The sequence below is a fragment of the Bicyclus anynana genome, chromosome 22 (assembly GCF_947172395.1).
Source record: "Bicyclus anynana chromosome 22, ilBicAnyn1.1, whole genome shotgun sequence".
In the NCBI taxonomy this organism is placed as follows: Eukaryota; Metazoa; Arthropoda; class Insecta; order Lepidoptera; family Nymphalidae; genus Bicyclus; species Bicyclus anynana.
This window is the reverse complement of record NC_069104.1, coordinates 4,153,827-4,225,915: the sequence shown is the minus strand read 5'-3', so window position 1 is coordinate 4,225,915 and position 72,089 is coordinate 4,153,827. Positions and strand designations below refer to the sequence as shown.

Genomic DNA, 72,089 nt, shown 5'->3' with positions numbered 1-72,089 from the left:
ATTTTTTTATATTTGTTAGAAATACAAGGCAAAGTTACTGTGCAGTTTTAAGACTCGCCTAATGCGTAAAGAATTTTGATTAAAAAGTAAATTTATGTTAAAATATTGTTACTAAGTCGTTAAATAAATATTTTGGTAAGTAATTACTTATTTATGCGCGCTAATTAGTTTATATTAAAGAAACAAATTTTAATTAGTTTGATAAAATATGCAAGATAACTCTAAACTAACATTATCGTAAGACAATGGGGATAATTAGAGAAAAATAATATACCCACTTATTTTTTGTTTTAAAATTAGGAAATTCATAAAATTCTATACTAATTACATCTCAAGCTTATTAGGTTCATACAACTTACCACTTCCGACTGATGCCTAGCGCCATCTAGTATTAAATAGCTATACTAATAAAAAAATAAACAGCTCTTCTTTAATTATTGAACAAACTGATCTACAATTTATTATAATTTATATTAATAAATAAATTTTATTCGATTTCCAGATAAATATAATAAAACAGCATTTTTTTTTCACGAATCAATTTTTTTGTTTAACATGACAAAAAAGTTTTGTAGTAGGTAGGTAGTATATATAACTACCTTGTTGGTCCAGATGTTAGCATAATTACGTATCTTCAGATCACGAGATCCTGGGTTCGAGTCTTAAGTTGGGCTATGTAACACAATACATAGTTCCTCGTAGTACAAGGTCTGGCTGGTAGTACTGTGCCTTGTGAAACACTTAAAGCCGCTTGTCCCGGTATCATGGTGGTCGTTAAAGCATTTAACATTATCACTCTAACAGTGCAATTTATAGACGTTGCAGGGGCACCCCCAGGGGACCATTCACCCGCTGAGTATCGAATTATCACAGTGAAATTCATAGACGTTGTAGGGGCACCCACAGGGGGTCATTCAACTTTTGAGTTTCGAATTTAACTTCTATTTGTTTGAGAATTTGACACTCAGATGGTGAATGATCCCCTGGAGGTGCCCCTACAACGTCTATGAATTATAAAATTAAATTATAAAAGCCTGGCCTTGTAGCGGCAGCTAAAAGGAAATACCCATCACCGGTCCAAGTCTACCCTAACCACTCGGCAATTTACTTATATATAAATAATATTTATATATTACTACTTTAATAATTAAATCATTATTATATCAAAAAATGTTTGCTACAACGTTTTACGATATATTTAATTCATCTCAAATTTTCCCCAACAGTCAAGCAAACATCGTCGACCATATAGTCTAAGTTTTACGTCATTTTTAACCGACTTCCAAAAAGGAGGAGGTTCTACGTTCGGCTGTATGTATGTTTTTTTTTTAAAGATATATGAATGGCTTTTAAGTTTGTTGGTAACAGAAAAAAATAATACATGTTACTTCACCGCTTACACGCAACGCTTGTTTTGGTACACCGGCGAACATTTTGAGCAAGAAGAGTGATACAAAATGTTTTTTCTTCAAGAAACATACTTTTATTAAGCCAATTATTTAACCAGATCCATAATAATTATACATCACATTATCATCTCCATATACTTTTATACGGGGGTATACCTGGGTTCCCAGGGCCGACGTTGTATTGGCCGGTAGGCATTTCTCTTTGGCTGATGATGATGACTTACAGTGGAATTCATAGACGTTCTAGGGGCACCCCTAGGTGATCATTCACCCGCTGAGTGTCAAATTCATAAACAAATAGAGGTTAAAATCAACACTCAGCGGCTGAATTATCCCCCAGAGGTGCCCCTACAACGTCTATGAATTCCACTGTAAAACACGTAGCGCATATTACACTATTTCACACGTTCACTTGTGGCAAATAGGTGTTGACTAATTAACACTTGTAATTTCACCAGCAATCATAATCTTCACAGTAACTCTAAGATACTTGGCGGCACAAATGACTAACGCAATCGTACTTTTACATAAATATCTGTCACAAAGAGGCCTACTTCTACTACAAAATACTAAAATCGGTCAAGTTTATTTTATTACATACGACTTACAACTAGCGCCATCTAGTATTGAATAGCGTTAATAAAAACAGTTATACTTTATCAATGGCTTCACCTGCGTATTTCTCATACCCGTGGTCATATAGGGATAAAATACAGCTTATGTTATTCGCTGACAATGCAACTTTCCCTTGATGAGAGAATTTTGAAAATCGGTCCAGTAGTTTCAGAGCATATTCGTAATAAACAAATAAACAAAAACACAAATCTTACTTCTATTAGTTATTAGTATAAGTAAATTAGCTTAGGTTCGTTTTAAGGGTATAATGGGGATGATGACTAGGTTTGAATAAATTGATTTTTATGATACATTCGGGTAAATAAGGTCAATGTTAACTAATTTATACAAAAAGCATGTTTGGATATTTGCAAAATAAATAAGATTATAAAATTTCAAAATCTATCAAATTTCTTTTATCGTAATTAGATAAAAATTCATTCAGTTTTAGCTTCCTTACATTAAATGTGACATTTTTTAATAAATGAACTATAAACATAAACGCACAAATAACAAAGATATTAGTGATTTTATTTGAACGCCCATACAAATCTAACGATCAGCGAGCCAACGACGTCACTAGTTCGTGCCATTTTGTAAGGAGCGTTTTTAGGGATCTAAAAAATCCGCAAATCGGACTCTTTAAATCCCTGTAACTCCGAAAGTAATGATCGCAGATATCCTGTTACTTTTAGAAAATTGCTTTACTATCAGCATACTCTTAATTTAAATACAATTTAAAAAACTGTCATCATCCCTATTACAGTTAACGTGTGTAGCCGACAATACTCGACGATGCGAATGACGTCATTTACGGCGATTGTTTCAAAGTTAACCATAAATTACTGTTTGACAATATTTGCTTGCACGCTTACAACTTTCACTTTTTTAGTATTGTTCAATGCATTTGCATTTCACTTGTTTCACACCTGCCTGATTTATATTATGATATAAATTTATTTTTGAAATACGTAATAACCGATCAGTGTTTCCTATTTTAATCGCCAACCCTTTAGGGGGAGAGGGAAAGACAAAATGGAGTATTAGTTGTATATGATCTATACTAATAATATTACAGGGGTAATCTTTGAATCTACTGAACCGATTTTAAAAAAACTTTTACCACTAGAAAGCCACGTTATTTGTGAGTGTCATAGGCTATATTTTTCCCTGTATTCTCACGGGAACGGGAATTACGCGGGTGAAACTGGGGGACGTCATATATCTTTATAGACCGTTGTATTAAGGAGGATGAAAAGTTTGAAGGTATAGCCAAAAGCATGTACGTTAACATTTTATAGTTTAGAAAAAATACCTAACTAAGGATAGTAAAAAAAAACAGTTAAAAAAAGAAATCACGACACAATTGTAAATAATTCAAGTATAATTCTTTGCGGGTATTTAGAAAGGTCTAAAAAGAACTCACTGTTAGCAGTTAAGTTATTTAAAACATAAGCTTCGTGGGTAATTTTACTTCTATCTAAAATACTTTGTTACTTATGAAAATTGTAAGTTTACATAATATGGTCTACATTTATAAAAGTCTAAATTAATTTATTTCAATTAGGCTTAATTTACAAGCACTTTTGAAACGTCAGGTAATGTTATTAGATAATGGTGGTAATTAAAGTCGAAAACTCAAAATTATAGCAACGATTATGTTGTAAGCCTTCTGTATGACGTATAATAGGTACTTAAAAGATTTTCAAGACCTACATACCTACTACCTAAACCTAATGCATATAGAGATATTAATGGGATATTACGAGTATATTATCTTTGTATTTATAATTTATGTCTTAATCTTAGTGACTGATCTGTATCAAACAGTCAAACGTGATGGACTTTCAAAGAGTTCCTAATCTTAAAACAAACGAATTTGAGTTTAAATTTGAATACTAAACCGTGACGAACAATTAATTATCATCAAAAGGACACACAAAATACAAAATCACCCCACTCGTTAACCCTTTACTGCAACTGTCACGGCAAATAATACCCAACGCGACTCAAAAAAAGGCCAAGCATAACTTACATAACCAAAACTCGTCTGACCATTACCAACGGTCTTTTTTTACGACGTTAGATGAAGACGGACTTAGTCGAAGGGTTGCCGGTAGCTAAATTACATCTACCCTTATAATTTTCGTCGTAATTTAACTTTAAAGGAGGCGAAAGGTGTTATTCAAGCGACCGTGTCTACAAAGTTTTGCGTTAATGATGTATTTTTTTTTTTGTTTTAATGTTATCCTTAATTAAGGCATCGGTTAAAGTCCGTTCTTTTGAGTAACCCACTTTTATTGAGGCATCAATTACTGTTTTTTTCTTAGAAGTTTAGTCACGCTTCTGTAATGACTGGCTAAAATTAGTAACAAAGATATTTTGGCGATCACATTACTCCTTAAATAAAGCCTTAATAGCTAAACGGTAAAGTGGCTGTCTCATCACCGAGAGGTCGAAGGTTCGATCCCCGTCTGTTAACTATTGTTATACCCACTCCTAACAGACTTTCCGACTAGTTGAGGAATATCCTATCCTACTAATTTTATTATCATTATATTAAAAACGCAAAATGATATTAAAGAGTAACATACATCCATACAAACGTTACTCTTTAACGCCGCAAGTACTAAACCGAATTGTCTGATATTTAAAGTGAAGATAGGTAATTCCCTGGATTAACACATAAGCTACTATTTGTCCTGAAAAAATCCGTGGTTTCCCTAAATTTGCGAAAAGTGATAGTTATGATGGCATAAATGTTTGTTACTCTTAAAAAATAAATGTGTTCCTGTGATTTAAGGAACAAAATCTTGAATTTTTGTATATTATATATTATACGTATTTATCACGATAGTATTTTTTAGGGCGGAGCTAGTTAGTCATATTTTAAAATATAATAGACGAAACAAACCGTCGAATAGGTTGCGGTTTTCCAATCAAGATTATAATATAGGTTTTAAAAAGCGCAGTTCCGCGTCTGTGAAACCTGGTAAGCCATACCCTACTGATACTACTTCGCAGCTAAATTAAATATCTTACTTCCTAGGATGAATTCGGTTACGAAGAGTTTTACCTTTTGTTTATTTTAACCTAATATCACACTAATATTATAAAGGCGAAAGTTTGTGTGAAAGTGTGTTAGTATGTTTGTTCCTCTTTTACGCTGCGGCTACTAAAGCGATTTGGCTGAAATTTAGAATGGAAATAGATTTTACTCTGGATTAATACATAGGCTACTTTTCATCCCGGAAAAATTCATGGTTCCTGCGGGATTTGTGAAAAACTGAATTCCACGCGGACGAAGTCGCGGGCGTCCGCTAGTATTACATAAATTCATTGATTCTATTGTTTTGCTAGTAGGTATCTCAACGACAGAAGTAAGGTAGAAAAAAAGCGTCAGTCGTGCTGCGCATGCGCCGGCGGGACACGTTTGTGCGCAACGGGTGATCATTATCATACGGCGTGACGTCGGACCATCTAATGTAATGGTAACAGCTTAGAATAGTAACGTCAGCGCGTGCTCAAACGGCTCAGAGGGACAGGGGTGGACTTGGACTCGCAGAAAGAAAATGTATCGAAAAAAGCTTTTTGAAGCAAGTGAGATGTGTGAGAAAATTATACTTTTGCATGAGCATTCAAATTTTACTTGTTAGTGGGTCCTAATAATAATAAATAAAGTTTTAATAGTGTTTTGTATTATATTTTGTCTCAGACCAATTATAGAAGGACCTGTATCGCACTCAAAGGCACGAACAAAATTGTCTGTCATTTTCTAAGGAAAACGAGCTTAGATTTTGTATATATGTTATACTAAACTAGAAGTTTTTGCCCGTTTTTTACACAATTCACTTACACAAAAATTTTTACGAAGCTGTTTAACCGACGAACACGATTACAACTATTTAACATCGATTCTATAGAGACAGTTTTTATAACCGCATTAGATCGTTGATCATATACTTTGACAGAAAAGTAACGTCTAGCGAGGCAGGTCTATACAATCATTGGTCTGAGTATTTTGTACTTTATTAACATTGTTAAAAATAAATAAGGACTAAGTAATAAATGAATGAGAGAAAAAAAATAAGTAAATAACCAACTTAAATAAATAAATAAAATGTGTAGATCAAATCTTGAAAGCTATTCGATTCCAACTTCGACAAGTCTGAAAGATATAATATTCTGCGTATTGATGACTGCAATAAAAATCTGTCTGTATGGCGTCTGGTAATGGAGTCGGAAAGTGACTATAGGAAATTCTAAAATATACTCCTAAGCTACTTATTTTTTTGGCAAACTCTCTGATTAGTATTTATACTTGTATTTTTAAGTATTAATTTATAGGTTTTATGTTTATATATTATATAAATCATAACAACTCATTTACTGCTTACCTTAGTACTCGTTCGGTTTTAATTTTACCCTTCGGCCTCGGCCTATTTTTAATAGCCCAAGAGTTCGTTTATTCTAAAAGAGTTTGAATCTACTACAAAATAAGTTAATTTCATTTTTGGATTACTATTGTTAATAAAAATGACTAGGACCACTAGGACATTTATCGTGAATGGAGTAACTGACCCGATTTCTTTTTACTTTTGGCCACATCAAGTCCGTCCCTGTCTATAATCTATGCGCAACGGGCCAGCGGTCGGCGGGTGTGGTGTTTTTTCCTCAAATTGGACAATAACAATGCTTCGGCGAGGTGTCAAAGAACACTCAACCCTTTACCTGCAACCATATGCCGCCTGGAACTTCCGATTGCATAAATTGGTCACAAAAAAAGTTTAGTGTAGACCCATATGTCTGTATTGTATTGTTGGTCTGTATTATTATTAAAACTGTATATGCTTGACTTCAATCGCACCTGAATTAATAGAATGATTCGGAAAATGCTAACTAAACTAGCTAGCTAGCTTTAAATTAAGTAATTGAAATTAAAGGCGATGTGAAATTCCGAGCAATTAAATTCTTAACGTAGGGTAATTCATGAAAGAAATCGTTACAAAAACAAGAATTTTATTCGCAAAAAAAAATGGCTTCACTTTAAAAGCTAATTTTTGATTGAGATTCTTGCGTAAAGAGATTTAACGCGTATATTATAGCCTAATGTCAGATAGTCTACGTAACTACTTATAAATCTGGCTGTTAGATTTATATAACAAAAAAAATTATATTCCAAGATATTTCCAAATATTAGTTTGTTGAAGCAGATAAAATATTTTTTTTTTTTTATTCTCTACAAGTTAGCCCTTGACTACAATCTCACCTGATGATAAGTGATGATGCAGTCTAAGATGGAAGCGGGCTAACTTGTTAAATCCACACCCCTTTCGGTTTCTACACGGCATCATACCGGAACGCTAAATCGCTTGGCGGTACGTCTTTGCCGGTAGGGTGGTAACTAGCCACGGCCGAAGCCTTCCACCAGCCAGACCTGGACAAATTAAGAAAATCTCAAACGGCCCAGCCGGGGATCGAACCCAGGACATCCGTCTTGTAAATCCACCGCGCATACCACTGCGCCACGGAGGCCGTCAAATATGTATTTGCGTATTTTCTGTAGGTACATAGAAATTTGCTTTACAATCACGAGTAGGTACATTCACATGGTATCAATAATTCAAGACAGACTCAATAACTTATTACGAGTAACACTAATGTCATGTAGAAATAAAACATGTCAAGCTTAATGACTAAAGTGTCACAAATGTAAACCAAAATTTAATCAATCAATCTCGACATTTACGGCCAATCGTCGACCATAACCAAAAGGTGCATTTCCGCATGCAACTGTATGCAATATGCTCAATTGTCGTGTGGTTGCACATTTTATGGTGTCCATTGTATTATTAGAGTAACAGTTGCAGCAAATGCGCAAATTGCGAGATTTGTACATTTCGTGTTAGTCCATTCATGATTTGTGTACCTACTGGGGCTTTTGTGACCGCAGGGTGGTAGTAAAGGGTTAACAGTTTTTCTTCCTTTTCATTTTGAATAATCTTTACATACTATAAAAGGACGTCGCTCATGACATCTGTTTTTTTTTATTCTCTACAAGTTAGCTCTTGACTACAATCTCACCTGATGGTACCTAAGTGATGATGCAATCTAAGATGCAAGGTGACTAATTCGTTTTGAATATGATGAAAATCCACGCCGCTTTCGGTTTCTACACGACGTCGTACCGGAACGCTAAATTGCTTGCCAGTAAATCTTTGCCAGTAGGGTGGTAACTAGGCACGGCCGAAGCCTCCCACCAGTCAGACCTGGATCTGTTTGTTTAACTGATAACATTTTCAAACGATATTTCGATTCCCCTCTAGTGGGCTTTTTGTCTTACCTACTCTTAATGCAGTATTTTCCGACTAGTTGAAAGGAAATGGGAATATTGGTCATATTTAAAAAAATATAGCATTTTTTTACCATAAAAAAAAAGCAACAAAGACTCAGACTCAACTCAGAGAGGCGTTTGGCTCTCCTAAAAATCTTCTAGCCTGCTTGCTTCTGTGCTCGCCTCTCCTCTTGAGGTTGCTGCGGTCCCATAGCTAAAAGCAAATATACAATCAAATAGTAGATTGTTATACAAGGGGCGAAAAAGACCCAACCAGGTTTTTTAGGGCACGAGCCGTAAGGTGAGGTCCGCCAAATAAAAAACCGAGTTGGGTTTATAATGTTACATTTTACTTTTCACTACGATTGCGAGAAAAATAATTCACATATAGTATTGAATGTTTTATTTTAATTAAAAATTGAATGCATAAAATGTTACAATTTTAGATGCTAATGGAGATGCTTTTACCCGGTAACTTAATTTCCGACTGCTGTGAAGATGAAAACTTGGTTTCTATTTAGTGGACCTCGCCTCGTACCTCGTATATAATGGGTCTTTTGGCCCCTGGTATAACAATCTACTATTTTAAATAAGCTTAATTAAAGTATTTCAATAAATACAGGTATTTTAAGCGCATTTCGAAATCCAAGAACTTCAGGGTAACAGCCGATAGGTAAACTATAAATATTTATACACTTATAAAACAATTTTCTAAACACGCAACACTTTTTACGATAAATGTAATCTAACATCTCGCGTCCCCCACAATTATTTAGACATTTGACCTTTACAATATTTCTTCGACAAGGGCGATTAATTTATTATGTCTGGTACAATCAAAGAAGGTCACAAACCACTTTTAGTACCCAGTGGATGCTGTATATGTAAGTACCTCTGTGTCTATGGTTGCCCTTGATTGCCCTAATAGCTTGATTGACTAGGTGATCCCCGTTCCTCGCAAAATTTTCTGTTTTTACAAATCCTATGGGCCTCACAAGAAGGTTCAATCAGAGTCACAAAGCGTTTGAGTGATCGAATCAGAAATTAGGAGATCCGCAAAAGAACCAAAGTCACCGACATAGCTCGACATGTCGCTAAGCTGAAGTAGCAATAGACGGGGCACATAGTTCAAAGAGCCGATGGACGTTGGGTGTTGGAATGGCGACCCCGCACTACAAAGCGCAGTGTTGGTCGACCCCCGACCAGGGGCACTGACGACATCAAGCGAGTCGCAGGGATTCGCTGGATGCAGGCAGCTCAGGATCGTAATTTTTGGAAGTCCCTACAAAAGGCCTATGTCCTGCAGTGAACGTCCATCGGCTGATATTATGATGATAATGATGATTTCCGAGATAAAACATAGCTTATGTTCTGCTCCATGGTCCTTTTTATCTATACGTGTAAATGGAAATTAATCAATTTCGGTACTGTTTAGCCGGAAAGACATTTGTATGTTTACATATATTTTTTAACAACCGTTTTAAAATATGTAGTGATAAAAATAATAAATTAAATGCCAATGCAATGTATTACACATACAGAGGTAACGCCAGTTTCTATTTAATATGTATATTGAAATCGATACACATTCAAAATCACTCGAAACACATTAAAATAAAACCAGTCATGTAGACCAGGGTTTCTCAAAGTAGAGTACACGAACCCCTAAGGGTTCGTCATTTGACGTCAGGGGTTTCGCGACAAGGTTTACGTAATGGTGGCCTGATAACTGATACCGAGACAGAATTAAGGTTAAAATTGTCCAAAATTACTATTAACATTGAATACATTTGCGACATAAAACAAGGACTCCCATCACATTATTATTACAAAAACATATCTTTTGGTAGGTACTTAACTTTAAAAAAAAATAACCTCAAACCTTTAAATTAATTTATTAATTATTTCTTTGGGGTTCATTCCTTATACTACAGCCTTTGATGAGTACTGTTTACCAACAAACAAATTAAAAATGAGAGTATAAATCACTAGTCATTTCACAACTTATAATAATTATAATTAACTTGTACTAACTAATTTTATATAACATTTTATAAACAAACCATACATAATTTAAAATTAATAAGTTATGGAATGACATGCGTTTTCTACCTTCATTTTTAATTTCTTTGTTGGTAAACAGTACGCATCAAGAAAGGCTGTAGTATAGTAAGGCTGTCACTTAGCTTGTTAGTAGTCGCTGTCACTTGGAAATTTTAACAGGGGTTCGTGGAGCCGAAACTTTGAGAATCCCTGATGTAGACTAAATGCGGCAGTATCACGAAGATAGCTCCTACCAAGAGTTTCTACCGTCCACTTTATCAGTAAGTTTTCTATTTAATATGTGAGTGGAGGCGTAAAGTACACCTCATTATAAGCACCTTGAGAGCAATTAAGTAACCGTTTCTAACACAATCAAAATCGTTACAGATAAATTCCATTACACGTCAACTGCGCGCGCAGTAATGGGCCCACTCTTTATCTACTGTAGGGTGACAATGATCACTGCAGGACCAAAACAAAACTAAAAAATACTCAAGAATACATACATCTATAATGAAACAAAACCGCAACACCGCGTTTGGTGATATCATGTTTAGTTGCTGAATAATGAAAAAATATTAGAATTAATTAGTAAGTGTAATTAATTATTAAAATTAATTAGTGCAAATAATTTTTAATGCACTTTTAATATATGTATTTTGGTTTATTTTTCGACGGAAAAATTAATTTTAGGCAATAATAAACATGCTGTTTTGAATGCCAGCTTATTAGATTAACATCGAACTTGTGCCAAAATAGGTTATAATTTTTTATACTTTTTACAATTGTTCATTTTTTACTTCATAGTTTACAGTTTTTAGTTCTTCAATGGTTGGGTTAGGTTAGGTTAGGTTCAGTATAACTTTTAGATTTTTCATTGGAGCTTATTTTTAAATATTAAAGTAGTCCTATAACATTTGCTGCAATTTAGCCATTCTTAGTACAGTGTTATTCATGACGGGTACGAGAAATTTGTCATAATAACAACGATATTTTATACTATAGACCTGTTCCGTGCCTACAAAATCACCGCAAAAATTGATCCGAATTTAGCTACTCCACTAAGCACACACATGCTCAATTTTGTGTTTAATTCCATTATATATTTATGTATATACAGATTTTAAAGTTCCTAAACACACAAGTCGACATTGTACATGTATCTATTATTTGTTTAAATCACTTTCGTTGAAAGCAACTCAATAAAATGCAGTTAATTAGCTTTTGTTCGCCTCAGTTTTGACGTGCTAGTCACACATCTCTATTATAAAGTCTTTGGTTTAAAAAGTCAGAAATGAAACTGTCCGATATGTTTATTGGTCACCCTTATCTAGCGAGTAATTATAAGGGACGATGTCAAAGGTGGACAAACGATTTTTATATCATCGATATTAGCATACAAATATGTGAGAAATAGATTTTAAATCGGTTGTTTGTCCGTCCGCCTGTCCAAAGTGGGTTTGTGTGTTTAGGTAAATAGATAGATAATAAAACGAGCGAGATAACATCGGTTACAATTCGATTCGTTGCTTTTTACTTCTGAAGGTGTTAAAGTACAAACTTATTGGCTATTATTTTCTGTACCATAGACAAGAGCTTGTTTCTTTTAACCGACTTTAAAAGGTTAGCTCTGTAGACCTGTGTGCTCTTATAAATGTATGTTTGTATTGACGCGTTTTTCTCAAAAAACTTAAGGTTCGTTCAGGATCCAGTGAAATTACCATTAGACCAATTAAATATTTTATGCAGTCGGTTTTTTTATTTATTTTAACCACATTATTTATTTAAATGTAATAAATGGGTAAATAAACACAGATTAATCAATAATATACTGATTATTGTACGGAACACGACGGTGTCGTAGCCGCTCCTAATACAAAATTCAAAAGTAATACATTCTCGATTCAGTACGACACGAACCGTCACGTCAGTAATTTTCAATATTATTCAAGAAAAATGGCGTCTTATGTTTTTAAATATTTTAAAAACTCCTCTCAAAAACTAAAGAAATAAGATGGAGTATTTTATTACTTTTTAGTTTATTTTATTAATTTACGTAATTGTTGTTAGTGTTAAATTTTGAAATACAAATTATGAAAAAAGTTTGTATATGCGGTTGTCAAGGAGACGCGTGATGTTTGTTTTTTGTTATTGGTTTCACCGGCTTCAGTACGTTGCTTGTAGATACTCACTCTGGTTACTCTGTGTAAATTCATAAATAAATATCGTTGATATTGATAATTTAATTGCTTTTTCAAAGCCACATAGAAAATTAAGAAAAATACGTATAGATTTTATTTTCCAAGGTGAAACTGAATGATGAACTTTCAATTAATTATTTTTCAGTTAAATAAAAATAAAATAGTCACGGATAATTGTACACGTAATAAACTCATATGTATATTACACTCTATAAAAAATACTGTGAAATTAGTCCGCCTCCCGTGGCGACACATTAACATACAAGATGGACCGACGGACAAACATTCCCATATTAGGACGCTCAATAACTATATATAATGTGTGATGTATAATTACAGGTTTACATGGTGTTAGTCAGAGTTAAAAAACGTAAGTTATGACGTAGATACGTTTATATCGCTCTTAACTCTAACTGTTACCATAGGTAATTAATGCCTCATTAGCCCAATGGTTAGTTTACGCAGTTACGTATGATGAGGTTCTGGATTCGAATTCTGGGAAGAGGTCTGACCCAGACGTAAGCTAGATAATGATGACCTATATTTGGAACCCTCACCACTTGAATTTCAAGATTTCGACTATTATTATCACCATTCATTCATTATCAACCCATATTTGGCTCACTGCTGAGCTCGAGTCTCCTCTCACAATGAGAGGGATTAGGCCAATAGTCCACCACGCTGGCCTAATGCGGATTGACGGACTTCACACACGCAGAGAATCAAGAAAATTCTCTGGTATATTCTCAGGTTTCCTCATGATGTTTTTCCTTCAGCGTTTAAGACACGTGATATTAAATTTCTTAAAATGCATACAACTGAAAAGTTGGAGATGCATGCCCCGAACCGGATTCGAACCCTACACCCTCCGAAATCGGAGTCAGAGGTCATATCCACTGGGGCTATTACAGCTCTTCACCATTATCTAATAATAATATTCTCCGACGTTGTGAAAGTACTTGTTAGCTAAGCCTAATTGATTTAAATGAATTTTGACTTTTGACTTTCATTAGTTAATACCATTTGACACTAGAAAAACAAATCAAAAATAAACGTAACATTATAAATCAATAGACAAACTGAAGTTTACAAATAAAAAACAAGTAATAAGAAGTAGGTATATATATTTTTGTGTGTTTATATTGTTTGTTTCCTTGTTTTGTAGTGTACAAGTAAAGTGTATAAATAAATAATTTGTCTATAATTTCCAAATAAAGTATTTTCAAGTGCAGTTTTTTACACAATACTAAAACGTAATCAAGATAAAAGTAACAGTTTAGAAAAGTCTCGCGGGTTTCATGAAAAACTGTTCTTAATTTCAAAATCGAAGTCGCGGGCGTCCGCTATTTCTAAATACAACTCATGACATATTTGCCAAAAAATATGTATAAAATGTGTCATGAGTTGCATAAAATTGTTGTAATAAATATGTCATGACTCTGTCAATACGCATTGGTCGGTATAAGCTCTAAATAAATAAATATACCTAAACAATACACATCACTATCTAGCCCCAAAGTAAGCATACAGAGTAGCTTGTATTATGGGTGCTAAGATAGTTGATATTATAATATTAATATTCAATTATATACTACATATAAATACTTCTATAATGTATAAATACACACAGACACTGGAAAACACTCATGCTCATCACACGAATATTTTCCAGTTGTGGGAATCGAACCCACGGCCGTGGATGCAGAAAGCAGGGTCACTACCCACTGCGCCACGCGACCGTCTGAACTGAAGTGTACAAATAAAAAATAAATAGTAAGAACTAGGTATATATATACCTATCAATATATATATATATATATATATATATATATATGTCGGAGATTAGATAATAATAGTGCCATCTTATGGCGGCAGTAGGAAACGTCAAGTACTGCACTTGGGTGAGGTTTATGCCATGAAGGCCTGTACATGTGTAACATGGCCAGTTGGAATGTCGTTGGACGTTTTTAAAAGAAGAAGAAAAAGAAAATGGAATATGGAATGAAAAAGTAGAACTGTCATAAGAAAAATGGGACGAACGGCCTCATGGCATAAAACTTACCGCGTTTCCATTCAATTTATTATTGTTAATTAATTGTTATTGTTAAATAATTTTGTGATTACATTAAAGTGATTATTTTGCTATTTACTGGCAATATTATTTCCAAGATTCCATCATAGCTGACCCATACCTATTCAGTCCTCCGAAATCAGAAGTGGGATCGGATCGTGCGACCCACGTGAATCTGTCAGTAAAGCTGGTTGGCAGGCTATAGTCGGGGCACAGCAAAATACCAAATGACTCTTCGTAAAAACGCTTTACAATCCGCCGCCTATTAAGGACAAGACCAGTGTCCTACCCAACTGTCAGGCGAAAGATGCAGACACGGACTTTAGCTTGGCTAACGGAACAACGGATTTATTTTGGTTGTCGGATCGTGATGTACAGGGGAGTAAACTTATTCTTATGCTTAGTAAGGCTATGAAAGGCTCAGCCGCAACGTGGTTTTCACAGATTGCTTTTCCTAATATGTAGAGAGTAGAATTTGAGAAAATGTTTTTCTCTCGCTTTAATAACTTGTTCTTTTTCTTTCATGTGAACCACTATAGTATAATAGGAGCTAAGTGTTGGATTGCCAATTTAATCAGACGTCCAGAGTCTGATAAAAAAGAAACAAAGCAGCAACTTGAACTACGTGTGCGGGTTACCTGGTTTAGTAGCATCAGCTGACGCAGACTGGTAGCGAAGTAGTGACGGTCACAGCGGAGGTTCACATGTGTAAAGACAAGCTGCTGATCAAATTATCCGGTGATTTTGTTTTCTTACTTTTTGATAGTGCTTATCGGCTTTGCTGGTATCATGCGGGCAGATGTAGCGAGTTCTTTAATGAATAATGTAGATGAGGCCGAGAAAGTGACAATTTTTAGTCAGCGCTGAGATTGAGATAGTATCTTAGGATGATGTTGGATGATGATTATGATGATATAGCAATATGGAGTTTGTATTGGATTATCGCATTATAACTGGAATCCTTCTGGCATCCTTATTGCCTCCCGAACATAATGAGTAAATTTTACATAATGGTTTGTTGTTTGACTGACAATACGAATAAATGGGGTTATGTAATTAATTGATCCGACTGAGTGGGCCGACATTTTTGTGCACATTGGAAGTAGACGATTGAAAGTCCGCGTTTCGTGGATCGACGCTCTCGTAACATTCTAAGCTCAGATGATGAGAAGGTATCGTCCGTATTTCGTATCGACTTGATACGCTTGAAACGATTGTCTTTATAGTTATGCCTCAGCCCTCATACCTACGAAATTCCATGTTTGTGTTAAATTTGGTTGTACCCAAATCTTTTGAATGTTACAGCCGTTCGTGCGACAATCAAAGGACAGTTCCGACTTCAGAACTCAACACTCAAGAGTAGCACTTAACTTACTGCCAAATCTAGCAGAACAAAACGAGTGGACGTATGCGGTGTGATGAGGTCACTGAATTTGGTTCAAGTTTTATCTCAGATTACTATAATATCTGATACAGTGGCGTGAACAGAACTTTGCCTCAGGGTATGAATTATTCTTTGAACGCAATTCACATACAAATAAGAGTGCCTCTTAAGATCAACGTTAGTCGTTGTTAAAGTGTAAAGGTACTAAAATACTGTACATTATTATCAGTGATATGAAATTTCAATTTGGTTATAATCGATTATACTTTTTATTAAGTTCTATTTTAGTAAGGCATTGAATATGTTTGTAACACAGTATAAGTTTTAGGGTATGGGTGTATGCATCTATGAAGTGCAAATCCCTGAAATGTAATCATGCAGTAGAAACCCTAGTTCACGGTATACTGGATGATTGATTTTGATTTAGATGATTTTCTGAATCGTCAACGTTACGGGCAAATTAAGCGGCAAGAACGAAACCGAACTAAGCTCGATCCTAAGTATAGAGGACATTTCAAAGTTGCAGAAGTATTACAATTCGAAACAATATATTTCCGTTACGATTTTATAAGCCTTCAACTCTAACCATACTTAGAAATACGTACACGATCGCTTACGCAAAATGCCTGATTGTGACAACTTTGATGACAAAGACATCGACTTTTGAACAATGACGAGGGGGTGGTATGACGTAGTATGCAAGTCGCTCAGATAGCCTGCATGTTCAAGCTAAATGGCTTGGAAATGCAGGTAGTCGTTGTGGATGGGTTACCGGATGGAGGTACCCCAAAGAGTTGTCAGATGGAGGCAACGCCATGTGGATATCTGGGTACCAGGTGGAGGTAGCCCAATGAGTTGTCTGATGGAGGCAACGCCGTGTGGATATCTGGGTACCAGGTGGAGGTAGCCCAATGAGTTGTCTGATGGAGGCAACGCCTTGTGAGTTTCTGGGTACCGGATAGAGGTCACCCAATGAGTTGCCGGATGGAGGCAACGTTTTGTGAATTTTGGTTACCGGATTGAAGTAATCTTACGAGTGTGAGTTGCTGGATGGATGCAACGTTTTGTGAATTTTGGTTACTGGATTGAAATAACCATATTATTGTGAGTTAGAGTATTGCATACTAACATCAAACCTTGATTGTTGATTTTCTTTGAGATTAGAGATTTTGATAAGTGCGTAGCAAGACTTACAGCTTTTCATATTTTATGCAAAATTAAACGTTAATTAGACAAATCATTAATCCTGCAAATTTTCTGACAGATGCTAATGTCACTTTGTAAAATAATAATGATACCATATTTATTGTCATAGTGATGTCCTGTTCTGTATTGGTAAATAATAGTGTCTCAGTTCTTTCGCAAAGAGGAATTTTGAACAGAAATATGAATTTATCATAACGCTTTGTGACAGACGGTTGAAAGAAAAATTGTGTAACATATTTAATTGACCAATTCTTCCCTATTTGCTCTAGTCTCTAAGAGTACCACTACCTTCGCTTTGAAAAGGACATTGACCTCGATTATGAAGTGATCAGTATCGGTATCAACTTTATTGTGTCACAATGAAATAAAGCTTAGTTGAATATTTGATTTAAAGACCTTTAAATATAATTTACCATCTAGTGATAATTCATCGCATTTCGCGGTAATCAGCGAGTGTCGAGTTACGCATCTTAATATGTTGACTTTACTTACTGATGTCCATGATGTATTTAAAACTTAAACTATATTAAGTACCCTACACTAATCCATAATGTTCATAAGGAGTCTTCTAATATTATTATGTAGTCTTATTTCTCTCACGATAGGAATAAACGTGGACAATAGCGGTATTAAATCGTCATACATGATTGTCATGTAAGTAAAAATTACTATGACAAGAAAAATAATGGCGGTCTTATTAAAGACAAAATAGTATTTTATTTTTATTCATTTTTATTTCGGTTTTTATTAAATAAAAGTAACGTTTATAATTTAAAAAATGAATTATAATCATAAAAACCTTGTGACATAAATTCGATTTACTCAGTTCACCGATACTTTTGCTTTTGCCCATTGTCCTTTAGAGTAATGAAATTTAAAATGAAATTCTAAGAAAGCATTGATTTAATTGTATTTGTCTCATTTATTAGTCAGATTTTAATAAGGTTTTAATAATTTTATTTTTATCACTGTGACTCAAAATAGGTTTTACGTTTATTAATAAGCCATAGACTGACAAATTTCTCATTAAATAACAGATGTAACTGTTATTTACTAATTTGGTTCAGAACATATTGAGTTAGTCATGTTCGTTCACTTTGTCACATCACTATTTTTGATTCAATAAAAAATGGTATCACAGGAAACTTAATTGGAGATCGTTTAATTTATTATTCGACTATAGTGAACAAGTGACATAGAATGTAGAGAGTAATGACAAAGCTATTTTAGTGTTTGCGTTTAGTTAGTTTTGATTTGAAAGGAAAATAAAACTAAATTAGATAGGAAATTTAGGGTCCTTAGTAATTACAGAAGTTTTAATTAATGATCGTTACGAGCTTAAAAGCATAGCAGGTAGTTCCAGCCGAACTCTCAAAGACTTCCGTGAGAATTTTCGCGCTTTGGAGGAAGATGCCAATAGGTCATGTACCACTTGAAGTAAGCGATGTTAATGATGTAAGTGATGATCATGATGCGAGATGATCAATAGCAACTCGAGTAGACTATCGGCCGTGAAATGCGTGTGATGGATGAAGTCGCAATCCATGTGATGGATGTGCGTGAGCAATTGCGATTGCTCGTTCGGCTGTGAGAGCCGTGGTGAGAAGAGTGTTGTCTCGAGGAGCTGTAGAAAAATGTTCGTGTTTTGTTAACTATTGAGTGTTGACGTATTCACGTTAAATGAGAGTAGTACATGACTGTGGCGGATGACTCTAGAAGTCTAGAGATTTTAATTGAGTGAGAATCTGTTTTCTCGTTTTGTGGTTTATTAAAGACACTAGGTAAAGTGAAGTTTAATTCTAACATAAGAGGTGATGACGATTTACTTAGTAATGCGAAATCTGTCTATAATTGCCGTGAAAACCAAGAACGGTCTACGCTATTTCTGTTATACCAATTCAGTTTGTTTTACTTTGTAAACTTTTGTCTTTGACTAAAAATTTGTAAACAACAGTTTAGTTATTTGGTCATTGAGAAATGAAAAATAATAATCATGATAATCATTGAATGCTATCTGTGCATAATTGTGAGTCTGCAATATGGGCTTGGAACTTAACTGACGAATCGCTATAGAGTGATTATGAAGTGAGTACGCGGTGCGCAGACAACATTGGCGGAGGTCGGGTTTCAGTGGAAACCAGGGAGTCTATGGAGGCTCAGCGTTCCCGGTGGGGTTCGCGGGTTGTTGAGTAACTGGAGGTTACTAGGCTTTGTGTAGCCATGGATTACGTGTTGAATTGAATGTTTTGTTTTTGATTTACTTTCATGTGTTTGACATGCTGAAGCAAACTTGTGATAAAAGAGAAAAGTCAGTTCAGCTCTGAGTTTTATTAGTTGATTGATTTTGAATTTTGATTAGTACTAAAAATTTTTGAAAACAGAGTTTCCTTTGTTGGTAATTTTGTTTAACTGTGTTGTTTTGATCTGACCAAATAGTTAATGCGAATTTTTGTAGCGACTAATTTAATAGCTATTGGAAACATTTAGATACAAAAATCAGTAACTTTTAACTATGTTGAAGGTCAGGAATGACCGAGCGGTTTGATACTTTCCTCGTGAGTTTGTTACAGTAAAGTAACACACTGGGACGTGTGTTACGCAGGATGGCCGTGTCGGAGATTAGATAATAATAGTGCCATCTTATGGCGGCAGTAGGAAACGTCAAGTACTGCACTTGGGTGAGGTTTATGCCATGAAGGCCTGTACATGTGTAACATGGCCAGTTGGAATGTCGTTGGACGTTTTTAAAAGAAGAAGAAAAAGAAAATGGAATATGGAATGAAAAAGTAGAACTGTCATAAGAAAAATGGGACGAACGGCCTCATGGCATAAAACTTACCGCGTTTCCATTCAATTTATTATTGTTAATTAATTGTTATTGTTAAATAATTTTGTGATTACATTAAAGTGATTATTTTGCTATTTACTGGCAATATTATTTCCAAGATTCCATCATAGCTGACCCATACCTATTCAGTCCTCCGAAATATATATATATATATTGTGTGTTTATATTGTTTGTTTCCTTTTTTTGTAGTGTACAAGTATATAAATAAATAATTTGTCTGTAATTTCTAAATAAAGTATTTTCAAGTGCAGTTATTTACACGATACTAAAACGTAATCAAGATAAAATTGGTTATTGACCACCATTAACAAAAAACCTAGTAACAGTTTAGAAATGTCCTGCGGGTTTTGTGAAAAACTGTGTGTTCTTAATTTCAAAGTAGAAGTCGCGGGCGTCCGCTATTTCTAAATACAACTCATGACATATTTGCCAAAAAAGATGTCATGAGTTGTATAAAATGTGTCATGAGTTGCATAAAATTGTTGTAAAATATGTCATGACTCTGTCAATACCGTGTCCTATATCCTTATAGAAAGCACACTATAAGCTCTTAGGAAAGAGGCCTGGCTGTAGTGGGCTATTAAAACAGGCTGCCAATGAAGGCCCAAACAGCTCTATGTCATCTGACGCCATGTAACCCCAGCACAAACCAATTAACCTGTGCCGGGCAAAATTGATTTTTTTCCTTTACACAAATACACGTATTTAATTTACATTCTGTATCGATTAACAAGCGGCGGGCGTTCAAAGCCTCACGAACGTACCTGTATTGTATTGTAATGTATTATACACTAGTGGACGACCGTGACTTCGTCCATGATTTAATATATTTTTTTGGAGTTTACTCCTTAAGAATCGTTTTTTCATATATAGCCCCCGGTTTAAAAAATATAGGCAGATCGATGAACGAATGACAGCGTTACGTTTTCTGTGCACAACCTATTCTGCGCACCTTTCACCGTGCGCTGTCGTCAACAGCCTGCTGCTCCCCGGTCGCTATTGAGACGTACATAGTGTATGCAGTTTTTAACGACCTCTGTGGCGCAGTGGTATACGCAGTGGATTTTTAGGAATCAGTAGGGAAATTTAATAAAAATTAACGGCATTCAAATAATTTATTAACACACACATGTACTTTGTAATAAGAATTTAAAAAAAAATCAAAGATATATCACTACACTATCGTAAAACAAATTCTCAAACTGAAAGTGGACAGAGTTTCCACCTTACTCGACCAACCTTATGAAATTGTCGTGCAGAATGCTGTACGGCCTTTTTTAATCCCTACTTTTATGATGTCATCTTAGAATTCTCCTAACACTATCTATACTAACCTAACACATCTATCTCTTTATTCAAATGCACTAAAAACCGTTCAACAGACAAACGAAGCGAAGGAATTTGTTTTATAATATGATATGTATTATTATATGTATAGAGTGGGCACGCGACACGCGCGCGCGCCACGATCATGTGGTCGTGCCCTAATGTCGTGATTATTGCGCTATGTTGATAAATATTTTAATAAATTATCACATATCGGTGTGCATCTGGTCCTAAGAAAGGATAATTGTATTTTTTTTTTATTTTCACTTTCGTGCCGTATTGGTGAAATTATCAACAAAATATTTTATATTGATAATTTTAATAAATTATCATTTATCGTCAATAACCGTGATCTTGAAAATGCTTTTTTTACGGGAGGCTATTTTTAAATTTTTGAGTCAAAACGAATGTAAATTTAATTGATAACACATTAGTTAACCACGCTAAGATTGGTTCCCTATATTTTTTCTCTTACAGTGGAATTCATAGACGTTGCAGGGGCACCCCCAAGGGACCGTTCGCTGAATGTCAAATTAAACTCTATTTGTTTGAGAAATAGACACTCAGCGGGTAAATGATCTCCTGGGGGTGCCCCTAGAACGTCTATGAATTCCACTGTTAGACAATTTCAGACTAACGTTTTATACGCGCGTTTTTTAAACGCGCCACTCGTACGACGTATCAGCACAGAAAAGAACGTCAGACTAAACTAAATAACTAAAATTGACAGCGCCTGACACAAATGACAATAAGACCGCCATTACCAAATAACAATGAACGCCATTAAGACATTAGCGCACCTACGGGACTTGTTTCGTGGCACGGAGTATAGTCTGTACCACTCTGTCTGACCACCAATCGCAGTATCGGTTTTCGTTAAGGTAAGTGTAAATCTTATGTTCTTCGCTAATTAATCGCCAACACCCCGAAGTAAGAAATATTTATGCGTGATGTGTTCACGCATAAATATTAAATCACACGCATAAACAATTACATCACACGAAATAATTGTTGATTACTCTTTGTCCACTTATTGAGAGTCCTGTATCATTAAGTATATTTATTGGCACTTGGCTTTGCACTCTGTTCTGTATGTACAGAAATACATCATCATTTTATATCATTTTTTGGAAACGAAACGCGCAACTCGTACGACGGATCAGCGCAGAAAAAAACGCTAGTCTACTATTCTTTCTGACCACCAATTGCATCTGTTTCCGTCAAGGTGCAAGTATCTTATGTTCTTCGCTAATTAATCGCCAACACCCTGAACTAATAAATATTTATGTGCGAACACAGAACAATTACGTCACGCGAAAGCCATCACGTGTCACCAAACATGTTGAAGTGACACGGCGCCATGTTGAGGTGACAACACGCCCGTTTAACAATAGTTTATAGAAATCAGCTGTTTAGTTAAACTTGGATTTAAAATATCCGAAGTAACCAGAGATAAATCTTATTGTTGTTGAGGTCATTTATGAAGAGTTCATCATTATCAACCCATATTCGGCTCACTGCTGAGCTCGAGTCTCCTCTCAGAATGGGGTTAGGCCAATAGTCCACCACGCTGGCCCAATGCGGATTGGCAGACTTCACACACGTAGAGAATTAAGAAAATTCTCTGGTATGCAGGTTTCCTCGCAATATTTTGCTTCACCGTTTGAGACACGTGATATCTAATTTCTTAAAATGCGCACAACTGAAAAGTTGTAGGTGCATGCCCCGGACCGGATTCGAACCCACACCCTCCGGAATCGGAGGCGTAGGTCATATCCACTGGGCTATCACGGCTCTTTGCATGAAGAGTTAGTCACAACTATCTCTGGTTAAAGAGTCAAACGTTACCCAAAATTAGCCAATCAGCAATTGATGCAGTATGGCGAGCATAAGCTCCATATTCCCTCTTCTATATCTTTATATAGAAGATAGTAAGATATGGATATAGAAAGATATGGAAGTATAGTAAGAAAATCCATACTTCTATACTTATTGGTGTTAAGGTCATTAATGAAGAGTTACTCGAAACTATCTCTTGGAAAGAGTCAAACGCCAATCAAAGCCCGCCAATCTGTCATTGAAGCAGCATGGCGAGTATAAGCTCCATATTGTTTCGTCTATGAGCAGGGAAGTATAGTAAGTGGATCCATTCTTCTATAGTTATTGTTGTAGAGGTCTTCAATGAATAATTACTCAAAGCTATCTCTAGGAAACAAAATAAAACAAAACCAAAATAGTAGTGAAATACGTGGATTCATACATTTATCTCGGTAAACAAATTTCATTCAGCATTAAGAGTGCAGAAGAAGTAGAGAGACGAATTACTACTAGTTGGAACACATATTGGGCTCACAGAGAAATCATAAAAGGATCATAAAAGAAAAATATATAAAGTATAAAGTAAAGACATCAGACGGAAGACGAAAGTAACTGACGCATTGAAACAAGCCTAACTTAAGTTTAATTGGGCTGGACATAAAGGCTTTGAAATTGAAATTGAAATCTCTAGGAAAAATAATCAAACGTCACTCAACGTCCGGCAATCTGCCATTGAAGCAACATGGCGAATCTAAGCTTTATATATCTACTTCGAATAGAACATAGGGTACTTTTCTCCCGGAATAAAATATAGTTCCTTCGGGATTTGTATAAAATTTCACGCGAACGAAGTCGCGGGCGCCCACTAGTTAAAAACATAATCTGTGTAGGTACTCTTGCGCAAACGAAAACATCGCAAGTAATTTTTTAATGTCCCAATATATTTACGAAGCTTACAACAAAATCACGTGTAACGCAGCTGCAAGCGGGACCGAGCGATCAGTCAACTAATGCGAACAAATTCGTATTGCTTAAAAACAACCGCAAACCGTCCCAAAACGCAATTATTCACGCCAAAAACAAATATGTCGGGCGTACGAAATTACCTTTTCCTACCAAAATTCTACCACAACCGTTATTCATAAGAACGTTGACGCGTGAACACTATTAATTCATATTAGTGTTCTATTTTCGAACGCAAAAAGTAGTTAAAAAAGGGAGCGTGTAAGATGATAGTTGCGCGGCAATCTTTGAAATTCGAACATCTTTCAATGTGATTTTAATTTGAAAGTGCATTTATTTATATAAAACTATGACATTCTAATTTTAAACTTTACACCGAGAGACGAGAGTACCTGTATTTTTTAATAACTGTATTTAGTTATTTATGGCTTTGGGTGCTAGTCCTTTTGAACGTTAGAATAATGGTTAGAGTAATTAATTATTATTCATAACTGGTGCAGTTATTGTTTTAATAATACCTATTCATTAATGTGTTATCCAATTAATTTTATTGTGCTTTTAACTAACCAAACACCACCAACCAACGGAAATACGCATAACGAAGAATATCGTGGCGAAGTGCAGAAAAGGCCCAGGCTCTAATTTATCTTCTAAACAAGGCAATTTAAATAAATAAAATAAAATAAATAAAATTAAAGTTTTTGATACGCTATAATAATACCATTTTATCGTCGGATCTTCATTTACACATTAAGTAAAAATTATAAATGTAAATAAAATGATTTGCTCGTAGGTTTCTTTTTGCGTTCCATAACCATTCATCCAATTATTGTGAAGTTATGGTAAATTTCATTCATTTGAATTACAGATGGATCTGAATTAGTACAACTGCGATGGTTCTAGCTGATGCGCGTCTTGTTCTTCAAATGCCAAGAACCCATGACGACAACAGCTATTAAAAAAATAATAACTAAGAAAGGCGCCAAGCTTAGACTTTAGAACGAAAATAGATGAGAATGAATTTTGTTAAATTAAAAGCTAAAATGTCTATTACGGGAATAATAGCAGTTCTATCCGGAGTACAATTTTAATAGTCTTATAACGTATCTATTATGCATATTGCTGTAGGAAGAACCGAAAAGCGTGACTTGTCTGGCAGTGAAAGTCTAAGAGCTAGTGAACAAAAACTAAAAAGTGTAAAATATTTACAAATAAAATAAAAAACAATTATATTTCTACAGAGATTTTAACTTTTGCCTATGTTTTAATTTTTTTGAGTTTGAAACACTAAATAAAGAATTAGTGCATTTGTGAGTTACTTAAATAAAGTACGTATTGTGTGTAGATTGTAATGATAAATGAATTCAAAAACAATACGTCTTTTAAAGATATTTTTAGAAAAGTTAATATTTAAATTAATCAATGCTCTTCATAAACGTACATTTTCGCCAGAGAGGCGGTAGTTGGTTTAGGCGCCTATTTCTATTTTAGCGATCGATTGCCTTGTGAGAACACTCCACCATTGTCTTTTTTGGATCGTCTCTTTCACCAGGTCTGTTCATTAAGTATGAGACCCCTCTGTACCTTCAAAGCCTGACCCTGCACTATCTACCACGAGATGATGGTACAATCACTGTCGCTACTACTCGTCACATTATACTAAATCAAACTTTCATTTCTAGAGATAGGGCAAAAGGATTTTATATACATTTATTTAACTGCTAAATAATATCCCACCACTTAATTTTAAAGTTATATATTGTGCAAGTTGTGTGATTGCTACGGAGAAAAGTTAATCTGCTCTTAGATTATAAAGTATCGCATTGAGGTCTGAACTGAATAATGCTAAGTGTTTCGCTATCCGCTGCGCCCGCGCACCAGCTATAAACAATTTCGAGAAATAAATCGAAATTCACTATTATTAGTGAGGCGACAGTATATTGGCCGTTGTTGCATTTGTTATATCATAACGCGATAATTTTTTTTAACAAGTTAGCAAAACTCTGCTATTCTATTCGATTCTAAGTGAAAATACAGCTAAATTAACTGGCAGGAAACTAGCCAAAGCCGGCAACATCCAGAGGAGATCTGATTTATCGAAATATATAGTTTAACTTAACATTAAAAACCTGCATCTTGGTTTAATTAGATTTAGGAGATATCCTAAAATTACTTACGAAATTCTACAATGTTCCTTATGTTCAAGGAACATAATATTGCTTGGTATATTTCTATTCAGTAAATTAATCGATAAAATGGTGTACTCGTAAGAAGATGAGTTAATATAGTAATTTTCTGTTTATGTAATGTAATTTTTCTCTTATTTGTACCTGCTCCAATTAGGGCACTCAAGTCCAAACATAACTGCAAATTAACCTGATTTGCAGTTATGTTTGGATCGTATTAATTGTTTATAATCACCGAATCTAATGTAGAAAACGTCTGAAAATTATCTAGTGAAGTGAATCTAGAGTTGTGAAGATAAATATTTTGAAGACACTATACACAATACAGTATGTACTTTAGGCCAATACTCAACGTTTTCACTATAGTGGAATCCCGCGCGATAGCATCGATGGGACCTCTATACATCGTGCGCGCCAACGTGTTTGTCGGAGTAATTGCTGCAGACGTTGACAAAAATACTTTTTTCTTGCATTCACGATCAGTCTCGTTGTCTATGGTCTCTATTTTGGTTATTTCTTCTTCTCTGTCTATTGGCTCCGTGCGTCGAGACAAAATAATGTGATACTGGAACGTTCGTAATAATATGACTACTTTCTAAATTAAAAAGTTTTGGTTGGTTAATTGTTTTTTATATAATAGATACTACAATCAATTCTCTCTCTCTAGTCGGTCCCTCATGACTGACGATCGTGACCACCTTGGCGATTCATCTTTTGGTCTACAATGCTCCTCCATCGAGTACGGTCGCTGGCCATATGGACGGCACTGTAAAAGGTGCGGGCTCCTGTTTCCTTGAGAAGTGCCAAACATCGGGTTGGAGATCTACCTCGTGACCGTTTGCCTTCCACATTTCGTTACCACGGCGTGTGATATGTCCAAAACAACTGAGGATGCGCTGTAGGCAGATGGCTGAGAGACGTGACTGCAAACAATTAACCAATAAAAAAAAATATGTGTTGGCAAGGTTCAAGGCAAGGTTCAAGGCAAGGTTCAAGGCAGGCCTTTCTTGATGAGTACTGTTTACCAACAAACAAATTAAAAATTAGGGTATAAATCACTAGTCATTTCACAACTTATAATAATTGTAGCTTGTTAATTAATGAAAATAAATTTGATTAATCAGCTTAGAACATTTAGATATAGTTAATATATTTTATAAAACATTTTATAAACAAACAATACATGATTTAAAATAAATACGTTAAGAAATGATATGCGTTTTCTACCTTCATTTTTAATTTCTTTGTTGGTAAAAGAGACACTATTTTTTTCATGCCAGATTATTGACACACTGCACTGTTTATTGACACACTGGATAGGCTTCTCAATTTCAGTTTATGTGTGATTCTGTAACAAATAATCCCTGAAACAGATGTTAATCTTAATATATAAGTGCGAAAGGTTTTGAAATGTGAAAGGCTCATCACGAAAGAAACTTTACACCGATTTTTACGCTGATGCTAAAGTCACACGCTAGTATATTATAATAGAGACCTTAAAAAGTGTTCTCCGAGGGACGGGGTTAGAAGCAGTAAAACAAAGAAAACCCCATTATTCTCATTTTCTAATTTCTTCTTTGTCTACGGGAACCAAATAGATTAAAACGGATATTACACTCGTTACTAAGTGAAGGGACGGTATTGGATTAAGATACTCTGTAGCGGCAGACGGATATTAGCTAAAGTTCACGGCGAACAGTGACAAAGTACTTTTATAACTGCGTATTATGGATGTCGCGGTTAGTGTTGGTTCCGGTTGTATTAGACCTGTAGTCATTGGCGTATCTAGGATTATTTCCTAGGGTGGGCTTAGCCCCCAAAATCAAGTCTATTATTAGTATCAAAATAGAATTCCATATCGGTAGCCCAGAATCCTAGGGTGGTCACAGGTCCATGCTAGGGTGGGTACGGCCCACCCGGCCCTCCCTCTATATACGCCTGTAGTAACCAGACACACCACATTTTAGGAAAGGAGATGGTCCATTTCAGGTCCACTCTTGTACCCCGTATCATTAAAATTTATAAAATACAGGGTATTTGTTAAAATATAAATAAGTGAATAAATGTAACAAAATAAAATGAAATAAATAAAATAAAAACCCAAGTTTTTGAGTTATATCAAGATGGCGCCCATATAGCAACTATGACATGACAATTGACAGCAAACGTCAAATCGATTACTGCATTGAAAACGTCATCAATCCGCCATTATTACTCATATTAATGTTGCATTTCTTGGGAGATAATGAATATTATTTCGAAAGAATTAAAGTAAATCCGTAGATTTGTATAATAGCTAATAAAATTATTTTCTTTTATTTCCGCCAGGGATGACTGATCCTGGGCTCCATACAATTTTGGACCATCTCCTTTGTCAGCCCCTGCTCGTACCATAGGTACCTACGTTATCTATTTCGGTGACTTGGGTTCTTCTGCGGATCTCCTCATTTCTAATTCTATCACGTAGGAGGAGATATTTCGAGCATAGTTCGTTCCATTGCCCGATGTATGTGGGTTTTAAGGATTTAAATAAGGTTTTAGTCTTTACATACTTTCCTAAAGGACAATAACAATAGTTATTTATGCTACCGTCATGTAATGAGGGTCATTGTGGCACGAGTGCTACTATGGTTAATTACTTGCAGTGGCATACAAAAGTGTGTAAATAATATATAGTTGGTGATGGGCATGGCCTCCTCGATTTTGTATCGGAATGCCCTAACCGAGACTAAATCTAGATTTAGTATCGGCATGCCCTAACCGAGACGAAATCTAGATTTAGGCGGGGCCTCTTAGACTTTGCCTCTTATAAGGAAGCCAATTTTTGTAGCCAATACTATGGAACTATTTAAAAAAACATTGTAGAACGGTTTACCCGTGTGATAGTGAACATTACTAAACGACCTGTAGGAAATAGCTTTATGATATTGAGGTTTTATATTGAGTGGATTACGAAATATGACTAGAAAAATAAACATAAAAGCCTGTCTCACAGTTAAGCAATTTAATTTTAATGCATAAACATCAGGAAAAACTATAATTGTTTACACTCAACACCGGCCTTTGTCCATGCATTTGTTATTCGGAAAATATAATTGAAAAAAATCTCGTGCCAGCGTCTGACAAATGGTCCAATAAAGTAAAAACATTGAACAAATTACGATCCAACCCGCACTGTAATGTCGCTATTAATGTTAACTTTGTGGTAATTTGTAGCTTTATTATATGTGGAATTAGTCATAAGACCTATTTGGTATAGTGGGGTTAAATGAAGGAGATTTCACTAGGGTCGACTTATTTCGTAGGGATAATACAATCCAAACCTATAACTAACTATCAGGACCACTCAATAACAGTTTAGTCGGCAAATTAGCCATTGGAACTTAAAGATTGCTAGTGACACTTGCCTTGATTGGTTCACAAGAAAGTTATGCACTGTTGCTTTAAAGGTACTCAAATCTTCCGTGCGTATTCTACCCTACTGTTGGATCAGATATATTGATTGTTATCAAGCTATATTCGGCTCGAGTCTCCTCTCCCTATCCTCCTTCACTCCAGAATGAGAGGGATTAAGCCAATTAGACCACCACGCTGGTCCAATGCGGATTGGCAGACTTCAGACACACACAGAAGAAAATTCTCTGGTATGCAGGTTTCCTCACGAAGTTTTCCTTCACCGTTTGAGACACGTGATATTTAATTTCTTATACTGCACACAACTGAAAACTTAGAGGTGCATGCCCCGGACCGGATTCGAAACCACGCCCTCCGGAATCGGAGGCAAAGGTCAAATCCACTGGGTTATCACGGTTTATTAAAACCTTATTTTTATCAAATGACTAACTTAACTTTTTCTATAGCAAAACATACACTATATACGCAAGCAAACGTCGTTTGCCCACACAAAACTATAAAACTGGATCGATTCTACAAATATCTCAATCCGAGACAAAATCGATAACATCAAAAATCGATTACATTATTATATCGTCATAATGACTTTCACTCGGATCTTTATGAATTATTTCCTCAAAATCGATTCGTATAGTCAGTTTCTCGATGGGATGAGTATGGAAATCTAATTGTAGCTTAATGAGAAGGTGGATTATGAGATATATCATGATAATGATGGGGACCGGGATTCGGTTCCTTGTTAGATGCTGTAGGAGTTATAAACATTCTTTCTTTATAGTTTCGATTTCAAATTCCGATGAAGTAATTGCCTATTTATATCAAAGTCCACAAAGGGATTTTCTAATTTTGTCTCGACCGTCTTGATGATGTTGAGTATTTTTTTTTGTACAAAACTAACTTGGTGTTGGTTTTCCTTTGATATTTTATACCGTCAGGGTAACTCCTTACAAAACACTTAACTACTAGAAAACTCCAAAAAATCTGATTCCTCTAATGACAGTTTAAAAAGTATCAGTAAAATGAAATGCAATTATTGTAATATATTGTTAAAATAAAACGGTTTTTATACCCTAGCCTAAAAAAGAGGAGTGTTGAAGATAATATAATGTTTACATTGTGATTGAAATAGTTCTTAACTTCGTAATTGTCATTGAATTTTCAAAACATTGAATTTACACACTTAATTTACACTAATTATTTTTTTCATTTAGGAACTCTAGATTTTAAAATCTCCGCCTCAAGATAATTAAGTTCTTACGGTGGATACGGTTTGTTATCATTAATTTTAAATTAGAGACAATTTTTCGTTAGTTTTAGCTTTTCCTATATTCTGTGGTACTTTTGGAACAGATAAATTGTAATACAGTCTTAATTTATTACGTGCGTGCATATTTAGCTTGAAATCTGGCCTCCCTAAATTGTTTTTTAATTTTATTATGATCAAATTTAATAAGTCTAAGTTGTATCGTAACCGATCTTTGCCTGCCCTGACAAAATAAAAAAAAATTGTGTTTTACACGTCACGTGAGAGTATTTCATTCATTAAACTATTAACAGTTGTAATCTCCGCTATCTGGAGGAACACAAAACGTTTGCGAGAGGGGCCCACGTCTACGTGACGAGGACGTAACGACAAGGATTATGTTTTCATTAATAAGAAGTACCCACTCGTAACATGGGAACACTGTTGGACATTTATCATTTTATATGGGAACATAAAATGGGATTGAGCGTACTTATTATATTTATTTTGTTCGATAAATAGATCATTAAACAATGTTTGTTTGTTTATTTATGGTTTATGTGACACAAAGAAATAAAACTCATGCTTTCTTGATAATCTACGTTGAATTAGATTATATTTTCATCATCATATCAGCATCAGCGATGGACGTCCACAGCAGAACATAGGCCTTTTGTAGGGACTTCCACTCATCATGATCCTGAGCCGCCTGCATCCAGCGAATCCCAGCGACTTGCTTGATGTCGTCAGTCCACCTGATGGAGGATTGACCAACACTGCGCTTTGTAGTGCGGGGTCGCCATTCTAGAACCTAGGGACCCCAACGTCCATCGGCTCTTTGAACTTTGTGACTGCCCATTGTTTTCTGTGCTTCAGCTTCGTGACTCGATGCTCTATGTCGGTGACTTTGGTTCTTCTGTGGATATCCTCATTTCTGAAAAATGAGGAAATTCAATCATATTTTACTGTAAAATAAAACGTTTCGCCTTTTAATTATCCTTCGTCTTTTATCCTTCTATGTAAATAACACATTTAAATTACTTCTGCACTACTTATTTCTGCACTATTATTTACTTGATTTATGGTTACAATAAAAATTATTGTGGTGGGAAATGTGGAAGGCAAACGGCCACGAGGTAGATCTCCAACCCGATGGTCCGACCTTCTAAAGGAAGCAGGAGCCCGAACCTTTTACAGTGCCGTCCAAATGGCCAGCGACCGTACTCGATGGAGGAGCATTGTAAAGCAAACGATGACTCGCCAAGGTGGTCACGATCCTCAGTCATGAGGGACCGACTAGAGAGAGAGAGATGGTTACAATCACTCATCATCATTTTTCATGATTTTTAACCCATATTCGGCTCACTGCTGAGCACGAGTCTCCTTTCAGAATGAAAGGGGTTAGTACAATAGTCCATCATTCTGGCCCAATGCGGATTGGCAGACTTCACACACGCAGAGAATTAAGAAAATTCTCTGGTATGCAGGTTTCCTCACGATGTTTTTCCTTCACCGTTTGAGGCAAGTCATATTTAATTTCTTAAAATGCACACAACTAAAAAGTAGGAGATGCATGCCCCGAACCGGATTCGAACCCACACCCTCCGGAATTGGAGGCAGAGGTCATATCCACTGGGCTATCACGGCACGGTTACAATCGCTAGTTTAAATTAAAAAATAACATTATGAAAAATCACAGAGTAAGAGTAGTTAAGATAATTTCAATACGATGAATACATTAGAGTAGTAATTTCAATATGAATGGAGCTTCTAACTGAATTTGACATACCAATGAGGTACAGTTAAAAATAACATCACTTTAACCTTAACTCCAATTTGCACTTTGGTGCAATAATATTCAAAAAACTTTTACAATTGACATTCTACTGATTCCATAGTCCGGTAACATGGAAACGTAAAAATTTGTTAATTCGCTAATAACGTGGCGCGTGATACACAATGGAGGATGTCGAATTTGGGCAGATTGTGCAATTTTATTGTTATGATTAGATCTATAGATAAGCTAGAGCCAGATGTAGCATATAAATTTTTAATACCTATTACAAATGCGATAAGTTTTATATTTATTTTGTTTTATTACGACTTGTTTACTTTTCATCGTACGCATCCATAGAGGAATTAGTCTAGCGAGGCGGGTCCTAAGGTAATTGGTCTTAGTACGCATCCCAGGCGAACTGGAGCTGGAAGTTGACGCTTGACAGTACTTTAAATCATCGTTTCAGTTTCAGTCAGTCATCATCAATATTATCAACCGTTGGACTAGACATAGACTTTTAAGGATTTTCAAAGACTTCTCGGCTCTCCTACTATAACTTTTTTTTTTTTTTTAATATTTGCCATATTGTTTATAATATAACTAATATTCCTATTCCCCTCCAGCTAGTCGGGAAAGACTGTGCTAGGAGTGGGTACGACAATAGACCAACGGGGCGGGGATCGAACCACCACTCCTCGGTGATGAGTCCGACCGCTCTTACCGTTGAGCTATTGAGGCTTCAAAAATTAACATTTGACAGTGATTGTTACAGATTCAATAATTATGACGCAAAGCAGAAAAAGGGACCAATTTATGGTAACTTTCACTCACTTCCGACGTTTTAAATTAGGTACGTAGGTAGACGATCTCTTTTATTCATATAAGTAGTCATTCATTCTCATTGAGAACATAAAAAATATTGCGAAATGATTACGAGCTATTCGTCAACTGAAGCATGGGAAGTCGCTGCGCAATTGATGGTCAAATTAACAACAAATTCGTGTACTTAAAGACACAAAAGAAATAAAACCCACCCAAGACGAACGTGTACGGACTTGTTAAGAAATTAGTCCGAGACCACACGAGAGACTCTAATTAAGATATACAAATAAAATTACCTACTAGGAAATCTCACAGTGCTCTTGATAATGAAACATTTTTTCACTGGTTAGATAAATAAACTAAGGCTTTATTGTACAATGTACGAGTACATACTGTACAGTGCGCGATCGTTGCCTGTCCTGTGTGATCAAATTTAAAAAAAATATTATTAAAGAGCTGTAATGTCCAGTGTTTCACAAAACAGAACGTGCTGGTTTTAGTTACATAAAAATATTATTTAACAGTTCATCAACATCATCAATGGATGACGGATGGTGCTTCAAAGTCCGTAAGTCTAGAAATATAAAAAGCCTAGATTCGGGATGACTTAAGTAGGTATTTTTACATATTTTTCTGGTCAAACTATATAGAATAACTTCACTTTTAAACATGCATGGACATCCTAGTTAAAAGTAAAGGAGATGGTGCAAAATTGTATGGAGCCCAGGATCAGTCGTTGTACCCTAGCGGAATTAAAAAAATATATTTTTCTTAACTATTTTGGTTTATACAAATCTCCGAATTTACTTTAATTCTTTCGAAATAATATTGAAATGCAATACTAATATGGGTAATAATAGCGGATTGATGACGTTTTCAATGCAATAGTTGATTTGACGTTTGCTGTCAATTGTCATGTCGTAGTTGCTTCATAGGCGCCATCTTGATATAACTCAAAAACTTGGGTTTTAATTTTATTTATTTCTTTTTATTTAGTAAGATTTATTCACTTATTCAGATTTTAATAAAATCCTTGTATTATTTTAAATTTTAATGATAATTTTTGAAGAGTGGACCTGAAATCGACCAACTCCTTTAATTTATTATCGTATCGTATTTTTAGGAAGAAGGTAAGCGAGGTAACAAATATAAATGCTTATTAATATAATTTTTGTGTCTGTCATTATTTTGTATAACATTTCTGTGCAAATTTCGTTTTAAAACTTTTGTATTTTGCTTAAATACAAAAGTAATGAAACAAAATATCTCCAGTGTGGTATTACCCTTAAGATCAGAGAATTGTCTAATTAATTTTGTACGATAAAACAAAAAGACAAAGGCGCGCGCCGCACATGGGTCCAAGACGACAGAAAGTTTTTATGTTTGAAAACAAATAACTTATAACTTACTGTATTTTTTTATTATCAATTAGGTTTTATGTAAGTTATTTTATTGTTACGAAGGATTCAGAAGAAAAAGTTAAAATTAAATAGTTTACCCGATACCTCGACATAGGTTCGAATCCGGTCCAGGGCATAAACCGCCAACTTAAGATTGGTTAGGTATGTGCAATTTAAGAAATTAAATTTCACGTGTCTTAAACGGTGAAGAAAAAACACTGTGAGGAAACCTGCATACCTGAGAATTTTCTTAATTCTCTACGGGTGTGAAGTCTTCCAATCCGCATTTGGCCAGCTTGGTGGACTAGTGGCTTAACCCCTCTCATTCTGAGAGGAGACTCGAGCTTAGCGGTGAGCCAAATATGGGTTGATAATCTATATATATAAAAATCAATTGCTGTTCGTTAGTCTCACTAAAACTCGAGAACGGCTTAACGGATTTATCTTATCTTGGTCTTGCAATGTTCGTGGATGTATAAGGAAGGTATAAAAGGTGAGAAAAAATAGAACAATTGCCGAGAAAACCATGAAAACAACCCTTTTCTATACCCTATACCCTTAGGGTAGAGGTAGGGTATGGGTAGGGATAGGGAAGAATTACACATACTTGTAAGTCAAAGCGAAGCTTGACCAGGTCCGCTAGTGATGATATAAAGTTTTCTTTCGCTTTACTGACCACCATCACCACCAGGTGATGGTGGTGATATTCAAGCATCATCACTCTAAAGTCTGCAAACCTGCTTCGATATAGATTAATAATTGGTCTATAAACTAAATGCTAATCAACTACAAATACTATGATTATAATATCAACACAAACATATGGATTAGAAATTATGCCTCAAATATCTTCACAGTAAAGTGAAGGAAAACTTTATATCATCATTATCAACCCATATTCGGCTCACTGCTGAGCTCGAGTGTCCTCTTAGAATGAGAGGGGTTAGGCCAATAGTCCACCACGCTGGCCCAATGCGGATTGGCAGACTTTACACACGCTTAGTATTAAGAAAATTCTCAAGTATGCAGGTTACGATGTTTTTCCTTCACCGTTTGAGACACGTGATATTTAATTTCTTATGTTTATGAATGTGGGGGTAAACCTATTTCAGAAACATTAATCCTTTTTTCCGTCTCCCATTGCGAGGGCGCTATTGTGTGACAAGGGTACTCCACTTTTCTTGAGGATATGATAAAGCATATGATCTGTCCATCTCCACTTAAGCTGATCCATCCTGGTTAAAATGTCGGTAACTCTGGTCCTTTTCCTTATATCAATGTTTCTTATTCTGTCCCTCTTCTTTACCCCCACCATGCTACGCTCCATCGCCCTCTGGCATTTCTGAAGACTATCCCTGTGGGCCCTGTTTAGCGCCCAGGTTTCGCAACCATATGTTATGCTGGGTAAAACACCTGTATCAAAAACTTTTTGCTTTATACTTATGGTTGTTTCTTTATTTTTCATAATTTCAAAAACATTACTCTTTAATAAATTTCTAGTCTGCCATATTTTTTTACCACAGACATATAATAATGTATCAGCTCAAAGTTTTGCAGGACGTAGGATACATTGTTCGCAGCTCGTCGTGACGGCACGGCTGTAAGCAGGGCGGCCGGTCAAGGTTACCTATTTCAGGCGGGTCAACGACCGCGCCATGGCGGCCGGCCCATGTCGCACCATTGGGAATATTGGTCTCACATAGGTATTTAATAAAATAATCCTACTAATATTATAAACGCGAAACCATTACCATGTCAGCGGCATATGTGAGATTGTACTGTTTGCTGATGACAAATCCTTAATTTTTAAGACCGACAGAAATAAAGATAACTCTGACGACGTAAACCGTGCCATATCGCATGTGTCGCATTGGTTCACTGCAAATAATCTTTTAAATGCCAAGAAAACTAAATGTATTGAGTTTTCATTGCCAAATGTTATAAAATTAGATAAGTCTATAATGATCGATGGTGAAACACTGGAAATGGAGAGTTCCACAGTTTTCCTGGGAGTGACCTTGGATTGTAAACTTCAGTGGTAGAAAAACTGTCTGGTAAACTTAGCTCAGCGGCATTTGCCGTGAGAAAAATAAGACAGTTCACTGATGTTGATACAGCTAGGCTTTTTTATTTTGCGTACTTTCACAGCGTGAAAGAAAGAAAAATCATTTTTCATCCCAGAAAAATCCACTGTTAAAATTCAAAATCCATTTATTTTAGTTAGGCTTACTTTACAAGCACTTTTGAAAGGACAAGATTATGTCATAATTTAATTTAATCTAATGGTGGTAATAATAGTCGAAAACTTAAAATTACGAGGGTTCCAAACGCGCCTTGGTCCGAGAAGAGCCCACAACAAACTCAGCCAAGGTTTATTTTTTTTTTGTTTATACATATAAAACAAATGGAAGTGTCTGTATTTTTAAAATTATTGTCTTTTTCTGATGTGGTTACACTTTCATGTACAGAATACCAAAACACAATAAGCTTTTTGAAATTTTTGTCTGTCTGTCTGTCTGTTTGTCTTTAGAACGGCTAAACCGATTTTAATGCAACATACTTAATTCATGGAGTCGGCGGGAACAAAACTTGTAAATTATAAATTAAAGTTAACAGCGTTCCAAAGCCGCCCAGTCTGAGAAAAATGGTTAAAATAGCAGAACTTTTCAGAGGCGACCAACTGTAACTCTTATCGCAAAGATTTCGCGTTAATCAATTGGCACTTAATAATAAAAACCAGTAGTGGAGGTCTGTGAGCCGGTGGACTGTGAGACCCCCCGGACCGTGGGAGCGCGGCCACGTGGTCTCAGCGACCTCCAGCCGAAGCTTGTCCCGATATGTTGGTTGTTATTGTTTTGATTGAGTCTTCCATATATTTTTGACGGCCTTCGTGGCGCAGCGTTGGATTTACAAGACGGAGGTCCTGGGTTCGATCCCCGGCTGGACCGATTTTCTTAATTGGTCCAGGTCTGGCTGGTGGAGACGTACCGCCAAATGATTTAGCGTTCCGGTATGACGTCGTGTAGACACCGAAAGGGGTGTGGATTTTCATCCTCCTCTTAACAAGTTAGCCCGCTTCCATCTTAGATTGCATCGTCAATTACCATCAGGTGAGATTGCAGTCAAGGGCTAACTTGTATAGAATAAAAATAAAAAAATTAAAAATATATGGTAGACTAGCGGACGCCCGCGACTTCGCCCGCGTGGATTTCAGTTTTTCACAAATCCCGCGGGAACTTAATTGTTAATCCAGGGTATTATATATCTTCGATTTAAATTTCAGCCAAATCGGTTCAGTAGTTTAAAGAGTAACAAACATCCACGCAAACTATCGCGTTTATAATAATAATAAGACTATCAGACGCCTTGAGGTTTCACCCGCGTTGTTCCGGTTCCCGTGGGAAATCAACCCACATCGGCTCACTGTTGAGCACGAGTTTCCGTTCAGAATGTGAGGAGTTAGGCTAAAAGTCGACCACGCTAGCCCAATGCAATTAGTCGCTTATTAAACAACGAAAGTTATATAACCACATATTACCTAAGTATTGTCTTCAATGTCGAGTTGTGTGCTTAGGAAAATGTAAAAACACATTAATATATAATGCAAGCAAACACAAAATATTGTGCATGTGGAGTCGCTAAATTCCGATCACTTTTTGCGGTAATTTTGTAGGCACGTAACATATCTATAATATAAAATAATCATTGGCTTCACACCTTTAGAGACAGTTTCTTCTAAGCAACTGACGTTGATATTAGCCAAGTTGATGATGTTATCGTCCTGTGCCTTACAGCTAGTTTCTTCATGTAAAGCTAAAAAAAAAGTTAAATGTAAAAGTAAAAGTTGTAAGTAGTAAAGAAGACTTTATTTTTCAGTGAATAAGACCATCACTTTTTAACCGACTTCAAAAAGGAGGAGGTTCTCAATTCGGTCGGTATTTTTTTTTTTTTTTTTTTTTTTATGTATGTACACCGATTACTCAAAGACGCGTAGACCGATTTCAAAAATTCTTTTTTTGTTTAAAACGGTATAGTCCCCATTTGGTCCCATTGCCATCATGACAAGATCTGATGATGGAATCCTGGAGAAATTGAGGGGAACTTTCGAAAATTATATGGGCGTCTAGTGTGTTCGTGAACTTTTCCATTTAGTGCCTTTAAGAAATACAAAATTATGAAGGTTTAAAATCGATCTGATGATGGAGTCATAAATAGACGAGGGAACTCCTTGGCGATTTACAGCAGTTACCTTGTGTTTGGGTTTGATTAATTTGTCTTAATGAGAACTTTCCACATAAATAGGTTGTGACTGTCATTTAGGGGTTTGGTGATGAAGACCAAGGACAATTAAGGGAACTCCTTAACAGTTAACAGTAACTACCTTGTGTTTGGCCTTGATTAATTCGTATTGCTGAGAACTTTCTCCCTAGATGAGTTGTGTCTGTTATTAGGGGTCTGATGATGAAGACCAAGGTCAATGAAGGGAACCCCTTGACGGTTTACGGTAGCTACCTTGTGCTTGGGCTTGATTAATTTGTATTGCTGAGAATTTTGTACCAAGATGGGTTGTGACTGTCATTAGGGGTCTGATGTATTCGTTTGAGATGAAATTTTACACTAAAAATTAAAAAATAATAAAAATTTTAATAAAAAAAATACAACCGACTTCAAAACCTAAAAACGTACCCACTAAACTAAAAAGCGAAAAATAACATCATAATATGTTCTACCTGCTGATCAGTATGAAGTCGGTGCTTAGCCGGTGTTGTCTTAATTTAAGCCATTTCTGACAGGACCACATGAAACAACATTGTCTGCAAAATCTAAATCTATAAGATATGCTCACATGGCTTGAATTAATACATCACCGGCTAAGCACCGACTTCATACTGATCAGCAGGTAGAACATATTATGATGTTATTTTTCGCTTTTTAGTTTAGTGGGTACGTTTTTAGGTTTTGAAGTCGGTTGTATTTTTTTTATTAAAATTTTTATTATGATTTATGACGTTCCTTTGACTGTAACTTGCGATGAAGAAACTGGCCGTTAAAGAGCACGTTAAGTTGAAAATAATTTTCGCGTTACTATGCGCAATTCCTGTAAATCCAGGTTATTTCTGAGATATTCTGTTACGAATGTAGGGCGTGCGTGGAATATTTAAATTGAGGTTGCATCATAATTTAGTTAAACGTCCCACTTCATGGAGCTTGTTTGAATAGTTCCTACTTTGTTCGCTCATATTATAACTATAGAATGTAAAGTTTGTGGTATTATAGGGAGTAATTTTTGAATCTACTTAACTGGTTAAGATAATTTTTTTATGACTAGAAAGCTACGTTATTTGTGAGTGTCATGGGTTATATTTTATCCCCGTAATCTTACGAGGGGGGGGGGGGGTTTAGGGTAGGGTAAACGTAGGGTAGGTGTAGGGTTGGAATAGGGTAGGTAAGGGTATGGAAGAAATGCACAAAAGTCAAAGCGAAGCTTGACCGGCTCCGATAGTAATAATAATATAAACAAATAAATGCGAAAGGTCTTTCATTACGAAATCTCGAAAACTACTTGACATATACCTAGGTACAGATGAAATTTGGCAGGGAAGTAGTTTATAGTTAGTAGACGTCCGCTAAGAACGGATTTTGCAAGAGGGCCAAATTAAGAAGGTCTAAGGGCGGACGAAAACGTGGGCTGCTAGTATTACTATAGATATGATCTTATTGGTGAAATAAAAAAAAAAACATTTATTTCAATTAGGCTTAGTTTACAAGCACTTGTGAAAAGTCAGGATTATGTCATAATTTAATTTTATCTAATGGTGGTAATAATAGTCGAAAACTTAAAATTAAAGTTACAAGGGTTCTAAAGCGCCTTGGTCCCGAAAAGAGCCCACAAGAAACTCAGCCGAGATTTTTTTTTTGTTTACCACCAGAGTATTGAGATTTTTCTTGTAAGAAAAATCCCAATAATCCATTTTTTTGTTGGCCTGACCCGTAATCGAACACCAGACCTCATTTTACACAAACCAGCATACCACGGAACCATCGAGGCAGTCATTTATACGTAGTACACGTATAACGTTAGCGGACATTATTATCTACATAATACACGTTAAGTAGCGCCATCTATTGTCGAGTAGAACATCTAATATTATACAGCTGAAGAGTTTGTTTATTTGTTTGATTTGGTTTAATCTCAGGAACTACTAGTCCGATTTGAAAAATAATTTCAGTGTTAGATAGGCCATTTATCGAGGAAGGCTATAAGCTATATATTATCTCCATATACCTACGGGAACGGGAACCACGCGGGTGAAACCGCTCGGTGTCCTAGTAGTATAGTACCTTAGAATAATGTTGTCATTTGGTTGTACTATTCTGGTAAATCTGTTTACACCAACATATTTAGGCATATTCTTATTTATAAAAATATTTGTAAGTTTATTTTCTATTTTAGTGACTCTTTCTTGTTTGTTATTTAGGTTCAAAATTTTCATTTAAGAATTCAGTACAACAAAATACCCTGCTATCGTACCTAAATTGTAACCTTGCTAATTTTGTACGGATCCTAAGGACATCTACTACATAGAAATGAAATGAAATATTATTTAAACACAAAATACCTAAATATTGTCTACAATGTTTAGGAAGTGTAAAAACAATATCTACATAAATATATAATGTAAACAAGTCTAGCTGTGTCAACATCAGTAAAATGTCTTACTTTTCTCACTGCAAATGCAGCTGAGCTGAGTTTACCCGACAGTTTTTCTATATGAGCACCCCACTGAAGTTTAGAATCCAAGGTCACTCTCAGAAAAACTGTGGAATTCTCCATTCCCAGTGTTTCACCATCGATCATAATAAACTTATCTAATTTTACAACATTTGGTAATGAAAATTGTACATGTGCGCGCTCAGAGGAGTCGCTAAATTCGGATCACTTTTTTCGGTGATTTTGTAGTCATGTAACATATCCATAGTATAAAATAATCATTGGCCAGAAATGAGCGAAGTCGAGACATGTCTGGCGCCTCAGAATAGAGACATGCATCAATAGTTTACAAGAATGGCTATTTCGGTGGCGTGTCGATGCTTATTTATAGAGTAAGTGAGCCGTCAAGTGTTTAGAGTGATCTTGAGTTAGTGCATCGAAATACTTGGCCGGCCTGTCTCTCTTTGAAATCGTATTATGATGAATAATTTAATCTATCCATTCAAATATGATGACGTCTGTAGTCTGTGGTTGTCTCGATTTAATTATTTTTAAAGCTACATTTTTTTTTAAGAAATTAAATATCACGTGTCTCAAACGTTGAAGGAAAACATCGTGAGGAAACCTGCATACCAGAGAATTTTCTTAATTCTCTGCGTGTGTGAAGTCTGCCAATACGCATTGGTTCAGCGTGGTGGACTAAGGCCTAACCCCTCTCATTCTTAGAGGAGACTCGAGCTCAGTAGTGAGCCAAATATGGGTTGATAACGACGACGAAAGCTACAAAAGGGTTTGAAGCTGTAAAGCCGTTTGAAAATATATAGAGGTACTCGTAGGTGCCAACTTTTACTTTTAAATTCATGTGAACTCTTTGCAAGACCATCAATAACCAATATTGCTTTTACTGAAAAATATTTACAGTAAAATAGTTGATGAAACTTAAACCTTTTATTTTCTTTTTTAACCGACTTCAAAAAGGAGGAGGTTCTCAATTCGGTCGGTATTTTTTTTATGTATGTACACCGATTAGCCGGTGTTGTCTTAATTTAAGCCATTTCTGGCAGGAGCACATGAAACAACATTGTCTGCAAAATCTAAATCTATAAGATATTCTCACATGGCTTGAATTAATACATCACCGGCTAAGCACCGCCTTCATACTGATCAGCAGGTAGAACATATTATGATGTTATTTTTCGCTTTTTAGTTTAGTGGGTACGTTTTTAGGTTTTGAAGTCGGTTGTATTTTTTTTATTAAAATTTTTATCTAATCTATTTTATACCTCGATTTTCACGGTTAAAGGGACTAACTCAACTCCGAAAAGTTCAATCCTTGCGTGTTGATTTTCGTCGTTAATACGAATGGAAGGGAAAATGGTACCTAATATAAAAAAAAATTGTTTCGAGATATTTTCACAACAGCAAATGGTATCGACTGGTGAAGTTCTGGCTCATTTTTTTGCGCAAAGGATCAGCCTAGCTGTCTACACGAAAATGCAGCCAGTATTCTTGCCACCGTTTCCACGTGGGCATGATTTGTATAGTTATTAGAATAAAACGTGGGGAAAGTTACTTATATTACACTATTTTCATCTGTGAGAAAACATTTCCTTTGCAAGACATGCGTTGCCCTGCATCCTTCAATCAGTCATACAAAATTACAAGCCAGACTAAAACATATAGTATAACTAGCAGACGCATGCGACTTCGTCCGCGTAGAATTTAGTTTTTCACAAATCCCTCGGGAACCATGGATTTTTGGATAAAAAGTAGCCTATGTGTTAATCCAGGCTATAATATATCTCAATACCAAATTTCAGCTAATTCGGTTCAGTAGTCGAGGCGTGAAGGAGTAACAAACATTCATATCATCAAAATAATGTGTTCGCAAATCTCGGGAAATGGATAAAAAGTTAACCTATGCGTTAATCCAGAATAAAATCTATTTCCATTTAAAATTTCAGACAAATCGCTTCAGTAGTAGCGGCGTTAAAGAGTAACAAACATCCAAACAAACATCCAAACATACAAACTTTCGCGTTTATAATATTAGTAGGATAGGAAGTAGGATGCGCTGCCCTGCATCCTTCAATCATTCATACAAAATTACACGCTTTCTGACTAAAACGTATGTATAGTTAAACGCATAGCAAAATAGCAAAATGTCTCTATTAATAAGTGTGTACAGAATACGTGAGGCGCGTTCTATATTAACAAACTTAGTCTCTAGTGAGATTTTCTGTATTTTGTTCTGTATTTATATTTTCTTTGGTATCTTTCTTAGCTATATAAAATGTATCATCATCATCATGATTAACACCCGATGGATCTAGTGCCGGTATGGATTCCAGCACCTTGGGACCCCAACGTCCATTGGCTCATCATTCATTCAAACTATATGCCCTGCCTATTGCCACTCGCTGAGCTAAGTCAGTAACTTTGGTTTTTCTGAGGATCTCCCCAGATCGCTCCATCGCCCGCTGAGTGTTATTAAGGAACAAAATTATTATTTTATAGTAGCTACTACTACTTTATAGAACTCTTTGTGAGAGTGCACGTCTAGAATAGTTCTATATCCATTATTAGGGTTCCGAACGTACGTAGTACAAAAACGGAACCCCTAGGGGTTCGCCATTCGACGGTAGGGGGTTCGCGACAAGATTTACGTAATGGTGGCTTGATAACTGATACCAAGTCAGAATTAAGGTTTCTGTCCAAAATTACTCTTTACATTGAAAACATTTGCGACAAGAAACAAGCACACCCATAGCATTAATATTACAAAGACATTTCTGTTGGTAGTTTAAGAGCTACCTTTTATTCAAATAAAAACCTCAGTTTCTTCAACAGTAAAATTATTTTTTTTCCCTGGGGGGGGGGGGGGGGGTGTCCTTCAACCCTGATCTAAAGGCTTCACATAAGTCACAGCTTAAGTTTTAAGTACTGTTTACGTGTATAGAGCAATAGCGAAATGTATCTGTGAACGGACAGAGAGATCCCATCAGTATGCGGCGCGCACGACTTAGATTTACAGTTGGAGTTCATCTCGTTCTCGGCACATCCTGACATACAGACAGACTGTACATTTCCCGCTATCTATATGTTATTTAACTTCTTACAAACTTTTACTTTATTATAAACCACGGCAACAGTTAGCGACTAGAAGGCTTATAATGTAACTCGGTCGGTACATACATCGATTTTCAATACATCGGTTTTCATACAATAGGGATAATGACAGTTTTTTAAATTATATATAAATTAAGTATACTAATAGCAAAGCAATTTTGTAAAAGTAACAGGGTATCTGCGATCATTACTTTCGGAGCTACAGGGATTTAAAAAGTCAGATTTGCGGCGCTGCCGCGGATCCCTGAAAAACGCTCCATACAAAATGGCACGATTTAGTGACGTCGTTGGCTCGCTGATCGTTAGGTTTGTATGGGCGTTCAAACAAAATTACTAATATCTTTGTTATTTGTGCGTTTATGTTTATAGTTCATTTATTGAAAAATGTCACATTTAATGTAAGGAAGCTAAAATTGTATGAATTTTCATTTAATTACGATAAAAGATTTTGAAATTTTATTATCTCATTTATTTTGCAAATATCCAGACAATCGTTGCTTTTTATGTATAAATTAGTTAACATTGACCTTATTTACCCGAATGTATTATAAAAATCAATATATTCAAACCTAGTCATCATCCCCATTTTCGTAATTGTGATCATCTAACATAGTTATTTCAACTACCATTATACCTACCTAATTACCTAATTAGAGGGTACCTAATTACCATTAGGTACCCCCCAATTAGTCGGGAAAGTCTGTCTTAGGAGTGGATATGACAATAGTCCAACGGGGCGGGGATCGAACCACCACCCCTCCGGTGATGACTCCGACCCGACTGCTTTACCTGAGCTATTGATGCTATTAGGAAAGGCTGTTGAAGATACGGAACCCTGAAAACTAAGCCATCTGTAATAGCTGATTCGCTCTATACTTGTACGTGGGCGATCGAATTGAGCTTAATCCATACATAATGTATCAATAGCTTCACACGGGAGGCACCGATCGAAAACGGCACAAAGCAAACAATCTTTATTGTACCAGTGTCGGTAAATTAGAGGTTTTGTGACCGACAATGAGCCAGACGGTTTTGTTGCTGCCTAATGGACTGCCTAATAAGAAATTGAAGCGATTTGTGCGACCATTCATACCGCCATTCAGTTCAGGCTTTTGTATTGCAATTTGTTTTAATTTTGTCCGTGGAAGCTTGCAGTGTTTGCCTACATATTAATGAGATGACATGTTGTAGTCATGACCATATCTTATAATAAGTTCAAGGTTCCTACGCAAGCTTATAGAAAATTACTTATTACAAAAAAGCTTGTGTGTGCTTGCATATACCTGATTGTGTTCTTTTTTTTATTATCTACAAGTTAGCCCTTGACTACAATCTCACTTGATGGTAAGTGATGATGCAGTCTAAGATGGAAGCGGGCTAACTTGTTAGGAGGAGGATGAAATCCACACTCCTTTCGGTTTCTACACGACGGAACGTTGAATCGCTTGGCGGTACATCTTTGTCGGTAGGGTGGTAACTAGCCACGGCAGAAGCCTCCCGCCATCCAGACCTGGACCAATTAAGAATACCTCAATCGGCCCAGCCGCGGATCGAACCCAGGACCTCCGTCTTGTAAATCCACCGCGAATACCACTGCGCCAAAAAGGCCGTAAAATATTGTGAGAAAGTAATTATTATGAGAGCCGTGATAGCCTAGTGGATATGACTTCTGCCTCCGATTCCGAAGGATGTGAGTTCAAATCCGGTCCGGGGCTTACACCTCCAATTTTTCAGTTAAGTGCATTTTAAGAAATTAAATATCACGTGTCTCAAATGGTGAAGGAAAAACATCGTAAGGAAACCTGCATACCTCAGAATTTTCTGAATTCTCTGCGTGTGTGAAGTCTGCCAATCCAAATTGGCTTAACCCCTTTCATACTGTGAGGAGACTCGTGTTCAACAATGAGCTGAATAATGATGAATGATGGATATATACGAGTAGATATTTTAGGTATATGTGTGTTCAGTAGAGTGTGCAATAATTGGGTGATATCGGGCTCGCTGGGTCATGTGTGTAACGGAGCGTACAACTCTCTCACGCTCTACCAATGCGCCTGTAATGTGCTGTGTAATGCGATGACACACTAGATCACTGCACAGCATTGCTATGCAAAATATTTTTAGAACTACATTTAAAAAATGTAATTCAATACGTCTGAGTATGTACGTCCTATAGAGGATTTCCCAGTGTCCACACATTAGTGTAAGCGTAATTATTAGATCTGTGATAGCTCTGTGGATATGACCTCAGCCTCCGATTTCGGAGGGACCGGACTCAAATCTAACATGCAGGTTTTCTCACAATGTTTTCCTTCACCGTTTTTTTTTTCCTTCACCGTTTGAGACACGTGATATTTAATCTCTTAAAATGCATACAATTGCAAAATTGGAGGTGTATGCCCCACACCGGATTCGAGCCCACACCCTCCGGAATCGAATGCAGAGGTCATATCCATTGGCTATCACGGCACGGCTAAACCTGCATACCAGAGAATTTTCTTAATTCTCTACGTGTGTCAAGTCTGGCAATCCGTATTAGGCCAGCGTGGTGGACTATTGGCCTAACCCTTCTCATTGTGAAAGGACTCGTGCTCAGCAGTGAGCCGAATATGGGTTGGTAATGATGATGTATGTAAGCGCAGTGTTTGTCGACCTCCCACTAGGTGGACTGAGGACTTCAAGCGGGCCATATCACAAACCCCAGGCCGAAGGCCGGTGTACAAAAAAGTTTTTTGTGCTTGGGTAAATGCCCAGCCATAGCCACATAGTTATTATCACCATTATCTAATAAGTTTATGACATTTCGAAAGTGCTTGTAAGCTGAGTTCTACCAAATTTCAATTCAGTTGTGTAACCTGTGCTTTACCTATTCCCATGGCTCGCAATGGCCGTCTGTCACAAATTGTCGCAAATGGCTCAATTGAGAGTCACGCACCACTGGACACGACTGTTCGCTGGCGAAAATTTGGCGTTTGGATTCAATAGCGCTTTTCATGTGAAAATCGGGTACTTTGGCCGAGCGGAAAAATTTTAATAAAAATGGGCTTGCTCCGAATAAAAATAAGGAATCTTAACTTTAAGGTTAAAAGTTTTAACTCAAAAGCTATGACTATTTTACTCATAAACATTGGAAAATCACGACATCCTCAGCGAAATGTAGTTTTCTTGCTGACTATTATTTCGCAAATAGGATTAATAGAGGAGATTGTGTAGCTAAGATCCACCACACTGCTCTTACCCAATTGTTAATTGTTTCTATGAAGGGTAACCGGATAATATTTGTTTCCGTAAATCCCTATCACCAGGGTACTATTCAAAAACATGAGCAGTAGTTTTTCAGTGGTAGTTTAGATTAGATTTTCCGTTTTAGCGATCAATTAACATACTTAGTTATTTCTTAAAAACTACGTCAACTGACGTTATTTTGTAAAACGTTAATTACCAACTCAAACAGAAATTCCGGGTTTCTACCGAGAATTTTTTGAGGAAAATATAACCCAATATTTCATACCTACCCAATATACACATATCGATATAAATCGTTAGATAGGCCCCTCCATACTAAAAAACGCACAATATTATGTCATTACTCAAAGACGTGCACGCACGTCTTAACTTAGTATGCAACAAGCGCATGCTGTGACTTAAAAAAATATATTACTGTTTTTTCCTTGTTTAATCCCTTAATTATGCCTTCGTGGTCATTTTGGAAGTGTGGTCACAAGCCGCAACACGAATAATGAAAAAGTTATTACTTATCATTCGTAAGTATTAGCGAAACCAATGACAATTCCGCGACGCTTCGAGGTCCATCTAATGATCTATGATCGATGCATATATGTGTAAGAGCTGTGATAGCCCAGTGGGTATGACCTCTGCCTCCGTTTCCGGATGGTGTGGGTTCAAATCCGGTCCGGGGCATGCACCTCCAACTTTTCAGTTGTGTGCAATTTTAGAAATTAATTATCACGTGTCTCAAACGGTGAAGCAAAAACATGTAGACTTGCATATCAAAGAATTTTCTTAATTCTCTGCGTGTGTGAAGTCAGCCAATCCGCATTACGCCAGCGTGGTTGACTATTGGCCTAACCCTTTCAGGCATTTTGAGAGGAGACTCGTGCTCAATAGTGAGTCACTTACACAATCGTGATGACTGCCACCTCCTCAGTGCTCAGACGAAGTCTCACACGTCACGAAGGCCACGCAATGACCCAGATGTCCATCCACTTAGTCACGCCAGCATCCATAAGTTAAGCAAACATTATCTCGTTTTAAATACTTGATTGGAATTTTTTGGAAAAAAAAATTTTGACGGCCTCCGTGGCGCAGTGGTATGCGCGAAAGACGGAGGTCCTGGGTTCGATCCCCGGCTGGTCAAATTGAGAATTTCTTAATTTGTCCAGGTCTGGCTGGTGGGAGTCTTCGGCCGTGGCTAGTTACCACCCTACCGGCAAAGACGTACAAGTTAGCCCGCTTCCATCTAAGACTGCACCATCACTTACCATCAGGTGAGATTGTAGTCAAGGGCTAACTTGTAAAGGATAAAAAAAAAATATTGCTGGTAGATTGTCAATGAAACAATGTGATTAAAAAAATGCAACAACAATCGATTATTTACGAGTATGTCCCGGTAACAAACATACCACCCGCGTAGTTCCCGTTCCCGCCTATGACACTCACAAATAACGTGGCTTTATAGTGTTAAAGAATTATGAAAATCGGTTCTGTAGATCCAGAGATTACTTTAACACTACAAACTTTACCTCTATAGAAGTTTAAAAACAATATAAATAAAAACTTCTACGATATTCTTTAAAACCTATAAATAAGTATGTTCTTTAGCCACTGCTAATTAATTAAGTTACAGGTTAATTATAATAAAAATAACCAGTCAAGTGCGAGCCCACTGAGGGTTCCGTAAAAATCATTCTTCGTCAGAAGACGATAAATAAAATACGCCATAAAAGTAATTAAAAACCACATGTCAGATTGTGCTAACGAAGCTCTTTCATTCATTAACACAGGATGATTAACTTAATTCAAAAGGAGATGGTCCAAAATTGTATGGAGCCCAGAAAATGCAACATTACTGTGGGTATTAATGGCAGATTGATGATGTTTTCAATGCAGTAGTCGATTTGACGTTTGCTGTCAAATATCGTGTCATAGTTGCTGTATGTGGGCGCCATCTTGTTACAACTCAAAATTTGGGTTTTAATATTATTTATTTCTTTCTATTTAGTTAGATTTATTCACTTATTTAGATTTCAATAAAACCCTTGTATTTTTAAAATTTTAATGATACGGGGTACAAGAGTGGACCTGAAATGGACCATCTCCTTTTCATTCCTATTTAGCTGTGATAGTTTAATTTTTTTTATTATACAAGTATACCTACTAGTAGAGATTTTCACGAATTTTTACTACCATTGAGCTGTTAGAGGGGAAGATATCAAAATAAATTGTATTATTTGTGCTAAATTGTAGCTTTCTAAATACCAATAGTCTCCGAGCTAAACCTTGTACTATTATTATTCGTCGTCATCATCCCATATTCGGCTCACTACTAAGCTCGAATCTCCTCTCAGAATGAGAGGGGTTAGGCCAATAGTCCACCGCGCTGGCCCAATGCGGATTGGCAGACTTCACACACGCAGAGAATTAAAGTAATTCTCTGATATGCAGGTTTCCTCACGATGTTTTCCTTCACCGATTGAGACACGTGATATTTTAATTTCTTAAAATGCACACAACTGAAAAGTTGGAGGTGCGTGCCCCGGACCGGATTCGAACCCACACCCTCCGGAATCGGAGGCAGAGGTCATATCCACTGGGCTATCACGGCTCTTCTATTATTATTATTCTCTGGTAAAGCCACAGGCAAACGAGCAGACAGAAAGCCAATACTATAAGGTTTCCTTATTGAACAATAGAATGAAAAATTACTCGTAAAATAAAAAACGCAGTTAAGTCGAAAAATCTAAGTAAGTACTATAATTTTGTATGATAATTGCCAATTATGCAATTACAAGTAGAACGAAATCCACCGAATTACCTAACAAAATAATAAATTACCTAAATGCGGGATATGTAGATAATTTAGGTTCTATAACTAGATATAAAACAACGTCTCTCGACATTAGTACATAGTCGCATTCTTCAGTTTTTTGGACATGTCTCCCGGCGAGGGAATGATTGTATCGAACGCCTTGTTGTGCAAGGGAAGGTGGAGGGAACTAGGCCGATGGACCGACCAGATTAAATCTGCTGTAGGCGGTCCCTTGCATGAATGTACGCGACTCACTACACAAAGGGAGAAGTGGCGAATGCTCGTGAGGCGTATTACATCTGCCTCCAACACGTCCTAAAGACCTCGACCGCTCTGTCAAGAGCGCAGCGATAAAGAAGAAGAATAACTAGATAGATATATAACGTGATAAGGTAATATAATAATAATATTATTACTTAACACTAACTAACTTGAACTTGACTTGTATTTAATTATTATGAGTATAATGTTTGACACACATGGATCCGTCCGGCTGCATTCAAGTCTTGTAGCGCTTGTAACGACGTATTTAATGTTTATAACAGACTAGCTGACGCCTCGCGGTTTTACCCGCGTGGTTCCCGTTCCCGTAGCAAAACGGGGATAACATATAGCCTATAGTCTTCCTCGATAAATGGGCTATGTAACACTGAAATAATTTTTCAAATCGGACCAGTAGTTCCTGAGATTAGCGCGTTCAATCTAACAAACAACAAACAAACTCTTCCGCTTTATAATATTAGTATAGATACAGTAAGGGATATGTACATATATGTACTTATATATTTTTTACATTTCTGACATAACAAAATTGTGAAACAGTAAACTCCTGAGATAACTGTAAATATAATAATTTACAAAAACTTTGAGTATTTTACCTATTATATTATATGTCTATCATTGCTAACTTGCTTTCAGCAGGTGAAATCACAGCGATTGTTCGGTTATTGAAAAAGCGGTCTGTATGTGCTAAACGATATTAAAAGTATGAAACTTAAAAATCAAGTTATTTACCACTGTCTAGAGCAAACCATGCAATTTGTTTGTAGTTAAAAATTGTAGTTTCATTAGCATTGGACAGATTTTTCCAACTTTCTAATATGAAACGAATGGAGTGCTACTCCATGAATTCACCGTGCAGGTGCCGGGTCCATCGAGTGGTAGAGAGAAAACCTCTAAGCAGGGTCTTGTGACTACAGGATGAAGTCAAGTTAAGGAATTCCTTGACAATCGATCAACACTCCCCTCCTCTGCTCGTGTTGTTCTCCCTGCCTAGCGAAATTTGGTAAGATCTTATTAGAGCAGCTTTGGATACCCGTTCTAATATAGAACTAGCTGCAGTTCTAGAGAGGCCAAGGTCTTTAAGCAAGTTATAAAGAGATTTTGCTGGTAATCCTCTCTAACCTACTTCTTACATTATTAGTTAGTTCATTTGTTAGCCTGTACAGTGTACAAGCCTATCTGAAATAAACGATTTTTAATTTGACTTACTAGGACAATGTAAACTGGCGGTTAGTAGATACTCCTCATTTATTACTTTGCGAGTTGCGCGTTGATGGAGTACCTACTAGCTTTATGTACCTACCTGTTTGCTTGTGTTGTGTTCTTTAGTTTAAAGATTAGAGGTCGGAAATGTCATACTTAATGTCCAACTTGACTATACTTTTTTTAAAACCTCTGAATGATTTAAGGTTTTTAAGGTGTAGTTTTATGCAAATATGTAGTGCCAATCTGAAGTATTTCAAAATAATTTGCACCAATTCGAATACCTTTCCATGCGTGTAGATTTACTAAATTTTCATCACTTTAGGCTAGTTTACAGTTAGTACATTTTTTTGAGACGTGATTACATGAAAATTCTTCTTTTAAATTAACACATAGGCTACTTTTTATCCCGGAAAATCCATGGTTTTTGAGGGATTTGTGAAAAACTAAATTCCACGCGGACGAAGTCGCGGGCGTCAGCTAGTGGTTTAATAATAAAGGATAGAGAACAAAAATACAAATAAGTTTATATAAATGGCAACACTATTGCAGTTTATAATCTCTTGTTCCGTCAACGAGTTCTCAGCGCGGTTTTTAGGATTTAATATCATCACTCTAAATCTATTATAAAGGTGAATTTTTTTGTTTAAGTGTGTAAGTGTGTAAGTGTGAAAGTGTGTAAGTGTGTAAGTATGTAAGTGTGTAAGTATGTTTGTTCCTCTTTTACGCTGCTACCATGATTCCCGAGGGATTTGTGAAAAACTAAATTTCATTTCTGGTATAAAAAGTAGCCTATGTGTCAGTATCCAGAGTAAAATCTATTTCCATTCCAAATTTCAGCCAAATCGCTTCAGTAGTAGCGGCGTTAAAGAGTAACAAACATCCATACATCCAAACATCCATACAAACTTTCGCGTTTATAATATTAGTAGGATTAGTAGGATTATAATATATTAATAAACAACCGTATTGCACTTCGCCGTCTATACGCAGCGATTACCTGTAATAACTATAATCGGCGTGGTAGAACTGTGGCCTAAATCCTTGAAATTCTCTTTAATTGCAACTTCAAAATAAGCTATACGCGCGATGTTGGGAAATAAAGACATTTACACACCACACCTCGCCCGTGCAGCATCGCGAGTCGCGTTCGAAATATTCTTTATTTAATATTTATTAATTTATTAATAAAATAGGTGTTTTATAAAATGGCCAGGGCCATAGAAATGTTGGCTAACCTACTCGCTGTGACAGTGCTGTGTATATGTGTCCATAATACGTTCCAGTTGGTACCTTTGCGTAAGTTATTTGTTTATCGCTTTAAATAATCCGTGTCACCTGCTATTAAGTGGCCCCATCGAGATTTTGGTCCGAGAGCTGGTGAACATTTTTGGGTAGGTATTTAGGCGAACTAAAAACTTCTTCTGTACCCAATACACAGTTCTCGGACCAAGGTGCGTTTGAAACCCTCGTAACTTTAATTTTAAGTTTTCGACCAATTATCATCAATCATTATTTAACTAAGAAATCGTAATGTTATTATCAATTTTAAAGAGTCTCATGCTCTACCGACTGAGCTAGCCGGGCCCGTTAAAAGAGCCGCGATAGCTCAGTGGATATGACCTCTGTCACCGATTCAGGAGGGTGTGGGTTCGAATCCGGTCCGGGGCGTGCACCTCCAAGTTTTCAGTTGTGTGCATTTAAAAAAATTAAATATCACGTGTCTGAAACGGTGAAGGAAAACATCGCGAGGAAACCTGCATACCAGAGAATTTTCTTAATTCTCTGCGTGTGTGAAGTCTGCCAATCCGCGTTGGGCCAGCGTGGTGGACTATTGGCCTAAGCCCTCTTAATCTGAGAGGAGACTCGAGCTCAGCAGTGAGCCGAATATGGGTTGATAACGTATGAATTAAAAAAAAAGAGAAACTGTTCAGTTTCTTGCCGGTTCTTCTCAGTAGAACGTGCCTTCCGAACCGGTGGTAGAATCTTTACAAATAGTCAAATGACGTTTCGAAAGAGCTCGTAAACTAAGCCTTATTATATGAACTTTGACTTTGAGTACTGGAGACCTAGTTTCATATTGCCTCAAAGCAATGCCTAAAGTTTTCAGCTTGTATCAAATACCTACCCAAAAATGTATACCAGCTCTTGGAGTCCTTATTTAGAACATCAGAAGCGTGCGGGATTTAATTAATTATCTGTATTTTTAACATCAGCCGGGCTAAGCCTCTTTATTTAAAAGGGGGTTTGCAGTTAGACACACGGTAGTAGCTTGCACTTCATAAACGCAATAATGCATACTCTGGGGATAGGATACCCTCCGACGTCCTCCGTGGCGCAGTGGTATGCGCGGTGGATATACAAGATTGTCCTGGGTTCGATCCCCGGCTGGGCAGATTGAGATTTTCTTAATTTGTCCAGGTCTGGCTGGTGGGAGGCCTCGGCCGTGGCTAGTTACCACCCTACCGGCTAAGACGTACCGCCAAGCGATTTAGCGTTCCGGTACGATGCCGTGTAGAAACCGAAAGGGGTGTGGATTTTCATCCTCCTCCTAACAAGTTAGCCCGATTCCATGTTAGACTGCATCATTACTTACCATCAGGTGAGTTTGTAGTCAAGGGCTAACTTGTAAGGAATAAAAAAAAACCCCTAGTTAAGAACCTTGTGTACGCTGTTAACGGGCTAATTAACAACTCTGTTACGATCAATATCAGATTTTGATAATAACGAACCGTCGGCTTAACGTGCTCTCAAAGCATGGTCATAGTAGGTACCTCAGCAGCGTTCCCTGAGGAGGAGGAGGAGGAGGAGAGGTTTTTCCGAGTGACCGAGCAAGGAAAACAAAAAAATTAAGCACACGAAAGTTTAAACAATTTCAAAATCCGCGTGTTTCAAATTATTTTTTTTAATATTTTTTTGTACCTAGTTCACTTAAGGATAGAGGGAAGGAACAAACAAACACAAAAGAAGATTGCCTAAGGCATGTTCCTTAATCCGGCACTGCTTTCTGGAAGGGTGTTTTGTCCTGAGTGTTAGTCCGGGCACCACCAAGTCATAAGTCAAAAAGCCCGGAAAACAGGTGACGTCAGATATCGGGGACGCATTGTCGCTATGTCATCGTCATAGCCTAGATGAGCCGTGATAGCTTAGATGAACCGTGCCTGGTGGATATGACTTCTGCCTCCGATTCCGGAGTGCGTAGGTTCGAATCCGATCCGGAGCATGCATCTTTTCTGTTGTGTGTATTTTAAGAAATTAAATTTCATGTGTTTCAAACGGTGAAGGAAAACATCGTAAGGAAACCTGCACACCAGAGAATTAAGAAAATTCTCTGCGTGTGTGAAGTCTGCCAATCCGCATTGGGCCAGCGTGGTGGACTATTGGGCTAACCTCTCTCATTCTGCAAGGAGACTCGAGCTCAGCAGTGAGCCCGATATGGGTTGATAATGATAATGTTGATGATGTCATCGTTAGAATTGAAAAGAACATTGAGCGTCTAGATTTATCGGTCGACTAGCTTACGCCGCGCGGTTTCACTTGCGTGGTTCCCGTTCCCGTAGGAAAACGGGGATAATATATAGCCTATAGCCTTCCTCTATAAATGGGCTATCTAACACTGAAAGAATTTTTCAAATCGGACCAATAGTTCGTGAGATTAGCGCGTTCAATCAAACAAACAAACAAACTCTTCAGCTTTATAATATTAGTATTGGTTGGTCAATTGCTAGACTATGTTGTTCTAGAAGTTCTAGGTCAGGGTTGAACTGTGAAACCTGTGTATTGTTTTAATTTTTATACTGAATAATTTTTATAATTTGATTCATCACGAAATATCAAAAACCGATTGACGTACAATGATGAAATTTGGCAGTGAGGTAGATTATAGTTAGTTGACGTACGCTATGAACGGATTGTGCCACATAAAAGGACTAAAGGCAGACGACATCGCGGGCGTCCGCTAGTGTCGAAAGTACCTACCGAAAAGAAGTCACTAGCATCTAGCATACATGTATAATACTTTCACTTACCTATCGTGGGAAAATCGGGACTTGTCACCAAACCCTGAAAATCGGGACATTTTTTAATACTTCGGTACTTACGAGTTTAAAGCAATTATCGTAAATAATAGTGGGAACCGTATTGTGCATGTCATAAGTACCACCATTACAAACAACTTGACATAACAATGGCTAGGCATTTGCTTAAATACACAATTACTCATTCTTAAATGAATACATAGGTAAAAAATTATTATTAAAATACTCTAAAAAAGTGTACCTACTTCAATTTACCATGTCCTTTGCATGTGCGTGGAAAATATAAAAAAATATCTGAAAAATTGGATGTTTGCTGACAACCAATCATCCAAATAGTAAGGAATCAATCAATATTTATAATTCTATACTCTACACTAATTATAAAGAGATAAAGTTTTTTTTTTATTGAGTCGTTCTCAATAAAAAAAAGAGAGAAAGAAAAATCCAGAGATTAGAATTAAACAAACATCATCATTATCATTAACAACCCATATTCGGCTCACTGTTGAGCTCGAGTCTCCTCTCAGTATGAGAGGGGTTAGACCTTAGTCCACCACGTTGGCCTAATGCGGATTTACAGACTTCAAACACATAGAGAATTTTAAAAAATTCTCAGGTTTGCAGGTTTCCTCACGATGTTTTTCCTTCACCGTTTGTGACACGTGATATTTAATTTCTTAAAATGCACACAACTAAAAAGTTGGAGGTGCATGCCCCGGACCGGATTTGAACCTACGCCCTCCGGAATCGGAGGCAGAGGTCGTATCCACTGGGCTATCACGGCTCTAATATTAGTATAGAGCTGATGAATGGTATGATGGTGATGACCTTATAAGGCAATACCTAAAGCAATCGCGAAGTCAATATTATACATGGCTACATAACAGAAGACCTTCAAATGTTTCTTAAAATATTACCCACATTTTGTAACGCATCAAGTTAAATGTCAGATGGTGCAACATGAAAACTGTAAACTACATATCAACAGATGGAGTCTTAAATTTCATACAACAAGTTGCACAAGATATTCAATGTCAAATCACTGCACTCTGTGATATGCATGTATTGGTATATGCAGTGAAAGTGAATCGTCGTCATCAACCCATATTCGGCTCACTGCTGAGCTCGAGTCTCCTCTCAGAATGAGAGCGGTAAGGCCACCATGTTGGCCCAATGCGGATTGGCAGACTTCACACACGCAGAGAATTAAGATAATTCTCTGGTATGCAGGTTTCCTCACGATGTTTTCCTTCACCGTTTGAGACACGTGATATTTAATTTCTTAAAATGCACACAACTGAAAAGTTGGAGGTGCATGTCCCGGACCGGATTCAAACCCACACCCTTCGGAATCGGAGGCAGAGGTCATAACTACTGGGCTATCATGGCTCTCAAGTGAATAAGCAATTTTTATTTATGGAGATTACCTGATTATCTTCGTGCCCTTCGCTCAATGTAGTCCACATATGGTTACGATTTAAGACATTTAGGGTCAGTTTCATCACCTACTGATAAGGATTGTTTCTTCTAATTAGTGGCCAGGACAAAAATTGTGAAAAAGTTATCCGACATGGATAAGGCTTATTTTATTTTATTCTTTACAAGTTAGCTCTTGACTACAATCTCACCTGATAGTAAGTTATGATGCAATATAAGATGGAAGCGGGCTAATTTTTTAGGAGGAGGATGAAAATCCACACCCCTTTCGGTTTCTACACGACATCGTACCGGAATGCTAATCGTTTCGCGGTACGTCTTTGCCGGTAGGGTGGTAACTAGCCACGACCGAAGCCTCCCACCAGCCACAGCCACAGCCAAGTTTAAGAGATGGCGACGTAATGCTTTACGGATGATGCAAAAATGGCCAACCAATGCAACCGTTGGAAAACATGGACCCGCAGGAGGTTGAGATCTTACCAGACCCTCTAGCCAAATTTCACATCGATTCTCTTTCTACCATCGCAAACGCTTCGAAAACAAGAATAATGTATGGGAATGACAGATCTTGATCACATGACCTGTCGACAGCAAATGTCATTCCTATACATTTTTCTAGTTGTCGAAGCGTTTGCGATCGTAGAAAGAGAATTGGCGGGCTACTTGGCTACAGGCATAGAAAACATATGTACAGGGGCTGGACCACGATAGTCAGTAATGAAGGAATGACTGCAGAGAGAGAGAGAATGATAATTATGCCATTTACTGCAATCACCTGATTTTAAGTGACGATGCATCAGTCAAATTAATTTAAAGAAGACTCTAGAGTTATGGGATATACTCCCGAGCACCCTGTATAATGAATTTGAACACAAAATTTTGCATGTGTGCGCTCAGTGGTGTAGGTAAATTTGGATTACTTTTTGCGGTGGTTTTTGCATGTAACAGAGTATAAAATATTGTTGCTCTATACTATACCCGCTAACTCCCACGAACGTGGTGGGTTTAAGCCCCAAATTGCCTCTTATAGAAATAGTGATGCTTGCTCTATAATGGGCCATTTAAATTCCAATTCCCGTAATAAATAGCCCGCTTCCATCTTAGACTGCATCGTCACTTACCATCAGGTGAGATTGTAGTCAAGGGCTAACTTATTCTCTACAGAGAATAAAAAAAAAGTAGTGTTTCTACCACCGGTTCATTTAATATTTTTTTAAATGAACCGGTGGTAGAAACACTACTTTTTTTTAAATTTTTTTTAATGGTCGGTGATGACCATTAAAAAAAATTTTAAAGAATATTTGCCATATATTTTATAATATGACCAATATTCCCATTCCCCTTCAACTACCGGGCGGGGATCGAACCACCACACCTCGCTGATGAGTCCGACCGCTTTACCCTTGAGCTATTGGGGCTATAATTCATCATCGTTTACTCGTATATTGTCTATTTACAGCTGACTTCATCCATCCATGCGGAGAATTAACAGATGAATGCTTCACCCAGGCCACCCTCGACGCTATCCCGGGGGTTGTCAGAGGAATCCCGGAAGCAGGGATCCCATCCCTGGATCCGCTGTACCTGGATAGGAACATCACTATGAACCTGCCGGGCAACGTCAAAATGACGTTCCACAATGGAAAACTATCAGGACTGAGGACTTGTGTACCAGATAAAGTTTCGTAAGTATTATTTTTGTTATTACTTTCTTTTCTAATGGTAATTTATTTACCATGAACTAGCGGACGCCCGTTACTTCGTCCGAATTAAAATCGATGTAAACTTTCAAACCCTATTTCATTCCCTTCTATTTATATTTTCTCATGTCTTGCATAATACACCACCACTCATTCCACTATACTACCTACTGATCATTTTCGAAATATATGACTTAAGTCTGTAGGGGTGAAATTTTGAAAAATCTTGAATTACATTATTTTTATTATTTTTCTGGTAGTATACATATATTTTTATGTAAAATGAGCCCCTGTGTCACCCTCTTGTGATTTAATTTTCGTTTCTTCTTATGGTCTCAAACTGTGCCAAGTTTCATTTGAATACATTCAGTAGTTTCAGCGTGATGCGCGGTCAACAAAACACGGACAGACGGACAGAAAAAAAAATATTTTTGGCTTCAGTATCGATTTTATAATGCTATTCATACAAGCAAAATTTTCAAAATATCTTCAATGTACCGAACTGTTACAGTTTTACGAGTATTATAAGTGAAGTGAAATGATATAGATTACTTTCTATATAATAAAAATGACATACTCGTAAACCAGCATCTAACATGGTCATTACCACTTGTTACCACTTGGATACCACTCTATAGGGCGCTAGAAGACGTTCCATGAATAGGGACATGAAATATAGCCTATGTTATTCGGTGACGATGTAACTTTGTAATAGTTAAAAGAAATTTAAAATTGATTTAAATCATAACAAATAAACAAGAAAAATCTTTACTCTTTGAATCATAAATGCACCTGCATATCACAGATTAGTGATATAGCAGGCATCTAGAAAATTACGCACCTCAATCAACTACAATATTATGCATGTCAAAGTTCACAATGAAAATGAAATTTAAATAACGACCTCTCGTAATATTTATTTAATCATTTGTATGACATTTATATGATGATTGATACATAGGATAATGTGATACACATTTAAATAATAATAAGTTAGTTATATTATAAACGCGAAAGTTTGTATGGATGTATGTTTGTTTGAATGTTTGTTACTATTTAACGCCGCTACTACTAAAGCGATTTGGCTGAAATTTGACGTAGAATAGATTTTAGTCTGGATTAATACATAGGCTACTTTTCATTCCGGAAAAATCCATGGTACCTGCGGGATTTTTGAAAAACTAAATTACACGCGGACGAAGTCATCGCAGTATCATATACTAGCTGACGCCGCGCGCTTTCATTCGAGTAGTTCCCGTTCCCGAGGAATATGAGGATATTACATTGTCAATAGCCAATAGACAATATTCATTTATTTCAATTAGGCTTAGTTTACTACAGCTACTTACGAAAGGTCAGGTACATATAAACAAAAGAAGGTAAATATAATAAGATAATGGTGATAATAATTAGACGAAAACTTGAAATTAAATTTACAAGGGTTCCAATTGCGCCTTGGTCCAAGAAGAGCCCACAACAAACTCAGCCAGCCTTCCTCGATACTCTGAAAGAATTTTCCAAAGTTCTTGTTCTTGGTTCTTGAGCGCGCGTTTTATATTAGCGCATTCAAGCAAACCAACAAACAAACAAATAAACTCTTCAACTTTATAATATTAGCATAGATCTGAAGCGACATATGAGGTTAACCAGTAGGACAACAAGACAGCCAAGATAACACAGTTTCAAAACAACAATTACGACAGTTAGTCCGCTGTTGTAAATAACCAACCATTTGGTTACACCAAGCTTTCATAGTAACACGAGTATGTCAAGAACCCCTGAGCACATAATTACACTACTTCAAACAGTCTACAACCGGCTATTATAACATTGACCTTGGTAGTGCCTTAGTGTAGAAGTTCTACTTAGCTCACAAAATCTATTATAGTAGGGGAGCCGAAAAGGGAATTTTTGCAGTTACTCGAGCGCGGCAGATAAACATAAGGGACTATACCTTGCACTTTCTTGAGTACCTCCACCAAATATGAGCCCTTAATATTGGTAATTCGTTTTTTTTGTGGCAACAAAAAAAACGAATTACTCAACCAGCTCGTCAGACAAGGATATAGTAGGTTAGTTAATCACAAAAATATGTGCTTTTCAAAATTTAACGATTTGAGCGTAATTTAATGGAATGGGAGGGTCCCAAAGTTATAAAATAAAACCTCTTATACTCGTATTTTAGTTCTCGCGTTACGAGCGCGATAAATTTTTTTATTATTTTGAAGGAAATAATCTCTTAATTAACCGCTAAAATTCTTGAAAATTTTAGTGATAAAAATTGCTTTTAAAGTCTGTAGTTGTTTATCCATCGCTAAAACGAAAAAGTAAATAACCATTTATTCTTCCTATTATTTTATATACCAAATGTAATCGGTCCCCATGACGCTTTAGTAACTGGAAAATTAGCATCCCTGGCTCCCCTACTATTATATTTTACTCACAAATGCAAATGTTTATTTAAGTAGTGCAACGATTTTTTTTTACTAGTAAATAATAATTGACTGGAATGGCTCGAGTAGGTATCCTATCGGGCTATGGATCACGAGATCCTGGCTGGCGCCTCATTTTTTTGAAGTGATGTTACACCACCGTGTCTTGGAGAGCACGGTAACCCAATATCAACAAATTTTCAAAATCGGTTCAGTAGATCCGATGATCCTATAATACCACAAACTTTACCTCTTTATAATATTAGTAAAAATGAGTTATGGGATAAAAACACTTTAATTTGTGGGAGGCTTCGGCCATGGCTAGTTACCACCCTACCAACAAAGACGTACCGCCAAGCGATTTAGCGTTCCGGTACGATGTCGTGTAGAAACCGAAAGGGGTGTGGATTTTCACACTCCTCCTAACAAGTCCGCTTCCATTAAAGATTGCATCATCACTTACCATCAGATGAGATTGTAGTCAAGGGATAACTCGTGAAGAATAAAAAAAAATAACATCTGTGTAGAACATTTTAACAAAATTACCATACCATAATTGAGCCGTGATAGCCCAGTAGGTATGACCTCTGCCTCCGATTCCGGAGGGTGTGGGTTCGAATCCGGTCCGGGGCATGCACCTCCAACTTTTCAGTTGTGTGCATTTTAAGAAATTAAATATCACGTGTCTCAATCGGTGAAGGAAAACATCGTGAGGAAACCTGCACACCCGAGAATTATCTTAATTCTCTGCGTGTGTGAAGTCTGCCAATCCGCATTGGGCCAGCGTGGTGGACTATTGGCCTAACTCCTCTCATTCTGAGAGGAGACTCGAGCTCAGCAGTGAGCCGAATATGGGTTGACGACGAATATGGTGTATGTTTTTATATTGGGGTTACATAAAACTGTTTTCAAACGGCATTGTAATAAATTGTAATTACCCTTCGAATTTTCCTCTTATTCAAACAACCCGACATAATTTGAACACGCTAAGGGCACAGTGACCTTTCTGACGAGAAATCTTAACAATTACTCAATGCCTGTGCATTTAAGAATCTAGTTTATACTTTACAAACATTGCAATTCATTTTAATATTGACTCTGGATTTGTTTTTGAGAATTATGTCTGTAACGAGAGGAATTTTCAAACAAAGAAAGAACTTTATTCATCATCATCATCATCATTATCAACCCATATTCGGCTCACTGCTGAGCTCGAATCATCTCACAGAATGAGAGGGCTTAGGCCAATAGTCCGCCACACTGGCCCAATGCGGATTGGCAGACTTCACGCACGTTTATTTTTTTTATTCTTTACAAGTTAGCCCTTGACTACAATCTCACCTGATGGTAAGTGATGATGCAGTCTAAGATGGAAGCGGACTAACTTGTTAGGAGGAGGATGAAAATCCACACCCTTTCGGTTTCTACACGGCATCGTACCGGAACGCTAAATCGCTTGGCGATACGTCTTTGCCGGTAGGGTGGTAACTAGCCACGGCCGAAGCCTCCCACCAGCCAGACCTGGACAAATTAAGAAAATCTGCCCAGCCGGGGATCGAACCCAGGACCTCCGTTTTGTAAATCAACAGCGCCACGGAGGCCGTCAAAAACGTACACGTAAAGAATTAAGAAAATTCTCTGGTGTGCAGGTTTCCTCACGATGTTTTTCCTTTACCGTTTGAGATATGTAATATTTAATTTCTTAAAATGCACACAACTGAAAAGTTGGAGATGCATTCCCCGGACCGGATTCGAACCCACACCCTCGAGAATCGTAGGCAGAGGTCATATCCACTAGGCTACCACGGCTCTCAAGAACTTTAATAAGTACTTTATATTATTAATGTATAATGTAAAAACGTACGAATACTTACATACTTCCTTCGGCGTTACAATCCTTTGTTCCTTTCTATTCATTATTTTGGTGTTTATTATCAACTTATTAATAATCATCAACTGACAAAATGTAATCTACTAACTATATGATATCCACCGGTAGGCACGATGTTAGTTACATAGAATCTCAATTTTGTACATGACAAAGATATTAAGATAGTGAATTACCCTGCTGGACGCTGGTAACTGTTCATATGATATGTCATTGATATGTTAGCAATGATATTATTATAAAATATTAAAAAAATAAATCTGCAACACGATATTGACGAAGTAATCAATACTTCTGTTAGAATTGTATAAAAGATTAAGATCGTTATAAAGAATTGCATTAAAAACAACAAAATATCATTGAATTATGCTAAATTATCAAAACAAGTGCATAACAAGGAAACTCAAACGGATGATAATGATAAAAATGATACAATTGTTCCGTAATGCAGAAATGACGTAAAACGTGTTATCTAGTCCAGCGCATCAGTATTATGCACATTTATTTGTTAATTCACAGGATATTTACATACTGAATAAAAAAGTCAATGATTTTAGTTCAATGTCAATGCTCGTAATATCAACAAAATAGTTAATAAAACTAAACTTTAAGTATTTATATTTTTCCCGCGATGGACCCTTTGGTCTACGATCTGGCATTATTTTTTTTTTTTTTTTTTTTTTTTTTTTTTTTTATTTTTTTTTATTTTTTTTTATTTTGTATAAGCAAGCGCTTAGCTGCAATCACGCCTGATGGTAAGCAGTGATGCAGCCTATGGTGGAACGCGCTTGCCTAGAAGATGCCTATTCACTCTTGACTTGAAGGTACCCATGTTGTAGGAGGTGGGGAAAACGGAAGCTGGAAGAGCATTCCACATCTTTGCAGTGCGTATAAGAAACGAGGAACTAAACCGCTTAGTACGGGTCCGAGGAATATTGATGACGTAGCGGTGTAGATCTCTGCGATGCCTAGCAGTCCTGTGGTAGAACGGCGAAGGTGGCACAAGATCAAATAGTTCCTGAGCGCACTCCCCGAAATATATCTTGTAGAACACTGATAGACAGGCAACCTTTCGGCGATGCTCTAAGCTTTGAAGTTTAGAGCTTGATAATGCCTCATTGCCAATGAGCCTTCTGGCGCGTTTATCCACTGAATCCAAAGCAGCAAGCTGGTATTTGGTATATTAGAAATACAGTAAATAAATTAATAATAAATTTAATAAATAATTACATGTATATACCCTCATCTGTTATTTATTAGTGACACAGATTAAATAATAATAGGCAGATGGAGCGCACGGAACACGACGGTGTCGTACCCGTCATAAATACAAAATTCAAAAACGAATACATTCTCGACACGAAGCGTCGCATCAGTAATTTTCAAGAAAAATAGTCTTATGTTTTTAAACATTTTAAAAACTGTTCACAAAAACTAAAGAAATGAGATGGAGTATTTTTTATTGACAATTAGAGAGACGAATATCTTAGCATTCCATGGATTCACCGTGCGGGTGCCGGGTCCATCGCGTGGTTGAGATAAGAATTCCGAGCAGAGTCCTGGACTTGTGACTACAGGATGTAGGGTTAGGGAATTCCTTGACGATCGATCAACACTCCCCGTTCTCTGCTCGTGTTGTTCTTCCTGCCTAGCCAAATTTGGTAACTTTCTATTAGAGCAGCTTTGGATACTCGTTCAGGTAATTTTATTTTTATTTTACGTAATTGTTGTTAGTGTTATATTTTGAAATACAAATTATGAAAAAAGTTTGTATACGCGGATGTCAAGAAGACGTGTGACGTTTGGTTTTTTTTATGGGTTTCAGCGGCTTCACCACGCTGCTTGTAAAGACTCACTCTGTATGATCTTTACTCTGTGATTAGTGATAAGAAATAAATGATAGATAATATTCACAGTGACATTGCAAATAGGTTTCTAATTAAAATTGCGACGTGGAATGCCCTACCGCTAACTGTGTTTCCAGACAAGCACAATTTAAGCACATTCAAGGCAAGTGAATGGGCATCTTCTGGGTAAGCGCGTTTAGACCTCATCATTGCTTCCCATCAGGCATGATTGTAGTCAAGCGCAAACCTATAGAACACAAAAAAAATATTAAATAAAATATAGTTTCAAACCAATATTACGTAGGACATGTTCTTACATCTATGCTTGGAGATATCTCTAAAAGATCGTAGTAATGCAGAAGTCTTGAAAATATTTACGTTACATTTATTTACTTTAATATATAAATATATTTAAACAAAATATTTGAATTCTGTCGTAAACATGGTCCGTTTCTATGAATTTTATATATCAGTTACCTGAAGATGTTTTACAAACAAATTATATACCTTGATTCTATTTACGAACATAATAATGACTATTTGTTATTTTATTTAGTTTAGCGTTTCCTTGTGATCAAGAATAATATCGAATTATAACTAATTTGACGATTTACTGTAACCCCAGTACGAATTTTATATTCTACTAGCGAAAGCTCGTGGCTTTGTCTTCCGTTAGACCTCACTAATCCGGCCGTGTCGCAAAATCCGCCCTTAGCGGACGTCTACTGACTATAAACTACCACCCTGCTAAATTACATTTTTATACTTCAAGCAATTTTCACTTTTCGCTTTTCTTTAATTAATTAGATTAGATTTAGATTTGAAGTCCTTGTTCCTGGTTATAGCAGAACCAAAAATCTGCAGTATACGTATGTGTGGATAAAATCTTTAAAAAACTAAATTTGAACCACCTGCTCTAAACTTAGTACCTACTTCTTTTAGCCTTCTTAATTTTAGGATATATTCAAATGTTAGAAATAACTTGATGCTGCAAACAAGATTGCCTCTTATTTATATTATTCTTCAACGGCTATTTTAATGGTTATACAAATATACAACTTAAGTTATAGCAACTTTTTTGCCTTTTTAGACCATTTTATTTACTAGAAACTTCTTTTTAAAAATTATGTATTTAAAATTGTCCGTATATATTTATTTATAATTACGTTTATTACTAATTTTAACGTTGACAACATGGTAAGGTTTAATATAAGGATATCTTCATCAGGTCTCACAGGGAGAAACGCACGTTTATATTCGACATCCACTGCAACTTCACCATCAAGGGACACTACAGCATCCTCGGGAGGATCTTGCTTTTCAGTCTTGACACTGAGGGAAGCGCTAAAATCAAAATCTGTAAGTAGCATTCTTCATTTATGTTTAGTAGATACAGTGTAAACTTCATGTAACGTCACTCGATTTAACGACAAACTCGCTAAAGCGTCGAAATTGACTTTGATTGGTTTAGCTTGCATTCCATACAATGATACACTCTCTATAACGACAATAAAATAATAAGAAGTACCTTTTAAGTTGCCGAAATTTTTAAGTTATCTATGTTCTTTTGTGGCTTGATTATCCTAGCCCTTAATAAACTTGACTATCGTAAGAGCGTACCAATGAAATTGTTTTTTTTTTAATTTTTTTTTCTTTACAAGTTAGCCCTTGACTGCAATCTCAGCTGATGGTAAGTGATAATGCAATCTACGGTGGAACCGGACTATCTTGTTAGGAGGAGGATGAATCCACACCCCTTCCGGTTTCAACACGACATCGTACCGGAACGCTAAATCGCTTGGCGATGTAACAAGTTCCTTCAATATTTCTAGGGAACCAACATATACGACTGGAGGTTTTAGAAAAGGTTGTAAAGGATAAGAACGGTGAAGGACATTACAAGATCAACTCCTATAAATACAAAGCGGACTATGGAACAGATCTCAAACTGAATCTTACGAACTTATTCAGAGGAAGTCCTCAAATTAGTAAGTATTTTTATTTTATATCATCATCATTGATGATGGAGACTCGAGCTCAGCAGTGAGCCAAATATGGGTTTTTGGGTATTTGGCTCACTGCTGCGCTCGAGTCTCCTCTCAGAATTAGAGGGGTTAGGCCAATAGTCCACCACACTGGCCTAATGCGGATTGGCAGACTTCACACACGCAGAGAATTGTGAAAATTTTGTGGTATGCAGGTTTCCTCACGATGTTTTTCCTTCACCGTTGAGACACGTGATTTTTATTTTTTTAAGATGCACACACACAACAACAACACAACTGAAAAGTTGGAGGTGCATACCCCGGACCGGATTCGAACCCATACCCTCCGGAAGTGGAGGCAGAGGTCATATCCACTGGTTATCACGGCTCTTAATATCTCTTATAACTTACATAATATATTAATCCAAACCAATATTACCGTTCCTCTCCAATTGTTTAGATACTAGCAGACGCCGTGCGGTTTCACCCGCGTGGTTCCCGTTCCCTTGGGAATACGGGTATAAAATATAGCCTATAGCACTCGGGGATAGTGCAGCTTCCCAACAGAGAAAGAATATTTCAAATCGGTTCAGTAGTTCCAGAGCCTACTAAAAACATACAAACAAACAATCAAATCTTTCCTCTTTACAATATTAACTATAGATTGGTTGTGGTGTCATTCGTTATTTTGTGGGTTTGCATTCGACAATAGCTCAACCGATTGGGATTGAACCCATGACCTATCGATATTGAGTCCGACCGCATAACCATAGAGTTAGTTTTGGAAGCTTCAGACAGACTTATGAAAAAAGTCAAAAGTTGGATATAAGCAATAAAAGTCTAATTCCAGACGCATGAAAGTTACATTTGAATATGACTATAATGTCGTAGAGAATTCCTTTACTTCCAATAGCAAGAAGTTATTATAATGTATAGATCCCGTCAAGTAACTTGAACGAAAATGGCAGTCATCTACACAGGTAGGTACAATTATAAACCAAAGTGTACGCGCGCTCCGTAATTGTTCAGTACATAAATATGTCAAACAATTGACAATTTCTGTATGTTGCTATAGTTTCGTTTGTACGTCGGTAACAGCTGATAATGTGTTACTTCGCATAGGCCGTATAGGCGAACGTATAGGCTGTATAAACCTACCATATCATAAGGGTTTAACTCCAAGTGCATACGAAGGACATAAACAATAATAAAATCTTTACATGAAACTCCGCGAAGATTCCTATGCCATCATAGCAGGGTTTCTCAAAGTTTCGGCTCTACGAAACCCTGTTAAAATTTCCAAGTGACAGCGAACCCCTTACTAACTAATGGGTAAACTACCGCCTCGTCCCCCAAAGAAAACTGAACTGAACTTGACTGTTGAAGAAAATAAGGTTGCAAATTGATTCAATGTTGCGAGTAATTTTGGACAATTTTAACCTTAATTCTGACTTGGTATCAGTTACGTAAACCCCCTGCCGACGAATGGCGAACCTCTAGGGATTCGCGTACCCCAGTTTAAGAAACCTTGCCATAGATCCTAAACATTTTCTTTTCCTCCACAGGTGCCAACATCCTGGATGTTCTAAATTCAAACTCTCAACTCGTGGCCGCAGAGTTCGGTGGGCCGATACTCGACTACGCCATAGACTACGCCATGAACGTCACGCAGCGGTTCTTCAGCACCTACACTTACGACCAAATCAGTAAAGTGCCGCTCACAGAAGAGTTCTTTGAGGACGACTAAAATAAATTATTGTAATTAACACAAACAAGCTTATTTAAAAGTCTCAGTGGCACGGCCATGGTCCGGTTTGACTAATTCTAAAGTCCTTCGATCTGACCCCCCCCCCCCCCTCCCCTAATTATCTAATTTCATACCCATGCGTACTGTGTAGGTATGACAATAGATCGACCAAGTCTGTAATTTAAAAAAAACTAATATTCTTTTTAAATACAGTGTGATCGAGATGCTCGTTCCGCCGTCACAATTTCACAATTATGTGCCAGATAAAGTAAACTAAATCTACAACATGATTACTATATAAAACGTATACGAAAACAAATCATTGTCTTGTGGTTTTGGTTCATGTTGAATATAGCTGAATTGCTAAAAACTACATACAATCTACACTACAATTATACATTACGCGGTACGCCACATTTCCATAGGGGTAGGCAGAGACAACTCATTATCAAGCCATATTCGGCTCACTGCCGAGCTCGAGTCTCCTCTCAGAATGAGAGGGGTTAGGCCAATAGTCCACTCCACTGGCCCAATGCGAATAGGCAGACTTCACACACAGAGAAATGAGAAAGGTCTCCTCATGATGTTTTCCTTTACCGTTTGAGACACGTGATATTTAATTTCTTAAAATGCTCACAATGCAACTACTATTCATTGCAACTAAAATAATAATTGCGTAGGTACACGGTTAGTTCATCACAAACTTTATGAGAGCCATACGACTGAGCAATCCATTGCAATAAGAACGAACTCATGTTATGGCCTAACAAAATACTTGGCCGATTGCACGCAAACATATTACGTAAATAAAGTCCAATGTCCAAATGTCTTACAACCAACCATACATATCCTAATAACTTTTCACCACATTTGTGACATACAGATGTACACATCCAGAATTCAAAAAGCGTAATTCATGAAATCCAACTTGTAATTTTCAACTACATTTAAGTTCGATAATATCTGAAGTGTGTGGTTGTCTATAAAGGTTGTATATCAAATTGTCACATCTGCAGTGTGGCATTGTAAAATAAAAAATGTACCAATCTGGCTACAAAATGCAGATGGATAAGGGAGTGGACTGGCATAAAGACAGTCAGAGAACTTTTCAGGATTGCCATGGACAAGGAAAAGTGTAGAAAGCTGACGCCGACCTTCAATTATGGAGAGGCACTTTAAGAATGGAGAGCCGTGATAGCCCAGTGGATATGACCTCTGCCTCCGATTCAGGAGGGTGTGGGCTCGAATCCGGTCCGGGGCATGCACCTCCAACTTATCAGTTGTGTGCATTTTAAGAAATTAAATATCACGTGTGAAGGAAAAACATCGTGAGGAAACCTACATACCTACCAGAGAATTTTCTTAATTCAATTCTCTGCGTGTGTGAAGTCTGCCAATCCGCATTGGGTCAGCGTGGTGGACTATTGGCCTAACCCCTCTCGTTCTCAGAGGAGACTCGAGCTCAGCAGTGAGCCAAATATGGGTTGATTATGATGACTATAATAATGTCCAATGTCTAAATCCTATAAAAAGAGTTAGTCAACCTTTAAAAACAATCGACACCTGTAACCATCGCACTTCAAGAAATTGGGTAAGTTCCCATCTCTATGTCATTGACAACCCTAGAACTCGTACGAAGCTATTTACTTTTCTCTTCTTATATGTACATATGGCTAGGGTATGACTTTCCTGGAGTCAGTATTTCCTAATTCTTACAACCTTGGCATCTATAAGATGAGAGTGAATAGACATATTCTAGGCAAGCGTGAGATTGTGGTCAAGGGTAAGCTATTCTATAAAAAAACAAAACACTATAGTTTTTGCATCCCCAGAGACTTTAATCATGAGGCTGATGGAAGATTAAGTGCCAGCTGATACTACGGCTAATAAGATAACAACAACGAACAAATGAAACACATGTGACTTACCGTCGTCTGTACGCATAGATTTTTTATTACGCAACGGATTTTATTGCAGTTTTTACATTAATAGTTTAAAGTTAAGACCACGAGGACGAAGTCGCGGACTTCCGCTAGTATATAATGAAAATCAGCCATAATTTATAACGAACATTGACTTTACGCTACATTTGTCTAGAATCTATTTTATATTTGTCTAGATTATTGATACCAAGGTCTGCGTAAATCATCAATTATTTATTATTAACGAATTTATGAATGTGAAAAATTATTTTTCGTTTTAAGAGGGTGTTTTGTTATCATAATTTTGTATGATTAAGAATTTAAAGATTATATAAATTAAATTAAGTTAATATAACATGTCGTTTCATTTCTATGTTTTCTTTATTTCTTCGTGAACAAAGCATTTAATGAAAAATCAAATGGAAGCAATATATTCTACATTTGATAACTGTACAATTGTACATTTTTTAACCGATTTCAAAAAGGATGAGGTTCTCAAATTGATTGGTATGTTTTTTTAAAGCCCAACTTTATCTGTCACAATCTGCTTTCCGAACTGGTAGTAAGTCAGAAAAAATTATTAATCTAAAAAAATTTTAATATTTTTTTTGGAATCAAAAGTGCTTAAACAACTATACTTGAAATAAAAGAATTGGTTT

General features: G+C 36.6%; 1 protein-coding gene across 1 annotated transcript; it reads left to right on the top strand.

The window, feature by feature from the left end:
* The first annotated feature begins 53,526 nt into the window (after positions 1-53,526).
* LOC112057051 (protein takeout) lies at positions 53,527-69,839 on the top strand. Its single transcript, XM_052888450.1, has 5 exons — positions 53,527-53,734; positions 59,369-59,594; positions 67,005-67,135; positions 67,609-67,764; positions 69,327-69,839. Exons 1-5 carry the CDS (start codon positions 53,644-53,646, stop codon positions 69,506-69,508), a joined length of 786 nt encoding a protein of 261 aa, XP_052744410.1. The 5' UTR covers positions 53,527-53,643; the 3' UTR covers positions 69,509-69,839.
* Positions 69,840-72,089: the final 2,250 nt, after the last annotated feature.

What these genes read in the sequence shown, in the direction of transcription:
- LOC112057051 (XM_052888450.1), top strand. Translation starts at nt 53,644, where the DNA reads ATGGCCAGGGCCATAGAAATGTTGGCTAACCTACTCGCTGTGACAGTG. An exon ending in GTTCCAGTTGGTACCTTTGC is followed by an intron (nt 53,735 to 59,368) that starts GTAAGTTATTTG and finishes GTCTATTTACAG; the next exon opens with CTGACTTCATCCATCCATGC. An exon ending in TGTGTACCAGATAAAGTTTC is followed by an intron (nt 59,595 to 67,004) that starts GTAAGTATTATT and finishes TATCTTCATCAG; the next exon opens with GTCTCACAGGGAGAAACGCA.